Genomic DNA, 70868 nt, shown 5'->3' with positions numbered 1-70868 from the left:
AGGAGGACCTTTCCTAAAGTGGAAGGTGTGGCAGCAAAATGTGCCATCTGACATCCCTCTGGACTCACAGTCCTTGTGGGGTGACTGAAGAACAAGCATGGGGAATCCTCCATCTGAAAGACATCAGGCAGCTGTCCTTCCATCACTTTTCATGTAAAAGGGGATGAAAAACTTTTCCTGTCTTAGTTTAAAAGATTCTCTCCGTTAAAACCAATAATTCACATTTCCCAGTGTAACCACAAACCTGGGCTTCTTGTTGTTCCTGTCCTTTGCTGGACAGTACAGCTTTGGACAAGGCACAAAAGATTTGTCTGTACACACCTTCTCCATTCATAGTACAGTGAGCCCTGGTGCCAAACACAACATCGAGGATGCCAGTCTCAGGGCAAGGCACTTGAAAGTTAAGTACTTTAAGATTCTTCACTGGATCTAGTCATAAACCTCTCTAGCCTAACTCTTCACAGGTGACTAATGAACTGCAGTGTGTCTGATTTTTCATGCCTACCCCGAGACTTCCTAACCTATCAGAGGTTTTCCATTGTCCATACACTCAAAAATGCATTCTTGTTTCAGTGTAGACAGAAATTTCCCTTCCTCACAATCATTGAACAAAATGAGTATTCCCAGACTCATCTGGGAATGTATGAAGAATGAAAATCTATTCCTGTCTGTGGATATACACATTAAAATTTCTTGTCTATAAAACCAGTTCAGTGACAGTATTTTATTTCATTTTTGTCATGTCAAAGTTTACAAGCCTTATTTTGATACTGGAATAAATGTGTGTTATTTTTAATTATTAGCGCTCATAAGGTGTCAGAAGATTACATGGGACAGGGATTATGAATCATACTTTCACCTCTGAAAATGCAAAACCCAATAAAATTTGTCCAAGCAGCAGAGAATTGATCAGACAGTCGTTACTGACACTTAATTGTCTGGTTTATGTAGTGGCCTGTGGTGCAGCACAATCAGAAAGGATAAAGTCTTGGACACCTTGCACTTCAGATTCCTTCTAGTGTTTTTGCTTCATATGATAAAGCAGGGAAGAGCACCTAAAAAGTCTGCTTCTGGCTGTCAGGGGACTTCAGAGTTGAATTTCAAAGTGTAGATTTTTCGATGTATTTAGTCATTCTTCTGTTGAGAAGGCATAGACAACCTAGATGGATGAATCCCGTTTCCAAATAGTGTGGGTCCCATCACAGATGTTTCAGATGTTACATCACAATAAAGAGGGATTTAGAACCTAAATATTTTAGTATGGGCTTTAAGATTAAGGTCCACATACAACAAAGGATTTAGACTTGTAACTCTTGTTTAGGCTTTTATCTCCCTATTGGTGTCTGAAGGAAGTCAGGACCTCACATGGGAGTTCGTAGCCTAAACCCTCTGTTTGGGCTGAGCCTTTAATGCCTTGGTACTGGTAAACTCCAATGTTGGTGACACTCAGGTACCTAATCTGCCAGACTCACTTTAGGAAATGTAATCTGGCCAGCTAAGTCACATAGGACTTGCCGCACACAGAAGTGATATCCAAGGGCATTGGACAACCTGGGCTGACAAATAAATATGATTGGAGTGGCTGATGCAATACAGTCGTTGCCAGCCAAAGGCTATGCTACCATTTCATGACTTGAGGCATGGACAGTAAGATTTCTGTGCTTTTTTGGGACTCCCTGCCAACATGCACGTACAGAAGATCTAGGTAAACACAGCAAAATTGTTATGTGTAATTGAAGACGTGGCTCATATTCTGTATCTGTTACAGAAAAACAGAAGCAGAAAATGAGGGTAAACGTCAAACGTAAAGGAAAACCTCTATCCTGGTTCAACAGAAATGCCTGTATTCTCTAATTCTAACTTGAGTCCTTAGAGATGGCAAGAGCCATAGAGAGGCCGGCACCTGTAGAGGCTACCTGGACTCTTACGTGAGCCCAAACATGTCCTGGAGTGTCTCCGTTTCTTTTTGCTGCCCATGCCATGGGCCTTGGGTGAGCAGGTTCCTAATCTGGGCAACTCACTTGGTGCCTTAAATGAACTGGGCTGACCGGGTCAGCTGCCTCCCAAAGTAAGTGTCACTCTGGCTGCGAACATGGGCATGGCTGCAGTGCCCTGGCAAAAGGGCAGCATCATAGTTTAACCTTAAAAATTAGCATATGCTCAAAAGTTTGGGAACAGAGAACTTCCTGGGATACCAAAGAAGCGGCAGAAATGGGGGCCCTATTCACCTGCAAGATGCTGGAGCTGGCTGGGGCCCTCCCTGACCTCCCAGAAAAGAGAAAGAAGTGAAACATGCTGAGCTGAGAGGGCCTCCTCCTAGCCACCCTCAACTCTGGCTTTGCTGGGATTTATTCATTATCGCACCCCCCTCCCCCCCCCCCCAAAAAAAAAAAAAAAAAACAACTCTACCAGCTCTTCACAGCTACAACGACATAAAAAATAAAAATAAAAACGCAGAGGCTGGGGGAAGCTCCTGGGGGAGAACCCCCCGGCCGGGTTACAAAGCAGCTTTCGGACAGGTTTTGTGCAGAGGATCTGCACCCCTCCCCTTGCCACGGGCACCTCCTCGCTCCCAAGAGTGACCCCAGCCCAGCCCCTCTCCCCACCGCCCCGCTCCCGAGGGCCAGCGCGTCCCCCGCGCCCCTCCGCGCCCGGGGCGGGCGGTGCCGCTGAACCCGCGGGGTGTGGGGCAGCAGCCTGGGACGTGCCATTAACGCAATCAGCGCGCCATGCAGCCGGAGCCTGCTTTGCCTGGGACAGGGGTGCTCACAGAAAAAAAAAAAAAAAAAAAAAAAATTTAAAAAAAGGAAAGAAGGAAAAAAAGGCACAAATAAAAAGGGAGCAGATAAATCCTCCCACCCCGAACCTCGGCGTTTCCGAGGAGCAGGGGCTCCGGGAAGCACGGACGGCGGGCCCGGGGGAGGGCGGTGTCCGGGGCGGCGGGGCGGCGGGGCCTGGGGGCGCGGGGCTCCGGGTCCAGGTCCGGTCCGGGCCCCGCTGCCCCTGGTTGCGCTCCGCCCTCGGTGTCGCGGCGCGGCCGCCGCCTCCCGTTAGGTGGCGCTACAGACTTTTCAACCACGTGTATAGAGAAAAGAAGGGGGGGGAACAAAAACCACACTAATCATAAAAAAAAATAACCCTGTTATTGTCCGAGACGCGGAGAGCCGGCCCCGCAGAGGGCCGGGGCGGGGAGCGGCGCCCGGCGGCGGGATGCCCTTTCCCCGCAGGGAGCGCCCGGGGCCGCCCGGACCCCCGCGGCCCCGGGGGGAGGGGGGGGGAGGGCAAGTGGGCGAGAGGGGTCCCGGCGGAGCCGTCACTCCTCCCGGGGGAAGATCCTGAAGGGGGAACGGAGCTGGGGGCGGGGGGGGGCGGGCACCGGCCGATTCCCAGCCGGGGAGCTCAACGAAACCGGCGCGCAGGTTCCCCCCCGCCCGAGCTACTCTTCCTTTCCAAAAAGCTGCTCAGGCAATCTGCACAGCCTGCCTGGGCTTCTTGGTTGATTGTTTCATCAATTCACCCACCACCACCACTTTTTTTGGTTTTTATTTTTTTAATTAGAGTCCGCTTTTTCCCCCGGTTTAGGACCCGCGAGTTTCCGGGCGGCCGGTCGGTGGCTGCCGCAGGGACCCGCCGGAGCGGGGCTGCCCTGGGTGCGCGGCTCTGCCCCTCGCCCATCCCGGCCGAGGACGCGGGGGACAGGGACGGTGCCGCCGGGTGAAAGCGCCGGTCCGCTGCAACGCAACTCCTTAAAGCCACTGACCGACTCGCCATCACTTCCCCGCCCGGTTCCCGGCAGAAAGGCGGCCGGGGCTCCCCCAGCGCTGCAGGCGAACAGCCTGGGAAGGGGTTAGGGCTGTCCCCACGCAATGGCCACCCCCTCACACACCCCCACACCCCCCCGCCTGCCGTCGGGCTGTGAACTTTGCGGTGGGGTAAGTTCTCCTTTAAGAAAGCGAACTGTTCCTTATGCATATTTAAGGCTGTTTGTCTGCAGTGCCCAGCTGACGCGGGGCTGGAGGCTCACACGCGGGACCTGAATTGTAGGGGAGTAAATCATCCGCACTTTAAACGCACCCTCTGCCAGGGCTCCAGTTGGGAGCCTCTTGCCATTGCTCTAAACACATGTAAGTCAGAAACGGAGGCGGGGGGGGGGACGGGGACTGGGGAGGGGGGGTCAGGCTGCGTCTAGTTAGGGAGATGAGTATGCTATTTTGTTCATTCCCATCACAAAAAAAAAAAAAACTAAACAAACAAACAAACAAACAAAACCCAACCAGATAATACAGTTTAGAGCAAGAAATCTTGTCCTTGGACTTTTTAAAGTTTTTGTTTTTTTTTTTTTTTTTTTTCCCCTATTATTTTCCGCCCAGCCCAGGGGCTCCTGACCCCCTCAGCACTCGGGTATCCCGAAGGTAGCCGAGCGGTGGGGTTTCGGGGCTCCCTCCCTCCTTTTGCCCGCCACGAGAGCGCTTTGCTGGGTGCGCAGGTGTGCGTGTGAGGAGCGGAGAGCAGCGCGGGGAGGGTAAGTGAACCCCTTGCTTTAGCCAGGGGGGCAGGGGGATACCCCCCACCCCGCCCGCAGCAGAGGGCTCCGCCGCCGCGCTGGGGGGGGGGGGGGGTCCCGAGCAGCCTCTGCAGCAAGCGGGGGGAGCCCCCCGGGGATGGGGGTCCCTCGGAAAAGCCCCTTCCCCGGCCGGGCAGCCTGCCACCTATATGCGTATATACCGCCGTGCGCGTACGAAACGGGGGAGCGTACGTGAAGGTCAGAGGGGCGATCTCCCACTGCAGCTCAAGTGGGAAGGAGCAACTTTCAGTGCTGCGCTCTTAGCGGTTTCCTGCCTTTTAAAGTGAACTTGTTCGAGTGTGTTATTCAAAATGTGGTTCAGTAGTTATGCCTTCAAATTAAGTTGCTTCTCGGTCCTCATTGGGAAAAGCAGACATGTGTCCTCAATTGTATAGTATAAAAAAAAAAAAAAAAATCTACTAGGTACTTTATGATTCCATCTGGAGAAATTAAAAGCCCAGAGCTGTAATGTTTATTCTTACATAGTTTACAAAAAAAGGGGGAAATGTGTGAGACACATGTCTCCAAATATAACCAAAGTGCTTTCCCTTCTGGTTAAAAAGTTGCATGCAAATGTTTTCATTTTAACACTCCCTGCCACCTGTACTTCGCAGGGAAACTTTTCTTGGCGTTAGTGATGAAGCACCAATAGTACTTATTAATGAATTAATTATTATTATGGCTGCTGAATTGACTTAAAGTGCTTTGGAGGCCAAACTAATCCATGTTAATCAGTTACAATTAATTGTGTTTCAGCTGCTGTTTTAAACACAGTTTCAAAGGCAGAGGCGAGGAGGCTGTGTACGGGGTGTAAGGGGGGGGGGTGCTCCGGGGGCCCTCCCGGACCCCAGCACCGAGCCCCGTGCCCCGAGATTTCCTTTTGAGTTGCGGAAACCGGCGCAACGTTGTCCCGGGTGCCCGCGTCAGGTCACACGAAGGTGCGAAGGGCAACTTGGGTGACGAACTTATTCTCCTGCCGAAAGCTGCAAAATTAAGGGGACTCCCGGGTTCAGGAGTGAAGCCGCGGAGGGAGATTTCTGCCCTGGAGATTGCGGGGAGGGCAGCGGGCGCGGGCTTTGCTGCGCCGTCCTTGCTTGGCCGCTTTGGTCCGGGGGCTTTTGTGTTGTCGGCGGAGACAAGGAGGCACCGGTGGGCAGCGGGGCTGGCGGGCGAAGCGCGGAGCCCTCTCCGGCAGGCCCGGCTGCAGCCCCTGCCCGGGAGGGTTTGGGGAGAGGGAAGGGGGGGGAGGCGGGGGAGAAGAAAAAAGCCCCCCTGAGGGGACAAGCGGCAGCTGGGCCGGGCTCTGTGCCTGCCGGGGAGGACAGAGGGGCGGCCGAGGGCAGGAGAAGCCGGGGCGTGCAGGCAGGGAGGGAGCCGAGACACCCCGGGGATGCTCCCCCCTGCCCTGCCGCTCCCCGCCCGCCCCGGCCCGGCCCGCCGCCGGCGAGACCCCGCTGCTGGGGGCGCCGGGCTCAGCCGGGGAAGGGCAAGGCCAGGGCCAGGAGTTGGGCAAAGCTTCGGAAAGCCCCCGGGGGCGACCGGAGGAGGGCGGACGAGGGAGGGCCGCTGTTCCGCCACCCGGTCGCAGGGCGGCCCGTTTGTGCCCGGCCCGACGGCCGCGGGGAAGCCTCCTCTCCCCGAGGGGTGAAACGCGAAAGCCGAGCGGGCCCTGGCTCAGGGGGACCGGGCGATGGCTGGCGTGGGGCCGGCGCACCGACTGCCCGCACCGCGGGGGGGGCCGGCGGAGGGAGGCTGGGCGCCCAGCTGCCCCTCTTCTGCTAGGGAAACGGGCTTTTCCATAATAATAACGACACAGACGCCACCACCTCCCCCCCGAAATTAGGGGCGGGAGGGAGGGAGAGCGGCGGGCTGCGCCGGAGAGAGCCGGCGCCGCCACACCCCCCCCCACCCCGGGCTGGGCACGGCACCCGCGCCCGGCCAGCTCCCAGGCCTCCAGGGGGCCCGGGGGGGCAGGCCCGCCCTGGGGAGCACCAGGTGTCACGAAGGATTCCTTGTCGTTAAGAGACCTACACTTCGCAAAAGTAAAACTCCCGCCCCCCCCCTCCCCCCCCCCGCCCCAGCCTTCAATGTGATTTTTTTTCTTTTATTTCTTTCATGGCAGTCCGCAGAATGGCAATTGGGAAACTTCACTCCCTCCCATCCTCTCTGGAATTGTGTTGCTGGAATTTTTTTCGGTTTGATTTTTTCTTTTCCCACTCCGATTCTTTCTCAGAGATTCACCCACTTTTTTTCTTTTTTCTTTTTTTTTTCCTTCATCCCATTGACTCTGCTCAGCTTTTGCTTAAGACGGACAAGCAAAAAACCAAACAACCCTCCCCCTATACGTGCAAAAAGACCTTTCCTGGAAAGCAGTAAAACAAACAAAAAAACTTTTACCTGCAAGAGAAGATACTATACAAAATTATCCCATCCCCCCCTACCCTCGTCCCGTCCCGTATGGAATACAGCTGTAATTCAATGAAAATTGAGGGAACAAATGCATTTTCCACGTGGGAACGGAACAAATAAGGTGGCAGCGGGCGGCCGGGTAGGTAGGACACCTCGCTGCTGCTCATCACGCGTGGAATCGTTTTCTCCAGCCGGGGCGGGCGGTGATGTCCTCGCAGAGGTGCAGAAAACAATCCCCGGCTCTCCTCTATCACAAAAACAGGCTGCGCTTGATGAAACATACGTATTAACCAACTTTCTCCCCCTCCCTCCCTATTTTTATTCTTTACTCTTGGTTGCGGGACCTAGGTGGTCACAAAAAAAAAAAAAAAAAAAAAGCCCTTGGTTTGTGACGGCACTTTGTCGTTGGGGCAGAACACCCGCATTAGATTATTGCCGGGGATTTATTTGCATGCAGCTGCAAACCCACAACCCGGCTGCTGACCGCTGCGCATAAAGGGCTGCCGGGGCCGGCCCCTGCCCGGCCGCCGCGGCTCTCAGCGGGGGGGGTGGGGGTGAGGAGGGAGGATTTGGGAGTGGGTTTGCTCCCGACATAGCCCGGGGGAGATGGGGGGGGGTCACAGAGCCAGCGGCAGCAGTGTCCCCAGCGCAGCCAGAGGCTGCAGGTGCGTGAGGGGGGCCGGCAGCCCGCAGCGCGCCCCCCGCCCCCCCCCCCCCCCCGCCGCCCGGCTCGCCCCCAAAGGCAGCCGCGGCTCCCGCTGGCCTTGCTCACAAGCACCTCCGAGAACAGCTTCCACTAATGCAAATGTCCCGGGAAGAAAGAACCGGCGGCGGATCCTCGGGATTTCTTAGCGCTATTTTCAGTGCTTTGAAATTTGCAGTGGTGTTGATGTTCTTCCCTCCCCCCCCCCCCCCCCCCCCCGCCCCTTCTCCCCTCTCTTCAGCCCAGCAGCGTTTGGCAACGTGTGACGAGGGAACTCTTAACCTTTGGAGAAAGGGCTTTGCGTTCAAACTGCCTCCTCCTCTACCCTCTATTTCCCCACACGCACCCCCACGGTGCAGGGATGGATTTGGCTGCATCTGGGATGGATGCATCTGTCTCCTCAGGCCTCGCTCTACCTCGGGCTACGCCACCAAGTCTCCTTCATCTTCTCCCGGAGAGTCAGGCGAAGGCGCAGCATTCCCGGAGCTTCCCAGTGCAGTGGGAACAAAAGCTGCCCCCGAAGCGGGGCCGACTGGGGGGCGAGCCCCGCGGCAGCGCTGCCTTGGCCTGGCCCGGATCCCCCCTCCGTAAGGGGACGTGCGAGGTCAAACCAGCCCCCCGCAAACTTTGGGGGGGGGGGAAGGGGCCTCCTATCAGTCCCTCTGCCCCGACGGCCAGCATGGCTCTGTAGAAGGGCAAGACAAAACTGGATGCGGGGAGCTCAGTTACTTTGGCAGAGGAAAGAGACGTTCCCACTCCACGCAGGCTCCTTCGGCAGGGCGTGAGCAGGGGGGCTGCTCCGGACGTTTCTGCCAAATACAGAGGGCTACGGAGCGGGGTCTGCCAGGCAGCGAGCAGGCAGGGAGGGCAGCGCCGGGTGGGCCCCTCCACGGGGAAAACCGCCCTGCGAGGGCGAAGCTGGAAGGACAATGGAGATCCCCCCACACGCACACACACACACAGACGCGCTCGCCCACCCCCCCTTCTCCCTCGCACCCCTCCACGGCGGTGCGTGGGGATGTGGTGCTGCCCCTGGGCCAGGCCACGCCGCCCTGGGAGTGGGGTGAATCCCTTCTGTCCTCTGACAGGCCAGGGGGGGACGGAGGGTGGTGGTGCAGAAAGGGCTTGGGCGGCTGGAGCGCAGCCCACCCCGCCGGGCCGCCCTGTCTAACGCGAAGCCCCCCCACTCCCCCCACCCTCCCCCGCCGCGGAGCCCCCTCGCCCTCCTCAGAGAACGGCGCCGGGGCGGGGGGGGGTGTGTGTGCGTTCTCCAACCCCCTTCCCCCTGGAAACTGGGGAATAGGGGGCCGGGGGTGCTCGGGCAAAGTGGGAAGCGCCTGTGGGCTGCAGCGGGCAGCGCTTGTAGGGGAGCGGGTCAACAGTGATAGTGGCCAGGAGAAGTGCGGGGAAAGGCGAGAGGGGATGAAACAATTCGCAGGCTCCGTGCGGAGCGGGGAGTGTGTTGTCATCTTTGTTTTGGTTGTGTTGTTTTGTTTTCCAGAGGATTTGGGACGATAGCTGGAGTGGATTATTCATTCCCGTAGGCAATACTTCCCTGTATGGGCTTGAGGATGCAGTTGGAGGCTCGGGAACAAAGCGGGCATCTAATGTCAAGGTAACTGGTCCCCTTCCTTTGTTTATGCTATTGTTAATGACGGGGCTCACTCAGCCCTGGCCTCAGCCGTGCTGTATGGCATTAATATTGACTTGAGAGAATAGGCAGGACAATTAAAAAACAAAACCAAACCCCAGAACAACAGCAGCATCCAGCCCAAGCCCAGTTCTTCAGGTAAAACACTCCTCTTCTGGGCTACTGAGAATGATACGGTCGTCTCTCCTGGTATTCACAGAAATACACGTACCGTTCATAAGATTAAACACGTCCATATCCATCATTAACACCTAGGGAAGACACCGTAACCCTGTTCTTCAGTCCAAAATCAAAAGGGAAAGAGCATTATTTTCAAATATCCAGTATTAAAGCATGAAGGAATTCTCACCACGCTAAAAAAAAAAAAAAAAAACAAAACCAATAAAAAAAACCCAAACAAAAAACAAAAACAAAAACAAAAACAAAGCCACAACAAAAAAAAACCCTAACAAAATAATTCTTTTAATTACAATAATCTAAAAGTAGCAGAAACCTGAGCGTTTATTGACTCATTTTCTTCTTCTCGAGGTAGCGGATGGTATTTAAAGTTCAACATTTCACACAGCTCCTTGTTTAGTTTAATTTCCTCGACAATCTAGGCGATTTCAGCAAACTGAGTTAAGAATTTTGGTACACATTTGAGTATGGATCTGCATAAAATAGAGAAGGCAGCAGAACTGTGGAAAGGATATTTTATTATTTAAGGAAGAGAAGGGAGTGTATGTTTGCATGTGTGGGGGGATGCATGTGAGAGAGAGAGAAACAAATGGAGAGCTTTGCACCTTACATTTGGTCTGTGGCTTTAGTGTGGACTCTGGACCAAATATCTATTAGATTTCTCTGAGAAATGTCCCACTCGAGCAGATGGGCCCCTGTTTTGAATGAGAGCTCCAGAAGATGGAAGAAATGTATGTTACTCTAGCACAATTCTTCACCAACCCATTTCTTTTTTTCCCCTTTAGAAAGATTAGTTTCAGCTCTGCTATCCTGGGCCCATTTTCTGTCGGGGAAGGGATATAATAATGATCAATGCCCAGCACTTCTCATTTCTTTTGTACTTGGTAAATATTCGCAATGTCTTGAACTCAGAGGGGAGGTGGAGAGATGAGCCCAAACTCAGCTTCAGAGGATATCCCTGTCCTCTGGCTCTCACCAGCACTCACACTGAGGGGGAAAAACCCCCCAACCAACAAACTAAACCCACTCAGAAGACCCTCCAGCCCACACCTCCCCTACAGCCATGCTCTTGGTTTTTGTATTTTAGCTGCCTGCTTGGTGACATGGTCTACATACATCGGGCTACCTGGGTTCATGCAACCAGTTCAGGGTGTACGTTAATACTCCAGTTGGAAATGGAGCCTGGAGTTGTTGAGCAAACAGTTCCCGCTCGACTGTAGTGCGGACTGAATGCTGTATAGTCAGCTCTATGGAGCGCTGGCAGGGAAGTAGCACCAAGCATTTCCAAAACTAATAACAAAAAGGTTACTATATATAAAACGTTTATACAGCCCACACTGCCTCAAGTTGTTTAAATTTCGGTTTGATGCACATAAATATAGCAGCCATGCGGTTCCCCATTAGCCAGTCCCTGCTTTTATAAATCAATTCATTTCAATTTGAAAGGATGGCCTCTACGCAAGACAGCAAGACAGTCAACAACCCTTTGGCTTTCTCCACTCAAAGTGGACCTCAGGAAGAAATAGCATCTGTCTTTGTCATTTCACACGCATATCTCCGCGCCTTGACGTTGTGTTTAAGAGCAGGCCTACTACCAGTGAGGGTAGCAGTCCCCAGCTGGTTTCCCCTTTCTAATCCATTTTCCTCTTTCTCGTCTTAGGTGTCTTTTGAGGAAGGAATAATTCTGCTGGGCCCCCCGGCCTGGACTTTGGGGGGCATGACGCAGCGGTCTGATCTGAAAGCACCGTCTCTGTGGGTAGAAGCTCTCCTCTGTGTCGTGCACCTTGCAAGAAAGGCAGCAAGGGGACACTTGGAGTGACCAGGCATCTGACATCAAGGAGCAGCAATCCACTTCGTGTTACTGCAGGAGAAAGTTTGTTCCCAAACCAAATACTTTGTGGTGCTCAGTACTGGTGTCGAACTGGTTTGAACCATCCCAAGCCTAAAATAAAGATCTCCATTGTGATATGCCAGTGAGCTTGTCTTGCTAACCCTCCCCTGTTTGCGTTAAAGGTATCGAGCTGATGTAGCACTGTCTTTTCACCCCAGTGATGTGCGCAATAGGGACAATTCAGAAAAGTTCTGTTTAGCTTTTTTCCCTTGTAGTTGCAGAAATGCAAGCTATCATCAGAAACAAGCCTATGTTTGAAGGTACAGTTTTCAACATGTGAGTGGGAAACATATGTACTGGCACAATTCAACCGCTCTGTAAAGGCTGTGCTCGGATTTTGGCTTTTAATCTCAACTCTGTTAGAGAGAGAGAGATGCAAAATGGAAGGGAATGTGATTATTTATGCTGTAGCCTTGTGATACTCATCCTATAACCGTTGGGGAGAGAAGCAAAACACTCTGCTAAAGCTTTGGGTGAGCCTGAGTTTCAGGGGGACTCTAGTCTTCACAGGTTCTCACTTCAGTGCCTTTCTTCCCTTGGTATTTGTTATATGGATTTTTTTTTTTTTTTTTTTTTTTTGTCTGCTGTTCTACGTTTTAAAGTGAGTAGAGACTAAATCCTGCTGAGAGAGAGAGCTCCCTCCATCACAAACTCACGTTTGGAAAATGCTTACCCTCTTCGACCACCCCCCTTCAAGCCATCCTCCCCCTTTCAGGGGAGAAAAGAAAACCTTAAAAGAAAAAGAAAGAAGGGGGGGAGAGGAGGGAGGACCCCCTGATTCCTCAGTGACCTGCACAGCTCGGACAGACCTCCAAGTTCCCCTTCCCCTCCTGCAGACAAACCCCGTCAGAAAAAAAACCCCACATGCCTGAACTTTTAACGTGTCTTGGGGCTTGTACAATTCAGGCTCGATTTTAGCACTTTCAAGGGGTTAAAAAAAAAAAAAAAAAAAAAAAAAAGAAAAAAAAAGGAGGGGGGAGGGGAGAAGAAAGTTTGGATTTAGCTCTTTGTTGCTAAAAAAGCACCACAACCAAGCCCCCAGCCATCAGCAAAAGGACCCGGCGGCCCCGCAGGCAGTGCCCCGTCCCGAAGGCAGGCAGCCCTCCCCGCGGGCAGCGGCCCGCACACAATGACAGGCAAGGACAGGCAGCCCCAGCCCGAGCTGCCGGCACCCTGCGCTGCTGCCGGGCCCAAGGGCTCTGCCCGGCACCCTGCAGAGAGGGGCACCCTCCCGCCAAACGCTGCGGAGGAGCTGGGCCCTGCCTGCAGGCTTCGGGGCTGGCAGGGAAGTTTTTTGGTACTGCTGAAGGCATACACACACACACATATATATATCTCGTACACACACATCTTTATATATAGATTTATATGTAGGTGTCTAGTCTATGTTTAAATAATCCTATCTATACACACAGTCCTCCTCTGATGAGGTCATTCTCCCATATATACGAGATTGGTTGCATGATGCCAGAATTTAACGCCAAGATCTTATCTCCACCGATCTAAGAGCAATATAAAGTAAATGTTAGCAGAAGGGGAAACAAATTTTGGAGAGAAACAGTCAACAAGGTGTCCCTGAAGGCTTCTCTCCTGCCCTCCCCAGCCGAAGTACCCACGCACTTTATGCCAAAGAGAGCAATTTCAGTGCGAGAGACTCCTGCTTCAGAGCAAGGACAGGCTGCACCCCGGATCGTGGGGGCTGGGGCTGCACCTTCACATTTTTAACCCCCCCTTCCCTTTCCTGAGTGATGCTCGCCTCTCTAACACGCTGGTCGGCTGTAGCTTATTTATTTTTATTCCCCCCCCCCCCCCCGGCTCCAAATGTCTTAATGTTTTTTGATTCCAGGAAACTCAAAACGGAAGGGGGGATGCTACTTGAAAGTGTGACTCAGAAAAAGGTTTCGCTTTACAGCCATCAGTAGCACCAGGAGACAGCTCCATTAAAAAAGTAGTTTTCCACTGCTCTTGAAAAGCCGTTATTTTTTACATCGCTTTTAGGAAGATAGATTAACAAAACATCACATTTCAAGCCACTCTGATCTGTAATTAAATGGGGGAGCCAGTTTGTATTCTCCTATGGCTTTTACAGAAGTTGCAGTGATCCAAAGTCAGGTTGCTGTGTCAGAGTGGCATTTTTATTAATGAGAATACAAAAAGCTTGCATATTCTTAGCCCGGCTTGAATTTAGTTGCTAAGCAACCGCTGTATGGTAATTCATCCGCGAAATTTAAATCTTGGAGAAAGGATCCTGCGTTTTGCTGAATGGTCGCCACGAGGAAAACAACTTGTGGGACCGGCAGCAGCTGCCGCCGCGGCACCGCGCCGCCCGTCCGCCCGCCCGCCGGCTCCCCCGGGCCGCCCGCCGCCCCGGGGCCGGCCCGCCGCCCGCCGGGAGCACCGGCCCGGCCGCCCCTCCCGGGCCGCTCCGCCTCCCGGGCCGCCCCGCCGGGGGAGGGGAGGGAAAGGGAGGGGAGGGAAGGGGGAAAGCGCGGCCGGGCACCGTCGCCCGCCCCGACGGGCCTTCCACGCGTGGGGACAGGCGGCGACCTCCTTTCCCCGCTCCGGGCCCAGCCGCAGCCGCCCCCGGGGGGGTGGGGGGTGGGGGGCTGGGGGGCAGTGCGGGGCGGGGGGCCGGCTCCCGGCGCGGCCCCGACGGCGCGGCCCCGTGGGCGCCCCCGCGGCCCCGGCTGCTCGTTTGGCGTCGGGGAGGACGGGATGGGCGGCGAGCTTTCCCCCGCTCGGCCTTCACCCCTGAGCTTTTTGTCTCGCCAAAGCCTCTCAGCCAAAAAAGCTCCCTACTGCTGTGTCATTGATACGGCGGGGTCGCTCGCTGCCGTCCTCTCCCCTCTCTCCCGCCGCCTATTGAAGGCTGCGCCCGCTCCATTATTCCAAACTGCAACTGAAAATACTGATGGGGTAACCACCTCCCTGCATCTCCTCCGCTCGCTCCATCCATCCGTCTCGCCACAGGCGGCCAAGCTCCTCGCCATCATCCCTGGTTTCAGCAAAATCCGTCCCTGTCCTAAAGCGCTCGCTCCACGCCCGCCTCCGAGGCCGGGACTTGTTGCATCCCTTTTAGAGTTTGATTAATTACCCTGGAACTTAAGCAAACTAAAGTACATGTGGCGAAGAAGCTCACGCCTACAGTTTGGTCCTGCAGCCTGCCAGTTACAATCGTTACACTCTCGTGTAAATCGGACCAAGTATCTCTGCGCCTCAAAAAGGTATCCCTGTATAAATATATAGAAGTATCGATTTTGCTGTAGCTTGAAGATGTTGATCATTTATTACAAAAATAAACGAATAAATACAACAATATATTGTTGCTTTCGACAGGATAAATATTTTACAAATATATAATTTAAAAAACAAATTTAATTGTTAAAATTATTTAAAATATTACACTTATTGATAAAATTATCAATAGTATATACTGCATTTCATATCAGAACCAATTATTCTCTAAACGTTCCATTGAAAACCATTCATACAAAACAAGTTATGAGCATTGTAATGTGCAAACACGAGTCACTACATTAAAGCATAAGGATTCTGTAAAGATCACTTTCCGATAGGAACCGCTGCGTTTTTAAACCAAGGTAGAGCTCTTTGCTAAATTCCGGAAAATATGCAGATCAACAGCAGTGAGATGACTATTTTAAATACACCTGAAAATGATTTATTGTGTACAGACTCGACGGGGGAAGGATGGGACGTGAGTGAGAAGACTGTGGTGTAGTAGAGGACCGCAGGATATGAAAATGTAAACTACAAATAATCACATCTCGGGATTACCCAGACTGATCAAACATAACTTTGTAAAACATTTGGCTTTCCTTCAGGCAGGGAAAAAAAAAAAAAAAAAAGGGTGGGGGGTGGGGGTGTGGGAAGAGTAAGGAAAATGATGCCGACTCAGTTACCAAGCACAGAACACTGATATTATAAATGAATACAATTACTAAATTCATTAAGAGATCTGGTGATATATAACAGTATTTTAATTATTTACACGTGTAACAATATAACCCTTAGCGCAAACCCTCTCAGTTATTATCTACCTCTTGTTATCTCATAGACTCACAACCCTGAAATTCCTAAATACATTCAAAGGATTCAGTTTCTCGGGGGGGGGGGGGGGGGGGGGGGGGGGGGGGGGGGTGGGAGGGAAGCGCCCATGGCCTCACTTTTTGTGCATAACAAGTCCACGAACGGGCCCTTTTGCCAGTCCCTCCGACCAAACGTTACTCCTCCAGCCTAAACCCCGGCTTTTCTTAGGCAGCAACCCGCAAAGCTTGCCTTTTCATCGAAAACAGTGTGAAGCCTAACGTTAGCTCTTTGTTGCCATCCAAACCCGGTAACCAAATACCGCTCCGAAATTTAAACAGACCTTCTCCGTGTCTAAATAAACCGCCTCCCCTTCGCGTGTGAAAAACGGGATCCCACCTCACGTGTGAACGGTACCGGGCGGCCGGAGCGGAGCCCGGCGCTGCCAACCTGCCCGCCCGCCTCCTGCGCCGGGCCCTTGCCCCTCCCGAGCCGCAAAATTAGCCAGGAGCTTTTGCTAAAAGGAACAAAAGAAAGAGCGTCCTTTACCCTTTCGGGTATTCTTTCCCTTTGTTGGCTTGGGTTTGTTTTTTGGTTTGTTTTGTTGTGGTGTTTTTTTTTTTTTTGTCCCCCCTCTTCCCTCCCTCCCTCCCTCCCCCCCCCCCCCCCCCCCCCTTCCCTCCGTGTCAGTAGGGCCTTTCGAATTTCACAAATCAAACCGACGGTGATATTTACTACGAGCTGGTGTTAAAATAATGCATCCCGGTGCACGGTTCTCAGGTTGGCTTTGATTTATGGACTGACACAAGGCCTATCTGAAAGAAAGAAATGTTTGTTGTTCCTACAGCAGTTTTCTGGGGGTTTAACCCCTGCCTCAAGAGCACGCAGAGAAGTAAGGCGGGGGGCGCTGACGAGGGGAGGGAGAGGAAGGTGAGGAAGGAGCCACGGACGAGATGGATCATAAAAGAAAAGCTTATTCTCCGGCAGACTATCAGTGGGGGCGGGTGGAGGCGTTAGGTGCAGCTCTCTAGTTCCCACAACCTCCCCGCTTCAAAATGAAGAGAGTTGAAACGGTCATTCACTTGTCCCTATATTGCAATAAATTATAGCGGAGAAATATGACAGGCTAGCTAGCGCATCTATTGGCATCTCCAACGTTACTAACACACGCGTGTCTTTGCAAAGAAGGTATGGCAGCGCGACGGCAGAGTGGAGGAGAAAACTAGGCTACACCACTTCACACCCCGTAGAAAAACCCTAAACCAACAACAACAACAACAGCAGCAACAGCAACAACAGAAATGGTGAACTAGGCGGACCGCACGTAGGATGCTGAAAGTATCATTCTATACATCCTTGGGGGGAGGCAAAAAAGAAAAAGTACCTTCTCCTTAAATTATAACGATAAATTAAATACAGATATTTATACAGACATAAAATGCGTCAAAATAAATTACAGCTTATCCCCCCGCCCCCTCCCCAAGCCTCCGTTCGAAAAGAGAGAAAACAAGGCTGAACTTCTGGCAACATCCCTGCCCTGAGCGCGGCCGCGCCGGGCCCGCGGGCAGCCTCGGGCACCGCCCGCACCGGGGTGCGACCGACCCCGACCGACACCCCGAGCCCTTCCCGGGAGGAGGCGGCCTTTGGCGGTCGCTAATCTCGCCCGTCCTTCCCCGCGACAGAGGGTCCCTGGGCGGGGGAAGGGGCCACGGGCATTTGCCCGGCGGAGGGATGGGCACGGGGTGCGCCCCGGCGCCGAGCGGCCGGCGGCGGGGGGCACTGCCGGGCGCCAGCAGGGCCCACCCGCGGGATTTCTCTCACTTCAGCAATATTGCCCTTTAGAGAACTTTTTTCTTTTTCTCTCTTTTTTTTTTTTTTTTTTTCGACACAGTGTTTATGCATCAGACACAGACTATTTCATTCTAACAAATTTATTTTCTCAATCAGCTCTTACGGAATCACTACTCAAATTAAATTACAATCAAATTATCACATCAAAAGATACCCTTATTACCTAACAACTGTCCATATTTTCATTTCATTTTGATTTGTGCTCGTCTGAAAAAAACACGTAATACAAGATCTGGGGAAAAAATAAATTACCGTTTTGCAGCAGTTCATAGGTATTCTGAATAAAATATTAAAAGAAGTCATTTAATGAAAATATAAAGCAAATTTTTTTTTTTTTAGATCAACAACGGATCTAACAATTCTATATTGCCGTCTTTTTGAAAAGTCTGTTTATTAAAACCTACCAAAAACACTGCTTGGAAATGGCAGTATTATATAATCACATCCACAGCACCCATTCAATCAAAGTTGGCAACGGATTTAGGAGAGGAGAAGTTCAGATAAGTGCAGCTGCAGATGCTCAGTCCTTCTAAATCCCTTTATCTGAATCAGTCCAGAAATAAAAAATAAAAATATTAATAAAAAAAATATTAGCAGTGGATTTTTTTTTTATGACTCTTCCATGATGATTGGCAGCCGTCAGGAGCAGGACTTTGACAGCCCTAAATTATTTCCCTTTCTCTCGCTGGTTCCCTTAATTCATGCAAAGTCCTTCTACAGAGCTCGAACTTTAGGGACCAACAACCTCTCCTTCTCCCACCCTCCCCCCGGCGTCTGTCCCTCCCCTCTTTCTCCTCAGGGTCAGTTTTTCGGCGTGCGGGCATTTATTTCCATATTTTTGTTCTATAGCTATACCTATATATATAGATAAATATATATATATGTATTTGCTTCCCTATGCAGTCTGCTTGTTTTTAGTGCTGTGTGCATATTTTATTTTATTTTTTTTTTCCTGGAAAAAGTGGCCCCTTTCATTTTGCAGAATATATAGATATATAGATATATATGTTTTCAGAGTGGATGTCTGCCTTGCACCAAAATTCTACGGTTTGGCCAAGAAAAACAGGGTGCTGGAATGCAGCAGGCACCCTCTGATTAACCAGAATATTTTGCTTCTGCTTCCCTTTTTGGATTGCTCCCATTCAAAAGAAAAGAAGGGAAAAAAAAAAAAAAAAAAAGAAGGGAGAGAGAAAGGACAAAAAAAGTTTCCGTGATTCATAGAAGAGAGCCCTTTTGGGGATAGGGGGGAGAGTGCGGGGAGGGGGGGGAGGAGGGGAGAGGAGAGGTGCAGACATCAGTGGTGTTCCTCGCTGCGAGAGGGGGCTAATTTGGAGAGTGAAAAATGAAAATAATAATAATAATAATAATAAAAAAAAAGCCCAAGCCCACCCGCCCAAGCCCTCTCCCCACAACCAACCCCCCGGCACATCTGCAGTTTTGGTGCATTACGCATCTCCACCCCGTTTTCCCAGCACGGTCTAAACGCTCTCGCTCGGATCGACCTTCTCCACCGCTCCCTATCGGTATCGATCTTATATATATATAGATGCGCGCATCTATCCATATATATATAAACACAAGCAGTCTGAACGAGCCTGGATCGTGTGTGTGTGTGTGTGTGTGTGTGCGTGCGTGCGGGTGTGTGTGTGAGCGTGCGGGTGTGCGCGGCGGTGCCGGTGCCGGTGGCGGTGCCGGTGGCGGTGCCCGGCCCGGCCCGGCCCGCGCTGCCCCCGCTCCCCCCGGCCCGGCCCGGCCCGGCCCGGCCGCCCGCCCGCGGTGCCCCTCACTGCACGCTGGTCTGCAGTCCGTGGTGAGGGGGCGGCGTGTCGGAGTTGACGGTGCCGACCTGGGAGTAGACATCGTCGGGGGTCTGCTGCTGGATCCCCGGGGGGGTCATCCGTTTCTCTTTCTGCCTCCGATTGCAAAACCAAACCCTGACCACCTCCTTCTCCAGCTGCAGGCTGTCCGCTAGGTTCGTAATCTCCTGGGCGGAGGGCTTGGGGCATTTCAGAAAGTGGCTCTCCAAGGCCCCCTTGACACTCACCTCGATGGAGGTCCGCTTCTTCCTCTTCCTGCCCTGGGCGGCGATCTTGTCGATGCTGGTGGGGCTGCCCGTGGAGGAGTCGGCTTCCTCCAGCCACTTGTTCAACAAAGGCTTCAGCTTGCACATGTTCTTGAAGCTGAGCTGCAGGGCCTCGAAGCGGCAGATGGTGGTCTGCGAGAAGACGTTGCCGTAGAGGGTGCCCAGCGCCAGCCCCACGTCGGCCTGGGTGAAGCCCAGCTTAATCCGCCGCTGCTTGAACTGCTTGGCGAACTGCTCCAGGTCGTCGGAGGTCGGCGTGTCCTCGTCCGAGTGAGGGTCGTGGCTGTTGACGCCGCCGTGGTGCGGCGGGTGGTGCCCGGGGTGCTGGTGGTGGTGGTGGTGGTGGTGTCCGGGGTGCTCGCCCAGCTCCGGCGTCTCGCCGCGCACCAGCCCCGGGTGCACCAGGCTCTGCCCGCCGGGGGGGGGGCTCAGCATGCCGTTCACCGTGAAGCCCCCGGGCTGCGAGTAGAGGAGCGACTGCTGCTGCTGCTGCCCGCCGGCCATGGAGGGCAGGTGGGCGGCCGCCGCCGCCCCCCAGGCCGCCGGGTGCCCCTGGTGCGGGGGGCCCAGGTGGGGCGGCCGGTGGTGCAGCGCCGCGCCCGAGTGCAGGTCGTCGCGCCCGCCGCCGCCCTTGACGTCGGGCGGCGGCGGCGGCTGCTGGGGGCTGCCCGTCATGCCCACGGGGCTGCCGGACCAGGGCGAGCCCGCTTCGGCGGCGGCGGCGGCGGCGGCGGCGGCGGCGGCGGCGGCGTGGGGCAGGGCTGTCACCCACTGGTGGGCATGGCTCAGCATATGGCCGCCGTTGCTGGCGGCCATGGCGCCCGGCATGAAGTCGCTCTGGACCATCTTGGCCGCCGGGTCGCCGCGGTAGCCGCCCGCCACCGAGGTGACGGCCACGCTGCCCGGCTGCATGCCGCCGCCGCCGCCGCCGCCGCCGCCGCCCGAGTCCGCGTGGACGATGGAGCCGGCCGCCAGGATGCCGTTGCCGGGGAGGTAGGGGTTAGAGGTGGCCGCGGCCATCCCGCGCCCGCCGCCCGCCGCTCGCCTCCCCCGCCGCGCCGCCGCCGCCGCCGCGCCGCCGCCGGCTGCCGGGCGCCCGCCGCGAGCGCCCTTGCCCGGCGCTGCCGGGGCCGCTGCCGGGGCCGCCGCCCGCGCCGCCGCCGCCGCCGCCGCCGCCGCCGCCTTCCCAGCCTCGCCGGGGCGCCGGGGCGCGGGGTTCACCTGCTAGCGCTCCGCGGCGCGCTCTCCTCCGCCCGTCCGCCGGCCGTCCTGCCTCCGCTCCGCGGCGCGCTCTTCGCAGTCGCCGGCTCTCGCTTCGCCTTTTTTTTTTTTTTTTTTTTTTTATCGCTTTGCTTTGCTTTTTTTTTTTTTTTCCAAAAAAAAGAGAAATATTTAGCTGTACATATATTTTTCCTCCGCCGCCTTCTCGCCCGAGTTTGCTGCTCGCAGGGAGGAAACCAAACAAAGGCTAAAAAGCGAAAAAGAAGGGGGGGGGGGGATCAAAAAGCCCCCGTGCCTTCTCCCCTCCGCTCCCCTAGGAGTACATCTCCACCTCTCAGCCTTCCCCTCTCAGAGTGAAACTTTTCCTTTTCTTCTTCCTTTAAGGCTTTGTGTGTGGGTATATTTTCCTTTTTTTCTCTCTCTCTCTCTCTGTCTTTCTCTCTCTCCTCGGCTCCTCGATCTCCTTTTGCTCTTTTATTTGCAAGTTTTGTTGGTGTCCTAAGAAAACTTCCTGTGATGATGATGGTGGTGATGGTGGTGATGATGCATTTCTCAAAGTTGTGCTGTTGCTGGAGCACTTTGTCCCCTTTGAAACAAGAGTCCTGTCGGAGCCTTCTTGCTAGAGTCACGCTCTGGATAAGACATTTTTTTCTCTCTACCTTTCCTTTAGGCGGTTGGAAAAAAAAAAAAAAGTAAAAAAAAAAATTAAAAAGTTGAAATTTCTCGTTACCTCGCGAATTGTTTCTCTCCCTCTCCCGCTCTCTCGCTCTCTCGCTCGGTTTGTTGTTTTTTTTTTTTTTTTTTGGTGTTTGTTTTGCTTTTTATTTTAATTCCAGCAGTTGGTCGAGGGAGGAGGCGGAGGAGGAGCGCCTTGGTGGAGAGGTGTGTGTATGTGTGTGTGCATATATGGTATCCTTTATACACTAACTCCAGCGGGGAAGTTGGCTGCCGGGCTGGCAGCGCGCACTGGCGGTGCCGGAGTCCCGCCGCTCGCCTCTCCCCGCCTCCCTCTCCCGGGCCGTGCCCGCGCCCTCCCTCCCTCCCCTTCCCTCCCCTTCCCTTCCCCTCCCTCCCTCCCCCCCTCCCCTCCCTCCCGCCGTCTCCCCGCCGCCGCCGCCGCCGCCCGCGCCGCCACCGCCCGGCCCCGCCGCGAGGACGCCGGCCGCCGCCGCCCCCGCCGATTGGCTGCGGGCGCGGTGACGGACAGCCCGCCGCCGGCCGCGCAGCCCCCCTTCCGGCCGTTCCGATTGGCTGCTTTTTAATTTAGGCAAAGTGGCGTCGGAGCTGGAAGTCGCCCCCCCCTCCCTCCCTCCCTCCCTCTCTCTCTCTCTCTCTCTCTCTCTCCCCTCCCTCCTCCCTCCCTCCCTCCGCCGCTTAACTCTTCCTGCCCGGCAGCCGCATGCACCTCGGCACTCCCCCGCCGCCGCCCGGGCAGGGGCGAGCGGTAATAATTAATAACAACAACAATAATAACAACAACAATAAGCCGGGCGGGGGTGCGAGCGGCGTTTGTGGGGGGTGCCACAGCAGCGCACACGCATCCCCCTCGACTCCCCCCTCCCCCGCCCGGCCGTGCCCGCCCCGGCCCCCCCCGCCCCCCGCCGCTCTGCCCCAGAGGCGCCCGCCCCTCGCCCGCCCCCTCCTCCCTTTGTCCGTCCCCGCACCCCGGGGTGCGCCCGGGCCCCGGCCGCCCGCCCCCCCGCAGCCGTCACGCCGGGAGGCTGGCCCGGCAGCCCCGGCCAAGGGCCGCCCCGTCGGCGGGGGAGGCGGCAAGGGGAGGCGGCGGCCGGGCTTGCCCCGCGAGCTGCGGTCTCTCGCGGGGAGCCGGCCCCGCGGCGTGAAACGCGGTATTATTTCTCGTCCAGCGGAAAGAGTTAAGGGGGGCGGCGGGGAGGGGGGGGGGGGGTGTGCTGGGGGGGGGAGCGAGGGGGAGAGATGCGACCGAGCGGAAACGCTGCGCACAGGCAACCTCAGTGAACCGCGGAAAAAGAGAAAGTGGCAACAAAAACAAGGGCAAATTGAACGCTCCTCGGGGACCGCCGGTGCAGCAACACCCTTCGGACATTCAGGGGACGCGCACGGCGCTGCTGCTGACCGCCGCCGCCCCACGCGGGACGCCGCCCCACACACGCTTCCCCCCACGGCGGGCTGCGCGGGGAAGACACGCGCGGGGTGGGCATCCGAATGGGGAGCGTGTCCGTCCCCCACTCCCGTCTCGCCCCCCGCCTGGCCCTGCCCGCCTCGCTCCCCTACTCCGCACGGAGTCAATCAGTCGGCCCCGGGAGGCGGGGAACCTCGCAGCGCCCCTCCGCGCCCCTCCGCGCCCGCGGAGCGAGCCCCGCGGCCTCCCGGCAGCCGGTGTGCAGGGCTCCGTCCAGCCCCCGGCAAAAAATACCGTGGTAGGTAGGTTTAGAAAAACCATTAAAGGGAAGCGTGCGGATCTGAAGGGCACTGGTAACTAAACCCCAAACATAACGATTATATATATATTTTTTTTTTGTTCCCATGCGTCCTCCAAAGGTTTCTTTTTTATATATAAAAGATCCAACACAGATTTCATTGAATAAATCTGAGATCTCCAGGTGCAGACGTTTGAATAGTCAGTGCCAGAACCCCATGTTTTCCTTTCCAGCCGATTTTGCTTGGATCAGGCTCAAAAGGCTCAAAAACCGAGTGAGTCTCGTGGTTTTGTTTACACTGAATGGGGAGGATAGGAACGGTGCCATGGGGCCGTCTTTCATTAATATACAGTGAGGATTTTGTCTAAATTACTGCTATGAATTTCACAGTACACGCTTTCAAAAGCCGTCTCAGGTGGCCTGATGAAACGTGATAGCGCCTCTGCAAACAGATCTACTTTCTTAATAAAAAAGGAAGGGGGGGAAGAAATCCCCCCCAAATAATAAAAAAATGTACACCCTCATAACAGCGACAACAAAAAATAAAGCTCGAGCTGGAGTAATGTCTTTTATTTAAAAAAAACCCAAAACAAAACAACCAACTTAGTTCCCCAACTCTCCCACCCCCTCCCTTGCAGAGTGTGATTGTTTTGTCTGGAAAAAAATCCAAAGTATAACAAGGGGAGAACAGTTAGTGCTGATTTTCATTTGCATAAATTTTCATATATTTTGGTGAAAATAATAGACTAGTGGAGAGCGGGGCTTAGTGGAGTCAGTGCAAAGGAAAATCTTAACATGGATCGTTTCGCTGGAGTTGAGAACATGCTTTTTCCCCCCTGTCACCTTATTAAAATCAAAAATTAAAAAAAATCTCTAAATCCTGGAAGTATGATCGGTAAGTGTTTTACATTTTTTTATCTACTTTTGTTTTCTTTAAAGTCTTCTGGATATATATTTTCAAAAGCTTAGGACAAGACAGCGAAACCCATGGCAACTGCCTGGAAGGAAACAGGCTTAAGAAAAAAAAAAAAAAAAAAAAGGGAAAGGGAAAGGAAAAAAAAAAATCCCACCAGCAACAAAAAGCACCTTAGTGAAATATTACATAAAAAGCATGGATTCATTCCAAAGCTCAAGGCAGCAAAGCAATTCTTCAGCGCTGGAAAGTCTTTCTGGTTACTACTTCACTTTTCTGGGCACTGTTAATTATTGTAACACCAGGACTCGGGGAGGGTTGGGGAGCGGGGGCGGGGGGGAAGGAAAAAGGAAAGCTCTCGAAAATATTACAGGTTTGTAGAGGAGAGGAAAGGCAGAGATGCGGGCTGTTTTCAAACGCTGCTTCTCGGAGCGGGGGGGGGCCGGGGGGGGATGGCCCGGCGGGCGGGGAGGGGGCCCGGCTGGTGCGGCGGGAGGGAGAGGGGCCGGGGCCGGGGCCGGGGCCGGGTCGCGGGTGACCCGGGCACCTGCTGGCAGCGCCGGTGCGGAGGGACGGGCGCGGGGGGGAGGCAGAGGAAGGTGCGGAGCGGCGGTGCACGCAGAGGGTTAATATTGTAACTAGGGAACAGACGGTTAAGCACAACATCTAGAGCTCTGTAGTGAAAGTCCATCAGAAAGAGTATAATCAATCAAAACTAACCAGGACATCCCTTCATTTTATTCTCCAAGGAGGTTGGGGCTGGAGGATTACAGACCAGATTTCACTTTGTTTCTCTCTCCTGACAGTCTTGCCTGTCTCTCCCCTTTCCCCGAATCCTGTCTAATTGAGAGGTGTAGGCTAATGATCTGAAACTCTTTTATGGCGTTTGGGTCAGTGTGATAAATAATGTGATAAATAATGTAGGATGAAATTAGTAGGCCAGATACCGCTCCTGAAAACTTTGCCGAGGCTTAAATATCCCATGACGTGACTTTCATTTATTTTAATTTTGCCGTGTTATTTGCATAATTTTTTTTCTCCCCCCCCTCTCCTTTGATGCTCTTTTGGACACACAATAGCTGGTGATCATTGTAATTTCCTAGAATTAGTTACTTCTTTGGAAACGGTCGATAGTCAAATCAATAAAATGGCTTGTAAAACTAGGGAGGTATAGGTTTCAATTTGGGGGGGAGAAGAATCGCTCATTTTCCACTTCTTGTTGACGTGCCCAGCGTCTCTTTTGACTGGGGTTAACTCTGTGTGCTCCATCGGAACAGATGCCGTATAGAGCTGCTCCCTCAAGATCATTTGTTTCCTTGATGGGGGAACATTTCTGAGCAGAACATATTGGTTGCCATAGAGAAAGAAATAAAAGGAAGAACACTAGTCACATTAAGCTATATGTTTGTGCACTGGGCTTTAGATAAAAGGACCCCAGTTCAAGCCAGAAAGAACGGGGCCAAACCAGAGCTTCTTAGCTTCACCAAAACTAGCTTTATTTTGTTTTGGACTTTTACGGTTGAAACATGTAAGCTAATTTTATTTGCTATCGTTAATTTTATACGATACGGTTTGCTGAGCAAAACCTACTTTCGGCGCGCTCCGCCAGGCGCCGGCCGCCCGCCAGGGGGCGTCCTTCACCCCCACCCCCCACCACCCCCCCGGCTTTCCCGTCCCGTCCCCGCCCGTCCCAGGGGGGGTGGGGAGGGGACACACACACACACAGCCTCGGGCTCCCCCGGTCCCTGGCCTCTGCCCCCCGGCATATCCCCGCCGCCAAGGCACCCCGGCCGCGGGGAGACAGCCCCAAAACTCCCGGGGCCGGCGGGGCGGGAGCGGAGAGGCGGGGGGGGGGGGGGGGGGAAGCGGCGGCGGCTGGTGGGAGGCTGACGGTTCAAAGGCCGCCCCAAAAGTGTCCCCGTGGGTGCGATGCCTCCAACCGACCCGAGGCCTGCGAGGGAGTGAGAGCAGCTAATTAAACAGAGGCACGGGCACCACGTTTCGGGGTAACCCGAGGTGCCACGCGTTTTCGATTTTTTTGGGGGGGTGTCCAAATAAGGCGCTTAAGCCTCTGGAGACGCAATAAACCAACTCGGTGTTTTTTACATCATTTAATATTTAATCGCCGTATTAATCCTGGAAAAGCAGCTTTTTCTTTTTTTTTCTTTTTCCCTTCCCCCCCCTCCCCAAGCTGGCCACTCCCCCCCCGCCCCCGACTTCTCTACCTGCGAGAGCCAGCGGCGGAGCAGGGGTCGGGCTCCCCCCGCCTCCCGCCCTGCCCACGCCGGCCGCACAACCGGCACAAGTTCTCACCGTCCGGGACACTTGCGGGCGTTAACCTCAACTTAAAACAACAACATCGACGGCGACCACAGTTTAGCTCGACGCGGGTCGGCTCTCTATCCCTTCCCAAACACGCGTCGTCTCAGCCCCTTAACCCCAAGCGCCCGCTTCTTTTCTCCTTTTCCCTCCCAAAGTGGTTGCAAGAGGGGATAGGAGTGTGAAATCTAGTTTTTTTGTGGTATTCCTGCCTAAACACGGCTGCTTCTCCCTCCCCGCAGGACGCTGATCACGGGCGCACACGCGTGGCTGCAGCATCCCCTAACGCACCTGCAAGGGGGATGTCCCAGGCAGCCCCCCGGAGGGTGAGGGGGGAGAGAGCGGCTGCCCCAGGGGGAGTGGGGGGGTGTTGAAGCCACTTTGTTCCCCCGCACTGGAGCCCCAGCAGTTTCCGTGCGACTGGGAAAGTTTTATTCCTTGCCTCCATAAAGGAAAGACCAATTGGAGCCCTGGAAATCACACAGCCCATAAATATGATAGAACCTGGCAAGATGAACTCCCCGCCTAAAAACCTAACACAGACACACACACACACACACACACACACACACAAAAGGAAAAAGAAAAGAGAAAAGTAATCAAAGAGAGAAAACGACCTACGAGAACATACACTTTTCATTTAAAGTGTTCGTGGGTCTTCATTTGGAAAACGGAGTCAAGTCTCCGCGTGTACTGACCGTGCGGGAAAATGGTTGAGATATTTACATGAACAAAACTTTCCACCTACCGCATTTGGCGAAATAAGCACTAGCAATATTCCAGACTAGTAAAACACATTTCCAGAGCGCAATTCTCCTCAGAAACGTGGTCGCTTACTCGAGATTTGCCGTAGTTTAGTGCACATTTCCCTCGCCTCTGAAGCGGGCGGGTTTTGGAGTTGAGAGAGCCCAGCAAAGTTCAGCATCCCGGCTTTGGGATTGAGCGGATTTTCCCCCAGCTTTCGTCTGCCCCCCCCCCCTTCCCCCAACCCTCCAAGTGTAACCTGCCTTCTATCTTAAACAAAACAAGAGTTAGCGGCGCAGCTCCTGCTGTATGCCTGCATCAGTCAGCAGCAGCAGGCTTCGGGGGACCGCCAAGCCAACAGAAAAACCGACGCTTTAAACCCAGCAACAAGTTAATTCGGTAAAAGTTAACTTTGCTGGCTGCCTTTGACAAAGTCCGGTTCGGCCAGGATCGCCGGGTCTGTGCCTGCAGTGGCACCCTAATTGTAAGAGGGCTATAGAGAGCATTTTTTTTCAAACACCCCCCCACCCCCCCACCCCCCTTATTTGAATAAACGCCTATTTTGTCCGAATGGACGGCTTCGGAAAATGGATGTAGAAGCGATACTGTCGCGGAGGTAGGGAAAAGAAAGTGAATGTTTACCGTATTTAGTATTCATTTACTTATAGTGGGAAATGATTAGGTATCTACTAATATAACCGTGGAGACCAACTGCCTAATTAGCATTTACAAATTAAAATGTTAAACATAAAGACATATTCCGTATACAGTCTGCTATATGTAAAACACATTCGTGCATAATACAGCAGTCAGCTGAAAACGTGAAGTTGACTGCCTTCCAGATATGTAGCGTTCTTGGCTAATGGGATCTGCTCTGGGTTTTCCAAGCTTACCCATACTGTAGTTCATAGTTCTTATGACCACGCCGATAGCTGCGCTAGGGATATTACGCTAACCAATCTGGAGAAAATAGGAAAATATACAGATTACTTTTAAAGGCTGACGATAATAACGATAAACACAATAGGCGAGCGGATCATTTCTCCATAGCTTTTATTCTGAGGGCTTCACTCGGAACCTTATTTATTGTTTTGAGCATAACAAAGCGTTTCGGGTTCTGTAATAAATTAGAACAATAATGCAGAACTGCACATGCAAAGCAAGATAGCTTCTAAAATAGGGGTCCTTTCTTTCCCAGCTGCATAATTCTGATATTACCCAACGTGTCGTGCTCAGGGTTCACCTCACACGGACGGTAATGAAAGTTGCCAAATGAATGGAACAATCTATCTGTTGACTTGAGCTCAACGTAGACACATTGCATAAGATGGAAACCTAATGCTCCCACCGACGTTAAAATCAGGGGGATATATAGTTCCAATCCAGCTCCTTGAACATGTAGATTTTTATTTATAAGAATAATTGTGCATGTAGCGACATAAAAAGGGGATTTACAAGTTGGAGTCTTTTAAAAGAGGCTGTGAAAACCTTAGCCCCGCTTTTATTAGACATGATATCATTCTGATTTGCGTGCTTGCCATCTCAATAGCGTTTCACATGTGAAAAAAAAAAAAAAAAAAAGAAAGATCCATATGCATTACATAGATTTTCTTTTACGCGCATAAGGACTGGCAGTCTCTTAGTGGATAAGAGGGTGAATAATTGTGATACACCAGAAAACAGTTCGTGCAGTTTGGCAGCTCTGTTTTTTATTATTAGATTTTTTGACATTTGAACTTGTCTATTGTCTGAGGAGCTCAGTGCAGATTGCAGTAGGTCAACCTTAAGGCTGCTCTTTTTGGCATTGCACACAAACATGCACACGCTGCCTGTTCTCCTTGCGTGAATGCAGCAGCTACAGTTTTATCGTGCATTTTTTTTTTTTTTTAATGCACATGTATTTATATTTATCTAATCCGCTTGGGGTTTTCACGGTCCTGTGGTTAGTTTGTACGCGCGTTCATTTTACACCCGTTCCTCCAATCTATATATTTGCCCGATGTTGGATACTTTTAAGTACTCAGTCGCTTTTACAGCAGTATAATTCCAGCATCACGATGTTTGATAAAAGGGACTTCTGTAGCCCTGGGATTAAATGACATATTTCCCCGCAGCTTCGCTCAACTCCATCATGACTCCTACAGTCAAAAGTTAACATTATTCATCATCTCCTCACATTTATTCCCTCCTCCCCTCTCTAAATTCAGCCCCGCCATCCGACTTCTGAAACAATTTCTCGCCGCCTGCTAGAGCGGGAGCTGGGGTGGGGAGAGGAGGCGGGGGGGGGGGCAGAGGCGGGGACCCGAAAGCCCGGCGGGGAGCCCGCCGCCACCCCGCGGCCTCGGGGGCGGCCCCAGCTCCGCCGGCCTTTCCGCGGGCGCGGAGCGGGCCGCGGCCGCGCCGAGGTCCCAGCAAACGCCCGCCCAGGCGGGGCGCCGGAGGAGAGAGAGCCGCTGCTGGGCAGGGAAATGCGAAATAGGGATGGATCCCCCCCGGGGTGGGAGGGGGAATGGGAGAGGGAAAACTGGATCAAGCCCGGGTAGGAGAGTCAGTTTGCGCTGGGAAAATCCAGAGATTGCGCCTAAATAATTTTTCCCTGGAGAGATTTGCGCCTCTTCCTCTTTCTTCTCTCCTTTGGCTGGTGCTGTTTTGAACTGAGGCTCTTCCCTCATCCTGCCCGGGTGCGGGGACTCAGGCCGAACAACAACCCCTCTCTTCTTCTAGCAGTCTTTCATTTAAATATGTATCTACATCCATATTTAAGTATACGCATATGCATATATAGTACACTTACATCCAGGCATGCACAGACGCATATACGTCTAGATTTGCTCCCCTCTCCCCTCCACTCCCCCCTTCCTTCTTTAACAAGCGCCTGATAACGCGTTTAAGGCTTGTTATTTGAACTCTCAGATCAGCATGCAGAAATGTAATTGCATCGTTTTTCATCAGGAAAGAAAAGAAGGAGGAAGGGGGGGGAAGCCCCCCGCCCCAGACACCCAGTGCTCGATAATCGCTGAGTCACCGTATTGGGGGTCAGTGGGTAAACACGAAGGAGAGAGCAGCATCTTCTTGAAAACCCCGGCGCAAACCGCATCCCTCCTCATCTCCAGCCTGGAGATCCCTCCCCTCCTCCTTCCCCTGGATTTATTAATCCGGACTTGGAATAAAGTGGCCCAAGTGCGGCCAGAGCCCTCTTTTGGGGCTGGATGCCCCCCTCAGGCGCAGTGGAACCCGCTTTGTTGCGGCGGGGCGGGGGAGAAAATCGACATTAAACTGCTATTTGGGCTGCCGGTGACGGTGACGGGCTTCGGAAGTTTTGGGGGCAGAGGGCAGGGGGGAGAAAGTGGGAAACACCCGCTAGTTCACCTAGGGATGTAAAGAAAGGGAAAGCTTTCTCCGGGATTGGGCTATGATCTGGGCATGTTTATTCCTGTTTAAACGCTATTGTTCCTGCCAGCCTTTGACACAAACAGAAAGGGCGGGGGGTGGGGGGTGGCTGGAACAAAGCTGCTCAAACCCAAGCAACCCCCAAAGGCGGAGGAATACTTTATTTTGTTCTCTTTAAAAATGTGTGTGTCAAGACTTTCTGTTTGAGGTTGTTTTTTGGGTCCCCCCCCACTCCCCCTGTGAGGTGAGCAGAGTGCCTGGCTGTGATTCACTTACCAGGGCCCGTTTAGAGAGGTACATGTCCCCCCAGGTGGGTGCCAGGGAGCCTCACAGGGACAGCTTCTTGGGCCCCTGGGCTGCTGGTGGGTTGAAGGAGCAGACTTGAAATCGGTTTGCGGCAAGGCCTGCAGTGGGAAACAAAGAGGCAGAAATGTTGGGAGCCCAAGGAGAACCTGAAATACAGAGAGGCATTGAGCTTCCCAGAGATGCTTCAGCTTCTCAGTGGGGGACAGAGCAGGATCCTTTTTGGGCTGGCTCTGTGCATTTGAGGGCTGGGCTGTACAGCCCACACTGAATCAGAGGCATTGTGTGCAAATGAATAAGTGCACATTGTTTTGAGATGCTGCTATTGTATTTGGGGTTAGGAGGAGGAGGGGGTTACATTTTGTGTGTGTGTGTGTGTGTGTGCGCGCGGGTCTGTGTGCTTTCGAAAGGTGAGTGCAGATTGCAATAGTTGCTGCTCTGTTTTTGTTTGTCAAACAGGGCCCTTCTCTTGGGAGAGGGGCATGTGGCGGATCCCAGCCCAGGATTACATTAATCAAAGCATTATTTCCCCAGGGATGCGCAGCACAAATGATAGTAAATCCTAATAAAATTGGATCGCTGAGAAATTGAACGCTTAAAGTAATCTGCTCTGCCTGATAAAAACTTCAAATTTATAAGATATTATGCATCCCCACCCCCAAACACCTTAGGTATCATCACTATGTGTGTGTGTTATACATCTATCTGTAGGAGAGAAATCACTGCTCAGTTTAACAGGCCCATCACTATTGAATATATACATAGATATAAGTGTGCTGTGTATGCACACGCACATGTATTGCACACACACACATGCAGAGTCATAGAATAAGCTCAAATCTTTATCACATAACAATAATAACTATGGTTAATCTTTTAAGGACTTTGCATACTCCACCTTTGCTGTGGCAGGTGCGGTACAAGGCTGGGACGAGGCTGTACACAGTTGTGTACCAGTGCTGTAATCTTGTTTGGGGACCCTGTTTTCTCTTGCTTTTTACGGACATTCACCATGGGCCTCCATGACAGCACCTGTGATCTCAGCCCCACTAAGAGCAGCTTTGCTTTTTAATGCTGGGACCACGGGGGTGGTAGGGAAATGAAAAATAAAAATAAATACATGGACAGGAGCATTTGAAGCTGAGTTTAGAGAGCCTTTGAGGGGATGAGCTTCAGAAGACTGCCTTGCACTGGGTTGGCATAGCTGAAAGAAGGGAAGGTGTTTCCAGTCCAGTTATTTTGCCTCGGCCATGCAGCCCCTCCACGCAGGGCCAGGCCACCACCTCCCCGCCCCTTGGCGAGGGCCGGCGAAGGCTGGGGTAGCCGCTGGCCTCTCGCTAGCTTCAGACCCTCAGTCTCAGCTACTTCCTCTCTGCAGAAGGAAAGTTTGTTTATAGTCGCAGCTGTACGACATGACAGTAGGCTCAAAGAGACCCACTGTCCAGCAGGAAAGAAAAAAAAAAAAAGCTTTTTTCCCCCCTTCTCCCCCTAAAAGACGGCTGCGCTTCCAAATGTGAAAGGGGCAGAAGGCATTTCCACTCACCCAGCTGAAACTCTTTGAAAGGCTGCGAGTTTCCCCCGCAGTTATAAATGCCTATCATTTCTCTTAGCCTTGCCCTCCCTCGCTGTCCCGGGAGCCTGTCCGGCCGTAGGACCCCGTTTCCCCCCGCGGGAGCCGGCCCTGCCGAGGGCCCCCACTCGTGACCGGTCCTGCCTACTGCCCTGCAGCAGACGCGTCCTGTACGCTTCTCCCTGCCCCTTTCTTTTCTGGCACCGCTAGGCAGACCAAAGGAGGCTGATCCGTTCCCCTGGCGTGGGGTTTTCCTGCCCCGTCCCGGCCCTGGGGGCTGGGGGGACACACCCCCCCCCTGCCCTGCCGGTAGCTGCCCCCCCCCTCCGCATGCGGGCAGGAAGACGGGGGTGGGGGGGGAGCTGAGCCCTCTCCCAGCCCCGAAATGACGCAGCCCTGCTCCAGCATCGTCTCCCGTTTGGGCTGGCTCCATTTCAGGAGCTCCGTCTCCCCCCACCCCCTTCTTCCCAGCCTTCCTCCTTCCTCCTCCTCCTCGCCTCACCGTCACTCTCAAACCCCCCCCCCGCCCGCTCCCCCCGCCGCCCCAAACTCCTTCCTCAGGACCGTGGGATGCTGGTGAGCTCTGGTGAGAGTTGCCGGTCTCCATTTCCAAGCGGGGAGCCGCCGGGAGCGGTGAGGCAGCTGGGGGGGGCGGGGGGTGCTGTGCGGCCCGGGGGGAGCATTGAGGGGGGTGGCAGAGAGGCGATGAATGAAGGTGGGGGAGAGGGGGCGGCCCCGCATCCGCGCACCCCCTCCACCACCCCCCCCCCCCCATCTGGAGCACCCCTCCGCTCCCCGCCCGCCCCTGCCCTCCGCCGACAAGGCGCAGCGCCGGCTCCGCGCCCCTCCGCGCCCCACGGCGGGCAGCGCTGCCCCGCGCCCCCCGACGGGGCTCCCGCCGTGCCCCGCACGACTCCCCTCGCCCTCCCCCACGCGTGTGCGGAGCGGGCGGGCGGGGACCCACTCACCCCGCCACTGACGGTGCCTCTTTTCCTCTATCCCCCACCCTTTTCCCAAAAAAAAAACCCCCAACCCAACCACCCACCACCCCCCAAAAAACCCATTCATTTGCATATCGTTTGGCACCCTCGCTCGGTATTTCCCCCCCCCCCGCCCGCATTCTTTTTACCCCCCCTCCGCCCCCGCCCAGACCGACGCTTCTCCCCCCCCCTTCCCCGCATCCCGGGTGCAACCGGATGACAAAAATCAAAGCTGGTTCCAATTTACCCCAGTTGTCTTCCTTTGAACACTCATAAGGTAGGTATGGGGGGGTGCTGCGCTCCCACTCCCCGTGTGTTCAGCAAGGTGCCTTCCCGCCCTCCCCGCCCCACTTTCTTTTCCTTAATTGGCTCTATCTTGATGTGCACTTGTTTTGTTTAGCCTATTTTACCATTGCGGACGAGATAGGCAGAAAAAGGAGCGTTTGACTTGGTATGTCTCTCTGACTCTCCCCCCCCCCCCCCCGGTTAATTTGCATTTGAGGTCTAATTCATATTTCAAAAACCTGGCGTTTGAGGACCGTATAAGAACAGGGCATTCATTTCTGTTTCTGAGGAGGAGACTCTCCTGTATTCGCTCTTCTCCGTATAATTTCATTGTGTTCACAAGTGACAGGGATTTGCATCAGTTATTTTGCGTGGTTTTTTTTTTTTTGGTGAAGAGTTGGATCAAATGTAAAGAAAAAAACCCCTTATTTTTTAACTTGCAAAGGGAGCAAATACCAGGCATTATAAAAGGAACATACATTATTAACAATGTTGCAAACTTAAACTTTAAGGCACAGACTATGTATTCATATAAACATATTAATCTGCATTTCTTGGAGTTGGATTTCTAGCTCCTGAACATCCGATTTTGATGACAGTGAGAGAAAGTCAACTATACAAATACTGAGGTATATTTATAGTTCCTTACATCTATTTACAGGTGATTTTACTGCTGTTTGCTACTCTTGCTCCAGCGGTTTGTAATTATTTCACTCCTGAAAGGCATTTCGTAGGATTAGATGCTGCTTTACTCATTAAAGATTCATTCAGCCTGTCCGGGTATAACTTCCATCCACATCTCTGGAAATAGTTATGTGGCCATGTGGACTTTATGGAAAGATTATAAAAGATACATGGTCATATAAAAAGATTCTGTTTTATATCCACGGTTCTTTCAGTTCTTTGGATGTGATGAAGAATCCGTCTACGTTTAGGCCTTTATAGGTCCTTTAAGGACTTCCTTCACATATTGTATTCGTATCTATAAAATGGATTTTATTTATATATATACCGATTATATGAATGGCATATGTTGCATAATATGCATATGAGGCATTTCAAGTATTTCTACATGCACACAAATTTATTTTTCACAAATGTATATGTGTGCGTACGTGCGTGTTTATACACGTGTGTGATGAAATACATGCTGGAAGGGAAAACTACCCAAAATAAAAAATGTTCATAAAGGAAAAGCTGTTAAGGTAGTTCATTGGGAGTTTGCATCTGGTGCCTTGCAAAAGTCACTTAAGTTACAGACTTTACTGTAAATATCTACATACACTCCCATCTCAGCATAAAAATATTTGTGCATATATTTGTCCTTCTAGAACTAACTAAACAGAGCTATGAATGATGCCTAAAAAGATGCCACTGAGATAAAAAACTTATAAAATAGTAATGGAATATGGAATTTTATATAATGCCAACAACTTTAGCATGATTCTTGGCATAAGCAATTTAGTGCAATTTCATTTGTCTGAACCAGAATGATATTACAAAGTGAATTAATAGAACATTAGTACTGAAAAAAAGAAACACTTCTTCCTTTGAAATATGAAGTGCCACTAACTTGAGATGAAACCTGAAAGTCAGTGAATAATATATGGGAAATATTAATATTTTAAATGTATCATATTTAAAATTGCTGTGAACTTAAACAAGGTTTCATATCAAGAAAAAACAAGTAATTCATTTTAGGTGCCAATTTTATATGCAACATTTTACAAATGAAGCAATTCACTAAAGAAGTGAAGTCAGGTATGTAAGCATATTTTGTTATTTTGCACATGAAATACGGTCATTATGGAATATGAATTTAATTTGGGAAATGATAAAAAAGAACATTTATTTTATTTTTCTACTGCGCTGCAAGGAAAACATTTTTAAGTAACTGATTAATGAGATGAAATGAACTGATACGGCCCATAATACCTGCATGGGCTTTTATACGTCGTGAAACCGCACCACAACGGGACCTTTATAAAAAGTATGAAGTCAGGTAATGCAATCATATTTTAAATGTAGAGTGGGAGTTGATAACGATTCAGCTTGATGTTGTAAAAAGCGAGCCCTCTGGCACTTGGCATTACATTATTTAAAAATTACTCCTGCAAGGAAAGTTAGTAGAAAGATTGTAGCAGGGTTGAATCTCAGCACTAAAGCTCAGGGGCAAATTGTGGTGCAACCGCCTGCCTTGCTGTTGGTTTCAGTAGGGAGAAAGTGTAGCCCTCGGACCTCCTCTCCTTAGGACAAGGTCTATTGACTCCAGTGTTTCACTGCCCTGCTCCAGCAAACAGTTACAGCTCAGCCTCTGGAAACCAAACCTTGTGCTCCTTAAGATGGGCCAAATCCTGCTTGTCCCATTCATTGAAGCCACCTGGAGTTTTGTCTCATTGCAATGAGCAGGATCTGGCCCTCAGTCCACTCCCTGGTGTCTCCAGTGGACATTAATATCAACGGAGGGATTATTTTTTGCATTTATTTGATGTGGATGGAGTTAGGTCTGAGGGCTGCGTTGACCTTGACCTTACAACTAAGCCGTCTGAGGGTTAGATCCTACCCACTTTGGCTCTGGTGAACTAGGCCAGCAATAATTGCAGTTGCTACGTATGATACATAGGATACGTGTGACTGGACATTTTGAACAGTTGGGCAAAATGTGTATCTTTGCACTGATGGAAAGGGCTGGATGCCTATGAGCTTAGTGAAGAGGGCAGTTGCATGTTTTGGGAAAGACTCAGGCTGTCATGAGAACTGTAAGCACTTAGGAACTGCCTTGGTGGAGGACAGCAAAAGTCTGGTTAGTCCATAACCTGGTTCCCACCAGGAGCCAGTCACAGGTGCCACACAAGAAGGCAAGTTGTTGTTGGTGGGAAGGGGACACGCTTGTCACCTGCCACACAGCAGATCTCTTTCTGGCCACTTCTGCCCAAAGCCCTGGGACATTTGCTATGCTTCCCCCTGTTATCTCCCATTAATTTCAGTAGCTTACGTTTTCATCACAAATGCTTAGTGTCCTTCTGAAACTCACTACAGATATTTTAAATTCAGAATAACTGTGATGGGGAAAAAAACCCCACGCTTTTCCTTTTTAAACTGTTTTACCATTTTATCACAATTTGTTTAAATATACATTTCTCTGCTGTGAAATAACATTTCTTTCCACGTTTATACCCATATGCACAATGCTAACTCATAGCAGAAACAACATTTTAAAACACTGTGTCATGCTTATAGGATAATTATTAATCTTGTCAGAATAAAAAGCATACTAAAAGTACTCCATACAAAGGTTTGTGCCTTAACGTTTTTGAAAGTTTTTTTTTTTTAAGTAATCAGAGATGTCATAACAGAGGGAGAAACTATACGATATATAGCGCGTAGTAAAAGTAGATGACTCCTACAGGACTATTTAGAAATATACAAAGATTATTTTTTCTCCTTTTGGTTAGCAGACTACTTGATGAAAAGGTATGTTTTTATTTTTATTCCTGCTTATGTCTTACAGTTCTATGAAGATGATGTGAAACTACAAATTCCAAATTTTAGTAGCTATAAATGATATAAAAATAAGGAAGAGAAATGTTCATGATATGTATCTGGAGGGATAAATACACAATAATCATGCAATCTGATAGCAGAAGGAATAACTGTTTGACAATAAAACCAATGCTAAATACAAACGGAATCATATTGTTTTAGTGAGAAATACAGCAAATAAAATGATATGACAAAAAGCCACTTTTGAAACTCTATGTTTAGATCTTTTCCAGTTGAATGTTCGTTTTTAATGTTTTGTGACCACCGAGATACAGTTAGCAAACAAGTTAGTCAAAACTTCTCTGTCTTGATTTTCATATCCCACATCTACAAATCCAAAAAAACCCCTGTTGCAACCCCATTTAAAGTTAAGAAGGTGGTTTTGCTGTTTGTTGCTTGGGTTTTGCTTGAGACTTGATTTTGCATACTCTGACTCGTGTGCTGAAATTGCTGGGGTGTGTGAGCAGTGTTTGTAAGGTCATCTACTTATTTTGTGCAGGATGGCCATTTTTTTCATACCGGGGGTTCATACAGGCACAGGAAAGGGGTACTGCAGGAAAGTACCCCTCTTCAAGGGCATTGGGCATTTACCCCTTCATTTATGAGAACCGTGAAAACTCAGTAATTTTTTTAAAAAAGCGGCCACTTTTCTGTAGAAAGTCAAATGTAGACATAGAAATCTGACTTCTGGTATCTCTGGCTGAAAAAAAATGGTAAAATGCTATAGCTGGAAATTTCTAGTTTTATCTTTGTATAGGTTTAACATCAGCCCTACAGATAGAAAACACAAACCTACCTTTCCCCATGTGATAACTCTTTGTGTTGCCTTTTCCTTCAGAGAGGTAGGAGAAATGATTAAACCGATACTGCCCTGAAAAAAACAGACATCACTAATAGAAATTATTGTTTATTACTCAATTAAGAAAATAAGTCTGAAACCTGAACAGGGTGAATTATGATTCTAAATGCTGATATTTTGACTTTCTGAAATTAGGATCTTAGTACTGAACTCTTCCAGCTATTTCTTACAACTATTCGGAAAGAATAAGGTGCAAATTTTAAAGACCTGTTAGAGGGACAGCTTTCTGCACCATGACATGCTGAGACATAAGGAAAACATAGCAAATGCTCTGAGGAGCAGCCAGTGGCTGGAGAGAGGAGATTTTGTCGCAGACGCCTGTGCGCCGGTGAACCCCATAGCAGGTTGCACGCACCTGGGGTTATGGGCTCTTCTTCAGAGGAGGAGAAGCAGGAGAACCAAAACCTGTGACTGGTTACCAGTGAAAGTCCCCTCAGTGCAGCAGCATCAAGTTTTGGGACCAATTTTGGCTGAATGGTGTCAAGCTGAAAATGAGAAAGGGGCCCAATCCAAAGCTTTGTGCAACCCTGGCGCCCATACTCGGGGAATAATTTCTTTGTCTGCAAGTGGTGGGTGAAGCCATGACCCTCCTCCCAGCACAACCAGGGACAAATCAGCCCCGTGACCCCTGGCAGGAGCTGAGGTCCCCGGGCTGGGAGTGGTGCCCCTCTTTGTTGTGCCTAGCACATAAGGACAGGGCTCCCCTCTGCATCCTGGCCCCTACTTCACCCTTTGGTTTCATCTCTAACCACGCTGCTAGGTTTTTGTTTTATTTTAAATCCTGGATTCGCCTAGAAATGATTGGGCTGTGCTCACCACCGGCTGTCTTGATAGGTTCGAAAATCCTGGGAAACCTCAATACTGGCATTTTATAAACACAGTAAGCAAAGCACACTGGAATATTAATGGATGAAACACATTTTAAAGGGGCACCATCACATTGTAATTTTGTCTGTTAAAATATATCAGCTAAGGGCAGTTTGGGAGAGTTGCAGCAAAGCCACAAGTGTTCTTCACAATTTAAAGCTGCTGTGTTTTAATTATTTCTTTTTTTTTTTTTTTTTTTTTCTCCCCACTGTAAAAGCTCCCTAGAGACAATGGGGGCTGTGACACTGAGGAACAGGTTATCCTGACTGCACAGGGAGTGCCATAAAAACCACAAAATGGACACATGGAATAAAATACACCCCCCCACCCCCCCTTCCCAGTTTCTCTAATTTCTGGTGCTTATGGTAGTTTTGTTACATCAGCAACGGGTTAAAAGGAAAAAAAACACAGATGGAAATATGGTCCCTAAACTGACAGAGCCTCTTTAAATTTGCTTGAAGAACCATCTCAGGAAAAAAAAAAAAAGACAAAAAAAGAGGACATACTACACTGTTCTGGATATTATTTGTTTAAATGCAAATTTATGGAGCTGGCCACACACCAAAAATTGGAGAGTTTGGTACTGCAGTTGCTTTGGTGTATTTTTCAGCATTGTAATGGGCTACAGGGAGACAAAGGAGAATATGAATATATGGCAGTTGATATTTAGATTTGGGTGACATTTTTGCTTGTTGTAACTGTCATTTTTAAAAATCCATTTTCCTTCTATCATGCTATTGAATCGCAGCAGACATTGATATAGAAAAGCTGGAATTATTTAATAACCAAAATTAGGAGTGATTTTTGTACTATATTTCTCATTACCAACATCTCGACTGATGAGGAATCCTGAGGTTCAGGCTAAACTTGCCTATGAGGTAGAAAGAGTTAGATGATAGACGGACCTCTTCCTCACCCTTCCCAAACCAGTTTCTTTATAAAGCAGTAGAAGGCAAACCCTTTCATAGAGCATCGAAAAGCAAGCTCAAGTATGACACTACTATCACACCTTTCATGGTATTTTTTTTCAGGACTCTGCCCTCGATTTTAGTCCAAAGGAGCTGCTTTTGGGAATTGCGTGTCCAGCTCCAGTGTTTGCCTGCTGAGGAAGAGGTATGCCCTTTGTCCCTCACCTGCAGATGGCTTGGATGCTTTTACTTTTCTGAGGCGAGCACTTCCCAGTGGGCTGCATTCAGAAAGTGCTTTTCATAGCATTAGTACAGAACCAAGTTACAAAAGAATATTAATCTAATACATTCCAAAATTCAAATATGTGTGATTAATAAGCATTATTATCTATAAATAAGGCTCTAATGATACTTTGGCAGTGTTGTAAACACAAGAATCAGAAGCAATTATTGTCATTATTGTTCTGCAAGTACTTTCCATGAATACCAAATGGTTATTACTGTCCAGCTCCTTGGCACATAGAAATCCTGTAAAGAAACAGTTGTCAGTCAGTAAGTCTGGCCAGTTGCTGCTAACTACATTTGTCTAAAATACAGCGTACCTAAAGACAAAGCCTGCAAGTTATTGAAAGCAAGACAGTTGTTGATTTAAAAAATTCTTCTTTGTGTTTTGCACCCCCTCAAATGATGTTAAATAAAGCCTATGAGAAAGTTTTCACATCCTGTGAGATGAACTGTTTGTGTGATGGCTGTGATTAAAAATGGAAACGGATTCTCTGCCAAAAAAGCTGCCCTTCTTTGTGCGAAACCCACAAAGGTGAGAATGTTCCAGCTGAAAGGTGGTGTGAAAATAATGACAAAGTCCCCCCTCAGCTGTTATAGGTAACCCACGACTAGTTTTCAAGGAAGCAGGATGAAAGGGGCATTCATCCCTGTCATGTTTACCTCTCCTCAGTTTGTACAGGTCCCATAGACTCGAGTCACGCTGGTGGCCAGGTCCCACTCGCTGTGACACCCCCACTCGCCTTCCTTTGGCAGTCTCACCTCCCTCACCAAACCTCACCACTTTAGACGGCGCCAGCCAACAGCAGCATTTTGTGGTGGGTGTCATGTTGTTCTTCAGATGCCAGGGTGTCATCGCGAGCGGGAACAGTGTGGGTCTGACTCTCCGAATCTGCAGAAAGAAAAAGAAAAAAAAAAAACCCCAAACCCCAAACAGTAAGCTTTACTTTCCAAATGTGTTCAATTCTTCTTTCCTCTCCTTGATATTTGGGGCGTGCAGCACCCTATACCATGTGGTTTAACATTTTGTTCTCTATTTGTAGGTCAACATTTCCATGATTAAACTTCATCCTTTATTCAGCCTGTTCTGGCTAGGCTTTGCAGCACATGTGATATAAGCTGTTTTCACAGCTAGTAGGCCAAATCTTACTCTGGATAAGGGAGCCAAACATATGTGACTGAGTCAGACACTTAAATCAGCTCCCTGGTAAATGGGAGATAACTCCAGGTGCAGTGTTGAACACTGAGAACCAAAAAAGTGGGAAGGGTGGCCAGCGTTCCTCCGTGTGGGAAAGGAGACATCCTATGCACACAGACAGTGAAATCATAGCCCTGCCCGAATTTTGCTCTCCCACGTTTGCCTGAGGGTACGGAGCCCTTGTCACTGAAGTAACTGGGAATCTTTTCATTGACTTTGGTGGGCTCGGGATCAGGCCAGCCTGGGGCAGGCTCGGCTGCAGCTGGACACAGGTCAGACTTGCGCAGGATGGGAACAAGGTGGAAGGAGGCAAGGCCCTTCCTGGAGACCCCACCTTGCACTTGCAGTGTGCACAAGGTGGTTGCTGGGGGGACACGGAGCACCCCGCCTACGGCACGCATTTCTTTCACTTACCCTCTTTTCATCACCCTTACATATCTGGCTCATTTACTGACTGAGGCTGGTGACTTCTTTCATCTGGTGACAGGTATCAATTGCTGTAACACAGGGTTGGACTGGGCGACCTCTCCTCGTAAATCAATGGAACAATTCCTGGAAGTGCTGGCCACCTGGAGTGAGCATTACCCAACCCAGTACTCCTCGGTGCAGAGGATTTGCATTAAAGGACTCTTTCTGGCTGTATGGCCAGCAGCCCTCCTTCTCCTGTTTTTCCTTGCCATTGCCCACTAACTCTGGTAAGTACGAGGAAGCCTACAGGGCTCATTAAGTGCAAACAGAAGAGCCAGATGAGCAGTCAGGTGTCATATATGATCCGGAGCTGTTATGTCATTGCTGTGTGACATTCCTACTTTCACCAGGGCTGGATGGGTCCTGGCTGTTGGGCTGCTACACAGCAAACACCAGGGCTGACTAGAGTGAGTAGCAAAGGAGACCTCCTGCAGCAAGTTCAGGGAGGACACATTTTCCTCAAATGAGCAAGGCTGTACCCTCCCTAATATTGCAGGACTGCGTTTCATCTATTATTTGGTGATGAACTGGCACAAGGGAGTTGGCAATGAAACATTTCCCTCAGGAATAAGCCCTTCCAGAGCTCCACTTGGGCTGACTCCCTCAGTTAAAGGAAATATTGGCAATGCAGAGAGCAGGACTTTCAGTGATTTTTGCTTTTATCTTTTTTTATGGCACCCATCCTTTAGCTTTTGTTCATTTGCTGTGATTTTTTCAATAGATTTTTTCATTTAGAAAAAAACATCTTCTGCCCAAAACTAAATCTGCTCGTGAGATTTTCAGTGGATAAGCTCAAATAATGAATACTGTGGCTGTGAGCACTGTGTTACCCACTGTTTAGAAAGTCCTGTCCTGATAACACACATGGTGGCATGTAGGATCAAGTGGATGCACTACTCTGAAGCTTTGAGGACCTGCCTCATGGTTAGGCAAATTCCTGGGCATGCATGTGGGCATCTGATTGACTTCCCTGCCATTGCATTGGGAAGAAAAGCCTGCTGGCTGCAAGAAGGAAGTTGCTGAGGACTTAATAGAGGGCAGGAGCCTCCAGTGCTTGTCATGCGGTTAGGGGCTGCTGTCCTGAAGTGAGGCCCAGAAGTAGATGATGTGGTCTGGTGTGCCTGGGGACATGAAATAGTGCAAGGCAGAGGGAGGATGAATCGCACACTCCTGAAAAACAACAGGGAGAGTACCACGATTCCGCCCTCTCTGACGTGAAAGTTAATCAAGAATATGCTGGAATAAATCCATATGTGCTTCAAAGACACATCGGTGTCAAATTAGTGGAAAGGAGAGGGGAATTCAGGCCAGTAAGATCTGCTGATAGGGTCAAGTGGCCTTCCTGTCCCTGGGTTTGCCTTTTGGAAACAAACTGCACTTTGGTTTCACTTTTAAAAGTGTGAGCCAAATTGTGATGCTTACAGAATGCAAGAGGAGAGGAAGAAGATGGGAAAATCCTGTGATCAGGGTACGAGAGGATCACACCACGGTACGGTGACGTGAAATTGAGGAAAAGCAAATTAAGCTTTTTCTCTGCAGTTATTTAGACAAAGGAAGTTAAGTCACCATTTTCTTATACTTAAATAAGAGCCTCCCTCTTCCATGGTATAAAAGATCTCGTGATCACACAGGAATGAATTAAGACTGTGGTACCAGATGTAATTTCAAGTTAATGAAGAGACAATGTATTTTGTATTATCTTTTCTCATGTTTCTGATTGTCTTTTTTTGGGGTTGATATTACTGTAAGTAAATACATTTGTCTTTTGTTTCATTTTCCCCTTGTGACCTATTTCATTTAATTAGAAGGAAATGTATAATAGGAAATGAGTAGCATCACACTGGGCTCCATCCAAAGCCTGTGAAATCATCAGGAATCTTTCCCGGGCTTTTCATAAGCACCGGATCCAGCCCAGCAGAAAAGAGGGGCTATTTCCACCTTATCTGGAAGAATGTGTGCTGCCAGCATAAAAATATTACAGTGCTCGGTTTAAGATCTGGCCCAGATACTAGGGAAGGATTTTGCTACTGCATATGCCTCTCTGTGCCACATGTTTCACATCTGCAGCAGCACGTCAAAGGATAAAGGTTCCTAAAACCTTAGCTCTGAATATACATATAAAAAGAAGATACAAATTAAGGAAAAGATAAAAGATATTGATGGAAGTACAGGAGATGCTCTTCAACATGCATATTATTGACTCAATAGATTGTTACGGCTTCAGAGCTATTAGGGTCTGCTGTGTCAATGTGTACTTAGGGACTGTTTAATATGCAGATGGTTGACATGACAGACCGAAGCCATTACAGTCTATCATGTCAGGGGGGATACATGAATACGCACTTTGCCAACACTGTAAAAAGTCCCTTTAAAATATAGTTGCTGTGCATACTTAGCTGCTTTTAAAAATAATTTAATAGGTTTGGTTCTTCGGATGCCCAGAGATTACTACAACAAAATTTATTTCCAAATTAAGCCATTTTCCACATGGTATATGCAGTCAGGAGGACAGGGTGTAATCTCAGATACACAGCTCCTATCGAATCTTGTAAAATTATCTACTGCACTTGTGCGTGTGTAGAAGAGATCAGAATCTATCTGTCGGCATGTGTCTTTTTGAAGAATATAGTTTTGTCTTTTTGAGGGGTAAGGGAGAATGTCGTCTCTTTTTTCATTCAAATAATCTTCAGTAGCAATTAAATAGCTTATGCTACCTAAGAGATCAGTTATTACAAGATAAGCAGCATGACAGTTTGGAAAAACTGAATAAGTCTTTGATTATTTACTAAGTTTTGATATCTGCTATTTGCCTGAAAATGCTAAAAAGTGAAGTATAAGATACAAACATGAAAGGCTCATTTGATCATCATAAGGAAAGGAATCAGTAGTTTTGCTTTTCTTTTCCTCAACAACTTTTTTTTCATTAAAATAGCAATGCCAAGTGTTGTGTTTAATAAGATTTTTTTTTCATTTGAATATCAAATGGAAAAATACAATTAAAATATTTCTGCTTTTACATTAGTCGTAGGCTACATTTCAACAATGCATATATCTAAGAAGCTCAACATACACATTTGGTATATATTAGATGCTTCTAACAGATGCCCAGACCTCTTCCCCTGATTTTTAATGTTCTTTTTTATGGCAGCGATCCAGGGACATTTTAATTTGCAAGTCTGTGAACTTGGAAATAATACTTGTAGTGGGGCATTACATCTAGTCCATTCCCTCTTAAGTTTATTGTCATGTGTCACCTAGCTCTGATTTTAGCTGATTTGCTGGACTGAGACACACCATGCAACTCCAGTGCAAAATTCACATAGCAAAAGCACTCTGCCTTGCGAATAATAGTAACTGTGCAACATTATAAAGGCCTTTCCTCTTATCTGTGGGACAGCTGGGGGGCAAATCCTGCAAAGAAGAAGTGTGTTTTCAAGCAAATGTGATGACTGATTTTCTGACGGCACATTTTACCACCTGGTGCTAACAGGGAGACCACTGGGGCAGCTGGAATAGGGTGACGAGGGGTAGGGCAAGTGCCAGGAGGTAGAAAGTATGGAGAGGACATTTTCCACAGCCCGTCACACATGTTCTCCTGAGTCTTCTTTGAGATTTCTGCAGTGACACAGGAAAGCCAGGAAAAGCCTGGGGGAAAAAAGAGGTCCAGGAAAGCTCAGGAGGTGGCTGCTTCTTACAGCTGAATAAATCGCCCTGCGCTCCAGGAGAGGCCCCTAATGGGAAGATGCCTCTCCCTGTGCTGAGTTACCTCTGCAACGAGGAAGGACCAAGCAGCAGGAGCCTGAGCTGCAGGAAAAACGTATTGTAGCCTCAAACAACATCAGTGTCGGTGGGGAAGGTATGCTTTGCTTTGTCCCTGGACCTGGAAAGGTGGGGGCATCTCTGTGGTTGCCTCTTGGCAACGGGTGGTGACCACGGCTGTGGGACCAGCAGCCCCCACACCCCTTCCCACTTCACCTCTGGCCATCCGGGGTGGCGGGGGGGGGCACATTTGGCTGTCCAGGGCTCTGCCGTTCTCCTTCCCTGGGGCAGCCCTGGGAGCTCCATATCCCTCTCTCTGTGCACCCATGTGCAGGGAAACAGTAGCTGAAACAGGCATGTATGAGGGTGTGATGTGGAGCGCTGCGTTACCTGGTGCTAATCAATAAAGCGAAAATGTAGCTTTTTGACAGCACTTGTAATTTTGACTATTGCAATGGTGTGCCATTTCTTTGAATGCAGTACGCTTCTGTGCCCCATTAAAGCATGGCTGGCATCGCTTTCAACTATTCACAAATGCTGAGATGTTGAAAAATGTAACATTTACAAAAGATACATCTGGTGTATATTTACAAGGCTCAGGAATCATTTAAATAGTGCCTGTGCCATCACCATATTAGGAGAAAAGTTAGTCCCAGCCCCATATGTGAAGTCAGTAGTCAAATGTGTTCTGGTTGAAATTCCACTGATACGATATAGTATTTTGGGGTATTAAACATGAACATACCACACGGGGCATAATACCCAAATGTGGTAAGTATAGACTGGCTTAACGTGTGTGATAATTGCCTATACGCACCTGTTTCAAACTATGTGGTCCGAAGAGGATTATGGGTTTTGAGGGACAAAAGATTAATTTTTTTATTAAAGAAGAATCTTTGGCTTCTCACTGTGAGAGGTCGTCATATTTTTTCCAATTCTGTAATGAGAATTGTAAGACCTACCTAGGAATTGAGGAAAAAGATGTTGAACAGCTTCCCCTATATCACATAACATGTTGAGGACAAAAAAGTGTTTGTCTCCTCCTGCCAGTGCAATACCACTTAAGCTACATTTGAAAACTATTTTTTAATTAATGTGATGGGTCATATTTTCACCACTCTAAGGCAGGACATTCAAGGTAAACCAGATACTCCCTTTCTCAGTCACACAAACATGAATTAAGCGTGTAGCATCAGAATTAATTTCAGTTTCTACGTTTGTAATTGAATCTAGCTCAATGTGAACTTTTTTTTTCTGCACCATCACATTGATATCTGGATGTTAGTGACATTATTTAAAGCAACAAATCAACCTATAGTGTTCAGCTATACTTTCTTTATGTCATTTGACAGTAAATGGAATAAAAAAAAGTTACTTTTCTCTAGGGGCAGATTTGTTAAAGGGTTTTCATCTTTTGTCAAGATATTTAATCTTGGAATGTTACAAAAAAAAGTGCACGGTTTGTACAAGTGCAGATTTCTGCATGCACAGTTTACTTGATTGCTAATTTGGATGAACACGCTTAGACTTAACACAGGCAAATGAGAGAGGAAAGAATTTTTGCATATATCCTTCTGAGTCAAGTGTGAGTCCCTGGACTCTAAGGGAAGCAGGTATCCACTTTTGGGGCTGAAGGCTGTCACTCTGGATCGCCCCATACATCAGTCTCAGTTCATGCATGCCAATGAGAACAAATCCTAACAATGAGCTGTGGAGTGATGCCAGCAGAAATGAACGTTTCTGAGAGCTTCGGGGTTTTGGAAAAAGCAGCTAAAGCTGATTCCGTGGCACTCGCCACTGCTGACTAACTGAAGGAGGGTGAGATTTTGGCGAAAGCCTCCCATGTAATGGACAATTCTGAACACACCTTTGTTTTCCAACAGGCTCAGTAAAGCTGATATGGGACTATAGAATTAAGCCAAAATACCCAACCATGTTATTTCCTCAGAGGGGTTCACTGCAGAACCACCTATCCAAATTTATTAGCACTCCTAGTAATTATTATCATTAATTCCTGTTAGTAAGCCTGTCCCTCCATCATGGTAGCGATCATGTGCTGGGATGTCTACTGCTTAGGACATCATATGCCTTTGGAAGTGGATGATTGTTTAATTGATAGATTGTAAAGATGGGCTGACCTATTGCTTTTTCGTGTTTTGCTTTGCTTTTGTTGCCTGGACTCTCGCAGCTCCTTAGTAGCTTTTCTGATCCATCATGTCAGGCTGGCAGCTGTGCCTCTGCGCTCTGCCTGCCTGCCCACCCCAAGCCAGATTTCAATCTCAGATGCATGGCATACCCTCCTCCCTTGCTGTCCTCTCACCAGAGAGCTGATTTTGCCTGCACCTCTATTAAACGGCTTGATTTTAACAGGAACAACTGCTTTCTCCCATGGGTCCTCTCAATCCAGGGCACTAGGTGTGCAAGGACAGAGGAGGGCACATTCCCAGATGTCCTTAGGTGTGTGCTACGCATCTGAGATCAGGCTCCCGCCTGACATCTGCGGGCTGAGCCCCTGACCCACCCCAGCGAATGGTCCCGCTCAGTACCGTGGCCATTTTCATTTGGAGATATTTCCCCCACGCTGTGTAACTTCTGCCCTTACTGGGGACTCCCTGCTTCTCTCAAGCTTAATTTCTCTGTGGCATGCAGGCCCACAAAGGACAGCGCTTCAAATGAATAAACTCCATTTTACATCAGTCCACCTGAAAAATTGTCCTTGGAGGTTTTCACCCCCTCCCCAACAGCAGGAAAAAATGATTGGAAAACGGTTGAAATTTTATAAGCAAATTCTCAAGAAGGAACAGATTTTTTTTACTGCCAAGCTGTATAATAGGTGTTTTTGAGAGGTCGTTAACTTCAACAGTATAGTCAAAAACAGTGTTACACCCCACACTGCATCCTTCGTTAAGCAATTAAGTTACTGATAGGCTTTTACATTTATTTACCTTGATGGAAAGATATGTTTACTCAACCTGAGTACAAATCAACATGAGGAGGTGGAAGTTCAGAGTAAATTTGACTAATGATGTTGTGTCTTCATCCTTAAAAGAAAGAAAAAAACCTCCCTGCTTTTGATGCTATTTTATCTTCATTGGAAGGGATCCGAAATGATCCCAACTGTCATGTGAGCACTCAGTTAGGCTCAGATCCTCTTTGATTGCAGCTGAACATCTCTCTCTGTTGGCTTATACCTTCCCTTATATGAATACAGCGTACAGCACTTCAGGTTGTTTATTGAACAGCACTTTAACTCTTCCTCTGTGGATGCTCGCATGATTATATCTTTAAGCAAAATATGGGCTGAGGCCACCTTTGCCCAGGGAGATGTTAATGTGGCCGCATTGTTAATATGAAGGAAGAATTTCTTCTAAGTTTCAGAATAACTTCTAAAATACAAACCTGACTGTTACAAGTCATATTTCTTTCACTAAACCTTAATTATCTCTCCTTTCCTTTCAGGCTCACTCTGTTCTTCAGTCTTGTTACGTGGATTTCTCTCTCCCCAAGTAATTCCTCAGCATCCCCTTGAATGGCATCTACTGCACGTGAGCATCCTCCACTGTCTCTAAGATACTTTTGTTGTTTTTCTTTTTTGAACATTTGTTTTTTTTGAGATGACATTGATAGACGTGAGGCCTAAGTCTGGAGACGTTCTGTGGGTAGAGCTCACATTTATTTCAGTATGTTGAGCAGTTTTAGGATCTGATCCATACTGAAGACTAGCACGGCGTAATGAGGCCCGGGCATATAAAACAATATGTATTCTAACACAGCTCACTCAAAACAAATATGTTCCCTTCTCTTTGGCTGGTGTAAACAAACAATCTCCATTGTGTTCGGCACAGCTCTGCTGCACCGCCTCACTCATGGCAAGAGCTTGACTTCCCAGTTCACAAAACAGCATCTCCATCCTGCGACACATGTCTTCCCACCGCATGCCCAGACAACCCTGTGACTTAGGACACTGGTCCTAAAAGTTGTCATTAAGTCTGGTGTTAAGTCCTAAGTGCTTCATGGGGAGAACTTTTCTTGCTACAGATATATTTAAAGGGGGTCTCATTTCTGAGTCCTGTGCTCTTCAGTCAGAAAAAACTGACTCTGGATTGCAGGACAGTTTTGCACAATGGGAAAGCAGAGAGTCGGTGTAATAGTTGTCTCAAGATACTCTCATGCTGACCTGCAAAATCTTCTCCTCTGATATCTAAATTTCCTTGCAGTAAAAATCGGCAGCTGCATGAAAAATTTGTGATGACTGGAGGTGGAAACATTAACAGGGGCTAGTTCAAAACTCACATGCAAGATTCATTGTCTGTGTGAAGTGCAGCGAGTTTGAACTCAGGTGTTCCTTCTGCGATTGAACTCAGACTTTTATGCTGTTCTGCAAAACCATTACCCTCTCCTGTAACTTGTGCTGGAAGCAGAGTGAGCTGTTTTGGCACTGAAATGATTTCATTGTTAGGTTAAGTGTTACACAGATGGCATTCTTAAATGTAAAATTCTTTTTATGATTCTTTCGATTTCATATTTATTTCATTAGATCATTATTTATGTTAAAGAGACACCATTAATATGAAACGTGCTCAGCTTGAAAGAAAATGTTGAGAGGATTTTCAGGTATCTGATCCTCAGTCCTTTAGTTTTTGTGTTTTGCATTTTCCTATTTAAAATGTTTTTTTGTGTCTCTAGGTGCTATGTGACAGATCTACACAGACAACAGAGGGGAAAGAGCCTCACTTAACTGATTAGAGGAGAGAAGCAGTGAAAGGGAATATGCACAAAGCGCTGCCAAGTTCACAGAGCAAAGGAAAAGATAAAAAATAGAATCATTTCACCAAGCTTTTTTTTATTTAGAGTAATGAGAGGTATTTCTTATACTAGCAGCAGGGAAACAATTTTCAGACAAAAATGTGATTTCTTAATCAAGGGTCTCTAATTCAAAATATATTTATTTAATAAACAGTAATTATGATAGCTGCAACTACTCATTCATATCAATAATTCATTCAGAAGTAAACCATATCAACATATTAGCATTTATTTTTCCATTTAATAGGCTGTGATTTAAAATAAATGTAAATCGTCATAATCATTCAGCTCCATATGCTGGGAAAGGAAAAGTCACCTTAAACCAGATGCATATTGTGAAAAAAAAAAGGGAAGACAAGTTGTTCTAAAGAAACAGCATATGGGGGCAGATCTTAAGCTGGGGTAAAGATGCTCTGTTTTGTAGATGCTTTGTTACGTCAACGTAACGAGGCTGAGCTACACCAGATGAGGTTCTGGTCAGTAATTTTGAAGAACTGGATGTTTTACAGGGTTTTCCACTGAGTCATATACTGATTTCTTTCTTTAAGAAAAGACATAAATATGATTTCTTCCAGTTTTAATCAGGAAAAGACAATAAATGTGATCAAGAAATTTGAGGATTTTTATGTGTGGAAACAATAGGCTGTATGACTGAGTGGGCTCTGCACGTGTATGTATGTGCTTGTGTGCGTGGAGCTGTATTTATTTTTTGCTGTCACTAGTTAGTTAGCCAAACCCTCTCCTAACTTGTATCCCTAACTACCCACCTCATTTTGTCAGCTGACAGCTCTTTTTGAGCTCCCTAACCCATCAGCTCTCCTGCAGCAAGCTCTGTTGAAAAATCTTTCTTTCTGTCCCCCATTTGAGGTCCAGAGAGTGGCATTTGGAGGCTGCGCAGCATGGTTGCGCTTGGTAGAAAAATCTCTTTTTCTTTGCTTTCGACATAGGGAAAAAGCAATGAAGGGTTCAAGCCCTGGTTAGCATCTGCTACTGCTGCTAGAGCATTTCAAGCACTTGGTGCAGATCTTGTCTTGCAGCTTTTTCTGTTGCTTTTGCTTTCAATAGGTGAGGCTAGAACCCGTGATGGGGAGCGGGATGTCACTGCACTGCCTGTTCTGCTTCCACATCCGAGCCAGCGCCGATGGCACACCCTTCGGGACTCACCACAGCCATAGGGCCCTCTTGTCCTCCGATGAGCTCAGCAGAGCCTTTTTCCTCCCCCAGACAGAGCGCCCTGTGTTCTGACTGGAAGAATAAGGCCATGCACCCCTTCTTCCCCTGAACTTGTGCAGCGATGCTTTCAGGGGACGTCTCAAGGCGGTGTCTGCAGCCACAGTGCTGTGAGCATGACATGAGTTAACCCTGCAAGAAGGTGTTTTCCCAGCCTCACAGGTGAGTTTTCCTGCCTGTGCAGTTATTGTGTTACTCTTCCAAGGCTGCTGGTGCTGTGTCACTGTCCTTGCGGTGACTGCCCTTCGCATCTAGCCTGCGGTGCACAGGGACTGCGGCCACAGGGCCAGCAAGTTAAGGCAGTACCTGAGTTTTGTTTTTTCCAGTCTCTGCCATGCTTTGTGCTGTTAATGTTCCTCCTACAATTTTTAAGGAGACAAGTGAGTCATGTTGTTTAATTTTCCCCATTCTAATAGCGAGGAACCATGCTTTTTCCGCAAGTTATTGCATTATTCCTCTCTCTGGTGTGGCTCTGATTTAGTGCTGGATGAAGCTCAAAAGGAGGATTAGTGTAGATATACTCCCATATGCTTGGATGCATTTCTGAACTGTGTCTGTACCATCCTCACTGCTTTTGATGGAAAAAGCTGGGCTATAAACCTGATGAGAACAGGCTTCCATGCAAGATGTTTAGTATTTCCTGCTTCCATTTGGGCCAGGAATACGGCACATCCAGCCCCTTTTGGCCCTGCAGCTCTCAGTCACGGCCTTGCCTGAAATTCAGAAAATCACAGCGGCAGAAAATGAATGGGGGAATAAAAGGAAGTTGATTCTTCTCCACTTTAATAAAGGCTAGATTAGGGCTTGGTTCTGGCTTTGGCTGAAACTTTTCTGGGGGATGGGCACAGGTAGAATGTTTTTATTTTAATGGAATTGGTTCATCCATCTTTTAGATGGTTGCACTGGAGTGCGAGTCTATTTTTATGGTCCTGAGTAAAAGAACCTGCGCTGTTTTTTAAGAGCTGCACCTTCTGGGAAAATTAGGGCTAGGTGTAAAACCCTGACTGTATTGTATTCAAGAAAATTGGGAGCACAAGAAGAGAAAGAGAAACAGAAAGAGTGAAAGAGGGAGAGAGGGGGGCTTTCCCAAAGGTATGCTGCTACAGTGAGTCATGCTACTTCGTGGTGTCACACATGGGGTCTTCACTATGCCTAACACCTGGTCATTTTTCTACCTGGTAACCAAATTGTTAAATAGTCAGACAACAAGCCATGTTGAAATGGATCCTAAAACTGCTGTTCTACTGTCATTTGGCGGCTTTCTTCCTTATGTTATTTTTAAAAATAATTTCCCAATAGTACTGTAATCAGCTGATCATTTTTGCTGATTCTAATTTTTCCATTACAAGGGTTTCTGAGTTTATGAATGAAAGCCTATGTTTTCTCAACCAAATCCTCCACTCCTTGGTCTGTTGGTAAACTAATGTTAATTTACAAGATTTGACTGAAACCTCAGGCTCTGCCAGCTGAATGCTTGAGGAGTCCAAGCTGTCTAGGTAAAGAAACACCTTTTTCACATGCCCCGGCCTGGCTCCCACGTTGCCCCACAAGTTTCTGTCAGTACAAAGGCTGACATTGTCTGCAAGGAGCAACTCAGATTACGGCCCCTTCCAGGCTGTGTTGCCCCTGACCCCAATCCTGCCCTGGGCTGCCCATGCTCTGCCCTCCCTGCAAGCACCGAGACTTCAGCTGCAGCCCTCTGCCAGCCAGTGTAGAATCTGGTCTTGAGGGTGGCCTTGGATGCATTTTAAAAGGCAGCGCAGACGCTCTGTGGGGATAACATGGAATGATTATTTTAGGGCAGATTTTCCCCTAAAAAAATAATAGTTCTACATGCACACAGTTTGATCTTCACACAAAGGATTTATATAAGAACTCACTTCTCTCTGTCAGTTATAAAAAAAAAAAGTGTGCTGGCGGGATTTAGGGAAGTGTGCAGGCTAGAGGATAGCGACAGACAAAAGGGAGTTTTTCTTCTAAGAACATCTGCACAGCTGGAGTTTTGGCAGTGCTGTGGTTAGAAATCCTAGGTGTTGCCAGGCCAGTGCGAGGGACAATGTCTGTTTGGTACCCTCCTGACATGCAAATTTGGCCAGCAGTTCTTAAAGCAGTCCTCAGCCCTGTCCCCTGCCATGTACACACAGATGTATATGCATTATTTTTCTGTCAAATGCCTGGTTTTGGGAATCTGCCAGCCAACTGTATGTAAATGATCTAAGGGTAAGGGTGGAGAGAGAAACTGTGATTCCTTTACATGCTTAACTGGTTGTAAAACTGGCACAAAGTTCATCTGGTCTCTCAGGAATAGAATTGTCGCAGTGGCTCTAGACAGCACAAACCCAACATCCCGACTCCTAATGCCCTGCAAAAATGTACCTATAGCTCAGGGTGGAGAGACTCAACAACAGGTCTGCTGGAGAAACAGCCCTGGTAGCCTAGCAAGGACCCAGCAGGACAGGAAAGGTGCCCTTTCGGCACCTACACCTCCAAAAGTCTTTCTAAGGTCCGGTCACCACCTATGAGTGGAGCACTGGCTAACTCTATCCAATCTGCATTGTGGCATGAAAAAAATGTCTATGTGAGTCTGAAGTTGCTCAAATTTTTGTCTGTCTTGGGCTGGCCCTATTCAGCCCTTCCCAAGGAGTGAGTCCCAAATCCAAAGACAGATCCTAGCAATAAAACCTGTGTGCTTGTCTTTAATATAGCATGATACTTAAAACTGACTATAAGCAAGGATGAGGCTTTAGATCTTCCTCAAATCTCAGTGTAACTTTGAGGTTGTCAAACAGTACTGAACTGAGAGATCTGGAGTAGGAAAATTAGTGAACACAAAAGTCATGATATTTACTCAGTTTATGCATTTTCTCTCTTTTTTTTTTTCATAAAACCTGCATAACTGGCATGTAATTGTTTTGCTAAGTGAGCCTTGAAAGCAAAAGTCTTGATAGCTGTCACATATCTTCTTTGTAGTACAGTGTGTTGTCCTTAGAAGCTAATCAGTAGAACTTGCTCAGAAGAACTTAATCAGCAGAACTGAGCACATTGTCAGTGCTTAACAAATAATAAATTATAATAATAACAGCAGTTCCTTTTGACACAACCTATCAAACTTTTGCTTTATTTCCAGAAATGCCTTACTTGCTTCTAGTTAGGATGTAATACCTGCTACAGCTCTACTTACTATGGTTCAGAGGACTGGTGATACAACCTAACAGGGTGGAAGTATTGTTTGAAATGAAATTTTAACAAACAGCAGAAAAAGAATCCCGAGAAATTTCTTGGAGTGTTCCTTTTCAATTACTGGTTTTGCTTATAAGACTTAAAAATTGAATTCAAGAATAGATTTGATCTGTTCAATTGTTGAAATGTAAAATGCTATGCTTATAAGTTAATAGAATCACATTTGAATTTCCTGATAGTCTCCTTTGTAAAAGACAGAGTCATTGGGTTTTCCTTACAGAAAGGTGAATGTATCCAGAAGCACATCTATTATTATTAATTATTTTTATTATAAGGAGCTTGGATAGCTCAGAGAGTTGTTAACACATCTGGGGCTATCACTTCTTTGTCACTACTGTAATTTGGCCTGGTCTGGGAGTTACTGACAATCATTTCATTTTCTGATTGTTTGGTAGTTTATATGCAATTAGTTGGTAGGTTTTATTCACTTTCAACAATGTATATCCATGTTATGAAGAAAACCACCAGGTCAGCTTTAAGCTGCTGCTAATTGTCACAGGTTTAAATGGAACCGTGTCAATTTATCCCAGTTGAGGATCTGACCAATGATCACAACTGGCATTAATTAGCAGATGTGTTATCAGACTCCGCAGAGATGTCCCGTGTTGAGTGACAACAGAGGTGCTCAGCTGCCATGGCTGGTGGAGCCATGCCAGTTTGGCAGCTGATGGTGCAGAGTCCGATGCCGGCAGGTGGAAAGTCCAGGTCACCCCTGACAGAGGCACAGTGGTAGCTTCTGCCACCAGTCCCCATGCAGAAGAGTGCACCCAGAGCATGGGGCAGCTGGTTGTATTAAAACGCAGGCAACACAAGCCACCTGGGAGGGGGGAAGGCCGGGGAGAAGAGCAGGAGGATGCTCCAGCACTGAACTGATTCGTCCCTGGAGCCGGGTATGCACAAGAGCTTGTGCTGCTAGTGTGAAGCAAAAGTCACTGGCAAATGTGTTTGGGCTCTGGCTTTCTGGGTGCACCATCTGAACTGACACTGTAATGCCAGTTGCACGTGTGTGACAGAAGGGTGGGGGAGGCACCTCTAAAAAGAGGGCATCCTAAAAAGGATTAGGATTTCACAGTGGCAGCTACTGACACCCGCAACACTATTATGGTCGTAAACTAGGGGTTTGGATCATGACTAGAGAAGTATCTTGAGCAGGTCATGTGGGTGAATGAAGAGCAGGAACGTGACAAATTTGAGAGGCTGCACCTTTACCAGGAGAAAGGAAGAATATACCATCCTCACTTTGCATTTATCTGAGTGCAGCATGGGTTAAAACCAAGACAATAACGGGTACAGATACTCCTTGCTCAATAGCAGCCACCCTGTCTCCTTTGTCATGCCCACCTGCCACCACAGGATGGTGGAGTTAACGCTGTGGGACATTTGTAAAGATATCTGGTCTCTCAACATTCACAGGACAGACTTGGACCTCAGGTAGCTCTGGGAATAATCTTTTCAGCTACTGGCAGTTTCAAAATTGGCTCAAGTTAACTGACCCCATGCTTTTTGGTGTGCTGGGAAAAAATTTATTTTCACTGTGAGATCTTTTTGTTGTAATCCCAGAAAGGAAAACAGCAGGAGAGTAAGACTTAAACAGTACTGGGAATGGAGAGGTCTTTAGGCTGGTCCCAGGCCTCTGACTCAGCTGATGGGAAGATGCAGAATTATCTGAGGAAGCTGCAACAGTAATCACCACCTGCAAATCTTTTGTCACCCTTTCTACACACTTCTCCCACCATTTTAAACAAGGTATGAAAAGACATTTGGGCATCTATCTGCTGTGACAAATCTGGGTCATTCTCTGAATAGCCATCTCTAGGCCCAAAGCCACAACAGGAGATGACTGAGACTCACATGGGATATAGAAGTCCAAGTCCAGGATCCCAGTACACACGGTCCCTAAGTTCATCACACACATTTTTGCTAATATTTCAAGACATCTGACATCCTCTTCTGCTCATGCCTCTTGGCCAGACAGCCATCAGCTCAGCTGAGCTGAACTTCTCAACAGGTAATCCTGATTTTTTTCCTCAAACTACCCATTGCTTTGCCCACATCTCTTCAAAGAGTGACCTGGCCAAGCACGTGTGACACGCAATTGGGACTGAGCAGTACACAAAGTACGGCAGTCGTCTTCACTGTCATTCAAAGTAAATTCCTCTGAAGTCCACCTGAGCTTCAGGGGGTTCAAGCCCTTATCTCTTATCTGCAAAGAGAGCAGGAACCCTAGCCAAGATGCTACAAGCTAAATATTCATGGGGGAAGATATTTTCCATACTTCCTGTAGAAGTGGTGCTGATATGCATAAGGTTCTCTGGGAGGAGTTTAAGACAATAAGATGGGGTATAAGATACCTTCTCCAGTCCTCCTCTGCTGAATTAGCTTGCTCTACACTTAGCTTTTTGGATTGGCATAAGATACAGGATCTTGTTCGGTATACTCATCGCTGCATAAGGTGTTTCTAAAATATTGGCTTCACAGCCTAATGAAAATACAGTGATTTTTCAGAAAAATCAGTAGAACATATCCTCAAAGGATAAACAGACGTGATGATTATTGGAATATTAATTAAAATAGCGGGTAAAATAAGTATTATGGTGCGTTATTATTTCTAAGATAACAACAGAATAAAGGTGCCCATTTCTTTCTTGAGTGCAATTTTCTAAATGAAAAAGTAAACATTAATATCTTCAGAGATCTTACTGATCTTGTACGATAATTTAGAAAAATATCTCTATTAGGGATAGTTATATATGCTTTCTGTTGGAAATGCAATCACAGGATATGCACATAGCTGCAATCTGTAGACAGATTAAGTAAATTAAATCATTCAATGTCTTTTTTCAATAGCTCTAAAGTTAAAAGTAATTTGCAAAGAAAATACTCAGTTTCAATTGGTTTGTAATATCTGTTAATGATCTTTGGAAAAATTTCTGATAACACACGGGAATTCCCTCAGGGACAAGGTTGTGAATAAGTGGATTTTTTTAAGTTTGAGATGTCATTAGCTAGTGATTTCTTTGAAGTAAAAAGCTGTTACGGAATAAATTGCAAGTATACAAGTGAACAGGACAATCATTTTTATGAATAATATACATTTTTTCCACTTTGCTTTCTGCCCCCCAAAGAAATAATTTACAGTCTAACTTGCTATTACAACATCCTGGAATCACGGCTGCTTGTGCATTTTGTGCTTACTTTATGTATATACTCTGTCTTTATATGAAAGTACAGATTGCTGGTGTAAAACAGCTAGTGTAAGGAGCTGATATGCTCCTTTTAATTTTTTTTTTTCATTTCTTTTTTTCACCCAGTAGATAACTTTTCCAACCCACAAGGCTGAAACAACTTCCCATAACTCACTCCAGCACAGCTATTCCCTAGAAGACATCCTCCCTGATTTCTTGTGGGGCCTGTAAGATCACTGAAGTTGTAGGTAAGTGCAATCATGGAAAAAATGGCCTCTATTCTGTTGGTAGCTTGTTAGCATTAACATCTTTTTAACAGTTCAGAGATGAATGACATGTCTATCATGCATCACCACAGTAAGGTAACATTTCCCAGGACTAATGATATCTCCTGGCCTCTGCCCCCATCTGAGGATCTCTGAAGTAGAAAAGTGTGCCAGAGACACCATAGACTACACCTACCCATGGGGAACATTGTCCTGCTTCTGAGGTTCAGCTGTACAATTCAACCATCGGCAGCTGAGGATGGACCTTATGTCTCCATAGGCTCCTCTGTGTGACTCTGGGTTTAGACAGGGACTGGGGACACTCTGAAGGAACGCTGGTCTGTGTGATGAGGCACTGGGACTCCAGGGTGTGCTGTCACATAGATCAAAAGAGAAGACTAGTTGCAGCCATTGACCCTTTGGTTTCCTCACCTTCCTCCAAACCTCTTTTGCCCAAGACCTTATTGATCTTAGTCTGCTTTTTCCTGATCTGCAGACAGGGCTGTAAGGCACACCATGCTAACACGAATATGACTGCTGCCTCCGGGGTTCCCACGCAGGGTTGGAGGAGAAAGTATTTGTCCAGCTCTAGAAATAGATGTGAACAGCCAACAGTTTGAAAAGCCTCCTAGTCTTTCCTGATTCTCTGAAGGCCCAGTGTAGGAATCCATACCTATCCTGATAATCCATCAGCAGGTTAGTCAGCCCCTCACTTCCCATATGTAGATGCTCAGTGATGCTCTGCAGTTACTCTGAGAGTAGTAGGACTCCTTCCTGGCTGCCTTTTAGTAGGCACTGGCATGGGTCAATCCTAAAATGCCTTGACTTTGACAGAGGCCAATACCTGACAATACAGAAGGAGAGTCTCCCTCCTCACTGTGCGCTTCAGTGTAACAGTTTACCATGAACGAAGATGCCTTCCTGAGTATTGACTGTCTATTGACTGCCATATGCCAAGAACTGCTGGGATAATTAGACATTATTACATAATACCAGCTAGTAAAACTCTCACAGACTTTTTTAAGGCTAGGAGCAACCATTATTATAATCTAATCTCACTTTCTGCATAATACATGCTACTGATTTTAACCCAATCTGAACTTTGTGTGAAGATTTGCTTTTATGCCTAAAAATGCCTCCTCATTTACAAATATCATGCTGTTTCTTTCAGTTCTATCCATGCAGCAGCAAGTTCCATTAATTAATTGTACATTGTTTGGAAAAGCAATACCTCTTATCCGTTTGAAATTTGATACCTCTTCGTTTCACCTTGCAGGATAGGAAAGGTTTTCTTTTTTCCTTTGCTGCTAATTAAGTTGGAAGATCATGAGGATGAAATGTTGTTTATATTATAGTCATGCTTAAGTAGAGCTCTGACGAAGCCTGGGGATCCCATCACACAAAGTGAGGGAGACTGTGCAAGTCCTTTGGGGCTGAGACTATTTGAATAGACAAATGGCACATTTTCAAGGAAGCTGAGTGATTTAACTGAAAAGATTGCCAGGCAAGTCAATGGATTTTTACCTCTGAATCACCTCTGCTTTTCTGAAACTCATCCAAAGTTTGAAAGAAAGTTATGGAAAAGTGAAGTTTCTCAAATTGAGACCAAAAAAATGAGTTTGGAATATAGTCAGCAAAGGAAAAAAGGTATTGCTAACATGTGGATCTGTGCCGTGTCCACTGTCCATAGGTCACATTGGCCTCCAGTGACTGAAGGGCCTCTAAGACAACAAGATGAACCGAGGAAAGTATCTGCAATGTCTGCTTCATACAAGGGCACAAGCCTTCCAGAACTGCTAGGGTCCAAGGACATGTAGATTATCTCAGGCAACAGTGCTTGTTCCAAGTTTACAGAGAGGGTTCATGTATGATTTGCAGTCCCATGAGGGTGAATCTTCCCTGAGAGACAAGCTGGTGCTTGTGTTCTTTATCTCTTCTCAAGAAATTTCCCATCCTTGTGACTTTTATCATTTTTATTGCCGTTCTCTGGACTTGTTCTATTTCTACTTTCTTTTTTCAGGGATGAGGTGACCAAATTTGAAGACTGTATTCAAAGTGAGGATGTGCCACTGATTTATATAATAGCATTATAATATTTTCCATATTATTCTCTAAAACTCTTTTCTTCGTACAAACCCCATAAGATTCTTTTTAATTCTTTGAACTATGGTGCCTTTTAACATCTGTAGTTTACTCTGATCAGATTTTGACAAAGGAATAAAAGGTTCCATTTTTCACATAGAATTTTATTTATTGTTTGAACTCTAGAGGAGAAATTGGTTAACTTACAATTTAAAATTCTTGGCAGTGTAGACCATTGGGCAAGGATTTCATTATCAGCCCTTCTATACTTTCTGTAGAAATGTGTTAGGCTGAAAGTTGTTGTACAAGGTGTTGGCTCAGTAGACTTGTCTTTTGTTTTATAAGTTTGGAACTGCCAGCATCCCCAAAGATGTCAGAAATGTTGTTTACCTCTACCCCTTTCCTGATGAAACATGCATTTACATGCCATTCAGCCAGGACCGTGCACACGTGCAAGAGGTACCCAAGTTCTGTGGTCTCCTGTTTACTGTATCACAAACCTCCACGCCAGGTCAGGGGAAGACCCCTTTGAAAATGAGGCATTTGACGACTGCAGAGGGTGAGGATCTTGCCCTCGTGTCACACCTGGGCATTATGCCTTCATCAGGGTATTAGAAAAGGCTCAGGGAAAACAGTTATATCTATTCTATTGCCTAAGATACTTCCTGCAGCTACTGCCTTTCCTTAGAGTTACCAATCCGGGTGCTGACCCTAGCTGACCCTACCTATCTTGTAAAAGCTGACAGGATCACAGCCTGAAGCTGTATAGCCACAGGCTCAATACTGGCTACCAAAATGTCTGTTTAGTATTTTCAAGAAATGCTGCTCTGAAGATTTACAATATCAGTTGCTAAATATATGGACAACACCAACACACAACCCTGACCCCCAAACATTCAGCCCCACTTACACAGAAATTTGTGCCTCTCAAGGGGCCAACACTGAGCTACCACAAAATAGTGATTCCCTACCTGCAAGTGAGCTGGAATTTAGGCATCATATGATTATATACACTCAGATATTGGGTAAAATTATTTGAAAATTACAGTCTTGAGTTCAGAATTCATTGCTTGCTTCTTTTGTCGGTTGCATTACTGCTTTAGCAATAGAAAGATCTCTGCCATCTCTGTGTAATATATTTTTTTAATTTAGTATAGAGAATTTTCTTAATTCTTCTGTGACCAAAGCAGTTTTTCATCAGAAGTTATTTTTTAGATGAACTGTAAGTTTCTTCTCTATCAAACATTTTAGCTCCGCTGTATGAAAGCAAATGCACTTTTCCCCAGATATCTCTAAGGATAAACACAGGTTTAAATGTCCAGGAAACATTAAGGGACCAATCTGGTTTAGTTGTATAGACATGCATGCACAATATACAGTAATAGTTCTTACAGAGTGTTTTGTTTGTTTTGTTGTTTTTTTTTTTTTTTTTTCTTTTTAGAACAGCAAAGACATGGAAAAGACATTGAGGTCCTATTGCTTCTGTCGGAAACTTCTGACTACAGCATGAGTTGGACTGGACCCAGAGAAACCAAATACACACAAGTAGCAATAAGTTGGCCATACAAGCAAGGAAAATCACAGATAACAGGTGCACACAAATTAGCAATGTACCTTTTAGGTCACCCAGTACAGCTCCCTGACACCATGAGATTGTTTCCTATGGCATATTTTCAGTTGTTTTGTGTGCCTAGATTAAATGTCCTAAGTGATGCCATGTCCCCAGGGAGAGATTGTGCTGCTTAGAGTATCTTGTTGTCAGAAGTGTTTTTTCCTTTCTTAACATCATCATATATCTCCTAGTTATGTCCCTTTGCAAATCTCCTTTTCCTTCATTGATGCTATTTTCCTCCAGTATCTCTTAACTAGTGTGATGTTGTGTTTAGTTAGCATTAAGCCAACCCACAGCTATTTAGCTCATTTAATCTTCCCTAACAAATCAGTCCTCTCAGTCTCCTGGTTATTCTTCCTAGCCTCTTGTCACACTCCTGCCTGTCAGTATCCTTTTTAGGTATGAGATTTTAAAGATGTGATGCATTTCTCTGAACTAATGACAGATCTGGTATAGAGCTGAGCACCCTCAATGTCTTCTCACTGAAAAACCCTCCTGATGTGCTCAGGGAAAGGCTACAAGCACACTGGACAGACACACAGGTAGAGTATTCTGCTCAAACCACTTCCCTGGTGCCACTTACTCTATTGGCCAACAAAACCCTATTAAAACAGGTAACCTAGTAGTTCAAAACTGAATACATGTCATTATGGATTTATTTTATTTCTCACCATGTTAGGAGATAGAGTAGAACAGATGAAAAGATGTTTTTTGCTGTTGAGATTTTCTAACTCTTGGTCATGGACATCACAGTCTAAAATTATGGAAGACGTCATCTTTCAGAACTATATCTGAGTGTTAGGAGAGTACTTTGTAGAAAGTAATTATATACATAGTCACAAGCCTAGCTGTTCACTTCAGGCAATAAATTCTGATCAACAAACAACACTCCTTTAGGGCTAAATAAGATCTTGGTTTCTGTTCTGTTGGGTTGGAGGAATATAATTTTAATCTACTCTCTTTAAATTTTCATTAAGGAACGTTTCAGCTACCTGCAGCCTCATCTGATGATGTTTAAGGATACCAGCTAGCTTGGTCTTCCGTGCACCAGCAGGGACTTCTTTAAATTGGTCAACTGTATGGAACATTGTTTTCAAGTTTAATGTACTTAGAATCAACCTTTTAAAATAATAACATCTCTAAAGACTGTTTATATACATAATGTGCACACATACACAAATGCATTTATATGTGCATGTGTGAGTATGCACATATATATGTGTAAGTGAACACATATGTACAAAAATGCTGATCCTATTCACCTTCTTGAAACCATTTCAGCTAGTATTAACATAAATGTGCTGTTAAATTGGCAGTGTTATACATTTTTGTTGGAGTTTACTTCTGTAATATAAAATCAGAAAGATAAGCTGTGAAACTCATGCAGCTGATGACATAATGCTAGGATCTCGTGATGCTGAATCTCATATTTCTAGGAGTGTGGGATGGATGTTCCTTGCTGAAATAATTATACTGCCTATTGCAATATATGTTTCCTTGTTTTCATGTGGGCACTGAGATGTCCAAACCATTAAACATATATGGTATAATGAGTCCTGCGTTTCTTATTTATTCTAAAGAAGGCATTAACTTTCTACGGTTGTTTTATTGTGTAATAAAACCAACTACTCTAAGAATCTGTGATGAACATAGCAATAATCTGTGACAATATGCATATTTACATTTAATAATGATGTCCAAATGTACATATGTGCATATAAATATGCATATATGTATATACAAACACACCTAGAGAGACATATACACAAATTAAATGGAACCAATTAGAATGTGGCATAAATAGATTCAAAGCTTACCTGTTATGGCTGCGTGAAGGGATAATTTGAGCTACAAAGACATGCAAGAAAGAATAGCTCAGTACACTCCATTGGCTCATTCCCATTATGCTCGACAGCGACAGGCTGTATGCTAAGACGGGGTACCAGCAGATATTCGTAATGACAGCTGGTTCAGAACAGAGCTTTCAAAATAGTGCAACACCCCTAACTTCTTTCCAAATCTTGGTGTTTGCCAGCACTTAACTGAGGCTGGTTCTTAAGGTCAGATGTTCAAATAAAAGTTATTTGGAAATAATCTGGTTCTCTATGTTTGAACTGCATATATATTCAACATACAGGCTCTTTGTTGCCCATGAATTTGCATTTGAGCTCACACGTGGATTATGCTTGACTACTACCTGCAAAAATGATGAATGTTTCTCCCTGATACTGTGCCCTATTTACCTGAGATTGTCCTCTATTGAGTTCTTCACTCTCTTGTGGGCTACATAAACTGAGATCCAAACAGTAGCTGTTTCTTTTTACTGGGACAAAATAATCCCTCAGCCTCTCTGTTGAGAAATGGAGGAAAAGTGGCTTCCCTTTAACATCACCCACATCACACCCACTATGCTCAGCCAACTAGGAACACAGCAAAAAAAAAACCTTAGTTGTCCTGTGTGACTTTTCCTGGTGGATGTGTATAGAATCTGGAAATAAACACGTTCCTCCTTTGGAAGGAAATGCAAACAGGGTTTATCTATTTGCATTTGAACTCAGTGAAAAATAACCAGGCACAGAAAACAAGCTTGAAGATAAGACATGAATATAAGTAAAGCTAAATTTCACTAAGCTAAATTCAAGTGAAATATGCCACATTGTTATAATTACTGCATAGATCATGCACTAATTAATTCTTATACTGTGCTGGTGAAAGAGTTAAGTATTACATATGGGGCAGGTAGAGGAGCTTACCCTGGGATGCTATTGACTTTGCTGAGAAGTCAGTATGTGGGGAGCATGCAATGAACAACCTTGTGAAAATGAGGCTGGTGAACTGATTTGGTCTTAGAAATGACTTCTCAGGGTGATTAGAAAAATTTTTTAAAGCTATGATAAATTTTAGTTGTAGCACTGAACTACTAAGTGTGTGCAGAGTGTTCAAAAGCAGCTTTTCATTTACTATATCACCTGGGGACCCCAACGACTAAGCGTCAGACCTTCAGAGGAATTCAGACAGCTAAAAGTGTGGCTGTTTGGGGCTCTTCAGAACTGCCTGGACTCTTCTCTCCAAATAAAATCAAGGAGACCTGGACATCAGGGCGCTTCAGAAAAGCATTGACCAGGTGCCCATCAGTCTCTTGGGGAGCTATACTCATTTCAGGAGTATTGACCCTGCTTCAGCTGGAGATGCCTCTGGGGAGATGCTGAGGGGAACAGGATGAGCCTGTGTTCATTTCTAGAGGCGATATGGCTGCCTTGCATACCAGAGGCTTGTGCAGGTCTGCTTCCCTGCGGCAGGCTTGCCTGGCCTACTGACACCAGTCCTGCTAGCTCCAGCATAGTACGTATGAGCAGTGTTGGCCACGCACTCTGGCTGGCGATGCTTCTGTTTGCCACCAGCCTTCCCTACTGGATCAGGGCCGCTACCAACTGCTGAGGGGTGGCCAGGAGCAGCTCCCTCTGGTGAACCTCTTTTGTGCTTTTATCTCCCTCTTCTTGGCAGTAAGCTGCCACTGGCTCCCAGCCATGGCCCTCTCGCCCTCCCCAGTGCCCAGCTTGCATGCTCAGCCAGTGTCTACATCTATTCCAGCAGCTGGCCCTACTTTTCCTCCACAGCTGGCTGCTGCCCCCTACTGTGGTAATTATTATTTATTATGGATATTCAGTGTACATTATGTGTCCAAAGTCCAGTACTATCTGAATCACTAGCAGGGTCCCACTGTGTGGGCAGAAGCATGCAGCAATACACAGTTGTTCCACATCGATATTCACCCGACTCTCACACGGGGAGAGACGGAGAGGGAAGGAGTGAAGGTGGCTGTTGGCACCTATTAGCACTATCTGATGTGACACGTACTCTCTGTCCTGTGTTACATGACTCCAGCAACAGCACAGCTGAGTGCAGAACCGCTTTTTCTCCACCTTGCTATCAATAGCAGGTCTCCTGCTATTCCTGCTATCTAGCAGGAAACACCTGAGGTGTTTTCCAAAAGTCATGGTTGCTGCTCAGTCACAGTTTAACTCCCTGTTGCTGTGAATGTAGATATTGCTTGGTTTGTAGTTGCTGGCAAGAAGTTGCTACCCTTAGACTGCAGCATGGCTATGTGAGACATCATTTTCTTTCCTTTTTCTCTCCCCCACCTTCTTCTCTGGGATTGTCTGTTCACTCTGGTTCCTTTGTGCATGTGTCCTTCTCCTTGCACTTCACTATTCCTCCTCAACCTGCCTCCCTGAAGACACCACCCTTAGTTAAAAGCAGAGGAGCTTTAATTCTTACAACTTAGTGTACACTCAAAAGCACCTGGAGGAAGAAGCAGCTTCTGTACTTTTGGAAAAATATAGAATCCTAAATATATTTCACACATATATGTACATGCATGAGAGGCAGGTTCTCAGCTGTGGTAGCTAGAGTTAGCTCTGTTCAAGATAATGGAGCAATACTGCTTCATGGCACTGAGGATCTGTCCCAGTATGTAAATGTAAATATCTATTTTTACAAGCCCTCCTACAGTTTGCTTTAAAAAAAAGCTTTCTTTTTAGACACTGAAATCATACAAGCAGTCAGAAATGTCCCACTTTCTATATTTTGTCTAATTCCTACCTCTGACTTCCTTTGAAAGCTCTCAAAATCTAATGAATTCAAAAGAGACAGAGTGAATTAAAACTGAAGTAGCTTTGCCTTCAGTGCACTAGGCCTGCAGGAACTGAAAAAAACAGGATAGAAACTAAAAGGGTATGAAGCCACGTAAATCCAGATAATTTAAAATGTTTGATTGTAAGCGGGCTCACCAAACCCAGCAAAATTCCCACTCTCCTATTACTCGTAATCTTCTGCCCTTTCAGCTAGCTGCAGCAAGTTAATGTCAAGAGCAAATACTCACGTAATGCAATCTCTACATCAGAGCACTTTCTGCCATGAATCACTTTTTAAATTGTTTTGAGTTTACATTTAATTGCTTCCTTTGCATGCTATGTGTACACATGCACTCCCCCCCCCCCGCCCCATATTTCATACGTAACTGTCATGTAGGCTGGAGCTATAGTCCTCAGAGCTCAAGGAGTTTGAATCATCTTTTAAGATGGGAACCACATGTGAGACTTGGATCCAGATCTAGTGTGGATTCTGGATACGCTAATTTGAATGCATTAGGATTTGGGATTCAGACTTGTTTATTTGTTATGACAGTAGTTCTAATACCCACTACTGGGTGTTCACCTTTCCCCTCGCTAGAAAGAGAAATGCTTCCCATATTTGCTTCCTCTGGACTGATTTGTAGTTCATTCCAGGAACAAAAAATCTTCAGGATATTTTTCTGTTTTATTTCTTAACATCCTCTATGACAATTGTTTGTAAGTGACCTCTGCAAAAACTTTTGAACATTTGGATCACTTGGTCATCTTCCCCTGAGAAGTCCCTGGTATCTCACTCTCTGTCTGAAGGCTGCTCGGCTGTCTTTTCGAAGTGCTCTCATCCTACAGGGAGGTACTTTTCCCCCTTGTAACAGCCTTAGTGGTTTGAGAGACTGAAGACACCCTCATGGGGTGTTTCTGTCCAACAAACCCTCTCTTGAACTGCTGTTCAGAATCGGTTTCTTGGGCTCCCTAAAACTGTGGTAAACTTCAAAGCTCTGCAATTCCCAGGATTTTCCTCATCTCCTTTTGAAGACAGGCAACATAATAGGGCTTCCCAGTCTTCTTGTGCTGCTGCATTTTTCAAGGGAAGAAGGCATCCCCTTGTCAGTATCTTGGCTTTTTCTCACTTTATTTCCCCTCAGAACTCCCAGATGAACACCATCCGGTTGTGGTGATTTACTGCACTTGAGTTTCTCAAGTTACTCTACAACTTCCTCCTTAGAGACTTCAATCTGTATAAAGGCCACACTCTGATTTTCTTTGCAAAGTGCCTTTGGCACAGGAATTTCTACATGACTCTCAGCAGCAGACACAATGCAAGAGATTCATTTAACTCCTCTGCTAGCTTGTTGCACTCTTCTCCTGACCCACTTTGTATGGATTTGTGGGGATCTCTGGGGTGTTTTGTTGCATAACCCAGCCTAAGATTTATATTCACCAACAGGTGAGGCTTGGCTCTCAGCTGGTATTCTCTTGCTGCTCCACTGAAGGGTATTTCTGTGCATTTCTGCAGCCACTCTCACCACATCTTATTTGGCTGGTTTATTAAGCCCATTACCATTCCTCTGCACTACATCTGTCACAGGTGGGTTAAATCCTTGCTGATGCAAACTGTCACTGTCCCCCGGAAGATGTCCAGGTGAGGGGCTGGTCCTGCGGGAGACTCCTCCTCTACCATTATGGCAAACCACCACTGGCATGTCATGGCAGAGGGGCAGGCTGAGTGCTCAGCACCACAACCCAGGAGGAGCAGAACCCATATTCTAGCTCACGGCCTGGCCCTCAGACAAGTGAACAGCCCTTTTGTCTTTTACTTTTGATAAAGGGAAACCAGAAGGCTGCAGCAATCCTTTCTCTTTTCCCCTCTTTCTTTTATATATCTTTATTTCTATTTCTTCCCACTCCCTTTCTGTTTTAAGAAAGACAGAAACTGCTGTATGGCCAATCCAGTCTAATGATTGTGAAGGACAGAACTAGAACATCAGAAATGGGGCAAATATTCTCTATGTCCTGTTTTATTCTCCAGCCAGTGTAGGCTGGCCTTCAGTCCAGACATTTCAAAAGAAGGTCAGTGTTATGAAAACACGTTTGCAAACACTATTGAGCTTGGTGACATAAAGCTTATTTCAATGAACTTTGATGACTATTACTTGGTCTGTTTATAGAATCAGACCCCAGATACTAGCTTAATTTGTATTACAGTCAATAAAGATATATATAACTGATTTGAGACACAGACAAACATGATATGGGATAGATATGAGATCAAAATTAACTGTAATTGCCTAAGCCATAGATATGAGAAAAATATTTCTGCTGTTGAGGTTGTCCTAGCTTTCGGAAAGGGTGGTGAGTAGCCTTATTTCACTAACTTTCTTATTTCAAGTGAAGAAGAAAAATCTGACACTGAACAGCTCTACTTTCTCATTGGCTTTTGGGAATAAATAAAAACCCCTGAACTTCCTAACCTTTCTAAGTTGATGTTAAATGTGTCTCAAGATCCATAATTCAGTCAAAGTCCAGTCTATGAAATCTAAGTTTGGGAATTCACATACAGGGCAAGATTCATTAAAACTTGCTGTATCTGTCTTAGAATTAGCTACTTTTTCTCAGGTGATTCTTTTCTTTCTCTATCCACTGACAGCGGCACCTCCAGATCTCCCTCAGTTCAACTATTTCATGCGGCCATTTTAGGATGTTATCTCAGATGGCCATAGTAAAATAGGCCTCTGTTACTGGAGGAGTGTCTCTCGAGTACAGGAGGAGCGTAGGCAATTGCCTTAGACCAAACCACTAAGGTGACATTATCCCATTGTTAATATTTTGGTTCACTGATATTTTTAATTTAGGTTAATTTAGTGTTCTGATTTGATATATATTTTTTTCTTTTATTGTAGTCCACAATAATGATGATGCCTCCCGAACATCCCACTTCTAATCTGTTTTTACTGAAATGGTTTTCAGATTTTCTTCTTTACACAATGTAAAGAGAGATGCTACTTTCCTGGTCTCATTTTCATCACCTATAGGTGTTCTTATTTTATCTTTCAATATTTTGACTGAATGTAGTGATATGCTAGGATCCCACTTAACAGTGCATGAGCAAAATTTCACCAAATAGCTTTGTAGTGCACTGCAAAGTTAAGATACAGAGAATAAACTGTAGCGAGACAGCTTTTAAGATGTTTCTTCTAACTGATATAATCAATTTTGTACAGTTATATTACATTGACAAAATATATCACAATACATTTTCAAATTGGTTTTAAAGCATCATCTCAATGGCCAGAACAAATACAATGTGTAGTTATTTATAAAATATGGTTAGCAATAACTAAGTGAAGTAATTGAAATCATACTATACAACACTTAAGGCAATTTCTATTTCACTATTTTTGTATCCTGCCTTCTCACAAAACAAACAAGTTATACAACCCCCTAAAAAGTAAGTTTCTAGAGATGATAAATCTTTCAGAGACCTTTAGGAAGGGACACCCAAAGGTATACAAAACACAGAAAGAAAAGTATTTGTTCATGTCAGTAAAAAGAAGACAACAGTCCTAATAAAGAAGCAAGGCAAGTCTTGGCTCTTTATTTTCATCATGCTTCCAGAGTTTGAAAAGCCAGTTACATGGCCCTGCTGGTGATAGAAGAGCACCTCTTATCGCTAATGCTGTTGGCAAGGTGCAAAAAGTAGCAAAGCTTAGCCTTGTTTTGGATTACATTTGGAGTCTGTTTAACATCTGGAATTTGTGCACTGTTGGGACACAGCCTGGTCTCTTCTCAGAGACTCTGCATTACCAATTAATTTTTCTCATTAAAAGTTGTATGCTCTTCTCTTCCTCTGTTTCCTCTCTCCATCTTTAAGATACTGAAGCCATTGTTGTTGGCTCGGGTTCTGGTTTACCTGTCGATGGTCTGATCACTCTCAAAAGAAGCTTTCTGCCTACTATTGCATCACCTCACCTTCTTACTACACTTTATCCAGGAATCTGTACCACCTTCCTCTCCTCTTCATGGGATTTTTTCCAGGACTTTAGACAGACTTGCCTGCCCACGGGACAAGGCAGAGAGTGCCTGGAAGTACTGCCTCTTGTGTCAATCAGGCCTGTAGTCTACCTTCTCTACCATTCCTCCATGACCCCATATGGTTTACTGTATGGAACTATAGGAAAGCTAGACAGAACATTTTTTGGAGAGTGCCTTCTTTGCATTGTCTTCCTTGCACATATCTGTATAGCTCTATGCAGTAATCCATATTTTTGTTTGGGATGTATAGGAAGTAGTATCCATAGGCAAATAAAAAATAACCACTATCATTAGCTTCTTTGTGGATATCAAACAGTGTTTTGTAGGTGAGCCAGGAGAGAAAGCTTATTGTAAAGTGACAGGGGTTCCTTTCAAATTGAGTAAAGACTATGTTGAAACATCC

The 70868-nt window shown here is 47.1% G+C and overlaps 1 protein-coding gene and 3 long non-coding RNA genes across 8 annotated transcripts; 2 read left to right on the top strand and 2 right to left on the bottom strand.

Annotated features, from left to right (window-relative positions):
* Positions 1 to 3713: 3713 nt before the first annotated feature.
* LOC141920227 (uncharacterized) lies at positions 3714 to 11472 on the top strand. 4 transcript variants are annotated; one of them, XR_012622262.1, is made up of 4 exons: positions 3714 to 4124; positions 4371 to 4522; positions 9178 to 9291; positions 11165 to 11472. It is a non-coding gene; the product is annotated as an uncharacterized LOC141920227 (long non-coding RNA). The 4 variants fall into 4 exon arrangements; XR_012622261.1 differs by lacking the exon at positions 4371 to 4522 and having other exon boundaries at positions 3965 to 4124; XR_012622264.1 differs by lacking the exons at positions 3714 to 4124; positions 4371 to 4522 and adding an exon at positions 5282 to 5502.
* A 5882-nt stretch (positions 11473 to 17354) lies between these two features.
* On the bottom strand, positions 17355 to 20393 carry POU3F3 (POU class 3 homeobox 3). Of its 2 annotated transcripts, XM_074815137.1 has the most exons (2): positions 19335 to 20393; positions 17355 to 19199 (listed from the first exon to the last, which is right to left on the bottom strand). In XM_074815137.1, the coding sequence occupies exons 1-2, from the start codon at positions 20391 to 20393 to the stop codon at positions 19074 to 19076; spliced, it is 1185 nt and encodes a 394-aa protein (XP_074671238.1). In that variant the 3' UTR covers positions 17355 to 19073. The 2 variants fall into 2 exon arrangements, with proteins under 2 accessions (XP_074671238.1, XP_074671237.1); XM_074815136.1 differs by having other exon boundaries at positions 17355 to 20393.
* Positions 20394 to 23733: 3340 nt separating this feature from the next.
* LOC141919480 (uncharacterized) lies at positions 23734 to 41779 on the top strand. The gene is made up of 3 exons (XR_012621984.1): positions 23734 to 23888; positions 39798 to 39879; positions 41642 to 41779. It is a non-coding gene; the product is annotated as an uncharacterized LOC141919480 (long non-coding RNA).
* LOC141919481 (uncharacterized) lies at positions 28006 to 32367 on the bottom strand. The gene is made up of 3 exons (XR_012621985.1): positions 32206 to 32367; positions 30636 to 30763; positions 28006 to 28086 (listed from the first exon to the last, which is right to left on the bottom strand). It is a non-coding gene; the product is annotated as an uncharacterized LOC141919481 (long non-coding RNA).
* Positions 41780 to 70868: the final 29089 nt, after the last annotated feature.

This window comes from Strix aluco, chromosome 2 (genome assembly GCF_031877795.1).
Source record: "Strix aluco isolate bStrAlu1 chromosome 2, bStrAlu1.hap1, whole genome shotgun sequence".
Taxonomy (NCBI): Eukaryota; Metazoa; Chordata; class Aves; order Strigiformes; family Strigidae; genus Strix; species Strix aluco.
This window is presented reverse-complemented; position numbering and strand designations above follow the sequence as displayed.

Coding starts and splice junctions, on each gene's coding strand:
- POU3F3 (XM_074815136.1), bottom strand. CDS start 20,393: ATGGCCGCGGCCACCTCTAACCCCTACCTCCCCGGCAACGGCATCCTG.